Source organism: Dendrobates tinctorius, unplaced genomic scaffold (genome assembly GCF_039654945.1).
Source record: "Dendrobates tinctorius isolate UK_male_01 unplaced genomic scaffold, ASM3965494v1 ptg000019l, whole genome shotgun sequence".
Classification (NCBI taxonomy): domain Eukaryota; kingdom Metazoa; phylum Chordata; class Amphibia; order Anura; family Dendrobatidae; genus Dendrobates; species Dendrobates tinctorius.
The window spans coordinates 12240922-12313010 of NW_027361687.1; positions in this window are offsets into that span (position 1 = coordinate 12240922).

Here is a 72089-nt window from a genome sequence, read left to right on the forward strand (position 1 = left end):
TTGATGTCATAATCATTTTGTTGATGTCATAATGATTTGATGATGCCATAATCATTTTGTTGATGTCATAATCATTTTATGATGTCCTAATCATTTTGTTGATGTCATAATGATTTGATGATGTCATAATCATTGGATGATGTCATAATCATTGGATGATGTCATCATCATTTTGTTGATGTCATAATCATTTGATGATGTCATAATCATTTGTTGTCATAATCATTGGATGATGTCAAAATCATTTTGTTGATGTCATAATCATTTGATGATGTCATAATCATTAGATGATGTCATAATTATTTTGTTGATGTCATAATCATTTTGTTGATGTCATAATGATTTGATGATGTCATAATCATTTGATGTCATAATCATTGGATGATGTCATAATCATTTTGTTGATGTCATAATCATTTGATGATGTCATAATCATTTGATGTCATAATCATTGGATGATGCCATAATCATTTTGTTGATGTCATAATCATTTGATGTCATAATCATTAGATGATGTCATAATCATTTTGTTGATGTCATAATCATTAGATGATGTCATAATCATTTTGTTGATGTCATAATCATTGGATGATGTCATAATCATTTTGTTGATGTCATAATCATTTGATGATGTCATAATCATTAGATGATGTCATAATCATTTTGTTGATGTCATAATCATTTGATGATGTCATAATCATTAGATGATGTCATAATCATTTTGTTGATGTCATAATCATTTGATGATGTCATAATCATTTGATGTCATAATCATTGGATGATGTCATAAACATTTTGTTGATGTCATAATCATTTGATGATGTCATAATCATTTTGTTGATGTCATAATCATTTGATGATGTCATAATCATTAGATGATGTCATAATCATTTTGTTGATGTCATAATCATTTGATGATGTCATAATCATTTTGTTGATGTCATAATCATTTGATGATGTCATAATCATTTGATGTCATAATCATGGGATGATGTCATAATCATTTTGTTGATGTCATAATCATTTGATGATGTCATAATCATTAGATGATGTCATAATCATTTTGTTTATGTCATAATCATTTGATGATGTCATAATCATTAGATGATGTCATAATCATTTTGTTGATGTCATAATCATTTGATGATGTCATAATCATTAGATGATGTCATAATCATTTTGTTGATGTCATAATCATTTGATGATGTCATAATCATTAGATGATGTCATAATCATTTTGTTGATGTCATAATCATATGATGATGTCATAATCATTAGATGATGTCATAATCATTTTGTTTATGTCATAATCATTTGATGATGTCATAATCATTAGATGATGTCATAATCATTTTGTTGATGTCATAATCATTTGATGATGTCATAATCATTAGATGATGTCATAATCATTTTGTTGATGTCATAATCATTTGATGATGTCATAATCATTTGATGTCATAATCATTGGATGATGTCATAAACATTTTGTTGATGTCATAATCATTGGATGATGTCATAATCATTGGATGATGTCATAATCATTTTGTTGATGTCATAATCATTAGATGATGTCATAATCATTTTGTTGATGTCATAATCATTTTGTTGATGTCATAATCATTTGATGATGTCATAATCATTTTGTTGATGTCATAATCATTTGATTATGTCATAATCATTTGATGTCATAATCATTGGATGATGTCATAATCATTGGATGATGTCATAATCATTTTGTTGATGTCATAATCATTTGATGATGTCATAATCATTTTGTTGATGTCATAATCATTTGATTATGTCATAATCATTTGATGTCATAATCATTGGATGATGTCATAATCATTGGATGATGTCATAATCATTTTGTTGATGTCATAATGATTTGATGATGTCATAATCATTGGATGATGTCATAATCATTGGATGATGTCATCATCATTTTGTTGATGTCATAATCATTTGATGATGTCATAATCATTTGTTGTCATAATCATTGGATGATGTCAAAATCATTTTGTTGATGTCATAATGATTTGATGATGTCATAATCATTTGATGTCATAATCATTGGATGATGTCATAATCATTTTGTTGATGTCATAATCATTTGATGATGTCATAATCATTTGATGTCATAATCATTGGATGATGCCATAATCATTTTGCTGATGTCATAATCATTAGATGATGTCATAATCATTTTGTTGATGTCATAATCATTTGATGATGTCATAATCATTTGATGTCATAATCATTGGATGATGTCATAAACATTTTGTTGATGTCATAATCATTTGATGATGTCATAATCATTTTGTTGATGTCATAATCATTTGATGATGTCATAATCATTAGATGATGTCATAATCATTTTGTTGATGTCATAATCATTTGATGATGTCATAATCATTTTGTTGATGTCATAATCATTTGATGATGTCATAATCATTTGATGTCATAATCATGGGATGATGTCATAATCATTTTGTTGATGTCATAATCATTTGATGATGTCATAATCATTAGATGATGTCATAATCATTTTGTTGATGTCATAATCATTTGATGATGTCATAATCATTAGATGATGTCATAATCATTTTGTTGATGTCATAATCATATGATGATGTCATAATCATTAGATGATGTCATAATCATTTTGTTGATGTCATAATCATTTGATGATGTCATAATCATTAGATGATGTCATAATCATTTTGTTGATGTCATAATCATTTGATGATGTCATAATCATTTTGTTGATGTCATAATCATTTGATGATGTCATAATCATTTGATGTCATAATCATAGGATGATGTCATAAACATTTTGTTGATGTCATAATCATTGGATGATGTCATAATCATTGGATGATGTCATAATCATTTTGTTGATGTCATAATCATTAGATGATGTCATAATCAATTTGTTGATGTCATAATCATTTTGTTGATGTCATAATCATTTGATGATGTCATAATCATTTTGTTGATGTCATAATCATTTGATTATGTCATAATCATTTGATGTCATAATCATTGGATGATGTCATAATCATTGGATGATGTCATAATCATTTTGTTGATGTCATAATGATTTGTTGATGTCATAATCATTTTGTTGATGTCATAATCATTTTGTTGATGTCATAATCATTTGATGATGTCATAATCATTTTGTTGATGTCATAATCATTTTGTTGATGTCATAATGATTTGATGATGCCATAATCATTTTGTTGATGTCATAATCATTTTATGATGTCCTAATCATTTTGTTGATGTCATAATGATTTGATGATGTCATAATCATTGGATGATGTCATAATCATTGGATGATGTCATAATCATTTTGTTGATGTCATAATCATTTGATGATGTCATAATCATTTGTTGTCATAATCATTGGATGATGTCAAAATCATTTTGTTGATGTCATAATCATTTGATGATGTCATAATCATTAGATGATGTCATAATTATTTTGTTGATGTCATAATCATTTTGTTGATGTCATAATGATTTGATGATGTCATAATCATTTGATGTCATAATCATTGGATGATGTCATAATCATTTTGTTGATGTCATAATCATTTGATGATGTCATAATCATTTGATGTCATAATCATTGGATGATGCCATAATAATTTTGTTGATGTCATAATCATTTGATGTCATAATCATTAGATGATGTCATAATCATTTTGTTGATGTCATAATCATTAGATTATGTCATAATCATTTTGTTGATGTCATAATCATTGGATGATGTCATAATCATTTTGTTGATGTCATAATCATTTGATGATGTCATAATCATTAGATGATGTCATAATCATTTTGTTGATGTCATAATCATTTGATGATGTCATAATCATTAGATGATGTCATAATCATTTTGTTGATGTCATAATCATTTGATGATGTCATAATCATTAGATGATGTCATAATCATTTTGTTGATGTCATAATCATTTGATGATGTCATAATCATTTGATGTCATAATCATTGGATGATGTCATAAACATTTTGTTGATGTCATAATCATTTGATGATGTCATAATCATTTTGTTGATGTCATAATCATTTGATGATGTCATAATCATTAGATGATGTCATAATCATTTTGTTGATGTCATAATCATTTGATGATGTCATAATCATCTTGTTGATGTCATAATCATTTGATGATGTCATAATCATTTGATGTCATAATCATGGGATGATGTCATAATCATTTTGTTGATGTCATAATCATTTGATGATGTCATAATCATTAGATGATGTCATAATCATTTTGTTGATGTCATAATCAATTGATGATGTCATAATCATTAGATGATGTCATAATCATTTTGTTGATGTCATAATCATATGATGATGTCATAATCATTAGATGATGTCATAATCATTTTGTTTATGTCATAATCATTTGATGATGTCATAATCATTAGATGATGTCATAATCATTTTGTTGATGTCATAATCATTTGATGATGTCATAATCATTAGATGATGTCATAATCATTTTTTTGATGTCATAATCATTTGATGATGTCATAATCATTTGATGTCATAATCATTGGATGATGTCATAAACATTTTGTTGATGTCATAATCATTGGATGATGTCATAATCATTGGATGATGTCATAATCATTTTGTTGATGTCATAATCATTAGATGATGTCATAATCATTTTGTTGATGTCATAATCATTTTGTTGATGTCATAATCATTTGATGATGTCATAATCATTTTGTTGATGTCATAATCATTTGATTATGTCATAATCATTTGATGTCATAATCATTGGATGATGTCATAATCATTGGATGATGTCATAATCATTTTGTTGATGTCATAATCATTAGATGATGTCATAATCATTTTGTTGATGTCATAATCATTTTGTTGATGTCATAATCATTTGATGATGCTATAATCATTTTGTTGATGTCATAATCATTTTATGATGTCATAATCATTTTGTTGATGTCATAATCATTTTGTTGATGTCATAATGATTTGATGATGTTATAATCATTTGATGTCATAATCATTGGATGATGTCATAATCATTTTGTTGATGTCATAATCATTTGATGATGTCATAATGATTTTGTTGATGTCATAATCATTTTGTTGATGTCATAATCATTTTGTTGATGTCATATTGATTTGATTATGTCATAATCATTTGATGTCATAATTATTGGATGATGTCATAATCATTTTGTTGATGTCATAATCATTTGATGATGTCAATCATTTTGTTGATGTCATAATCATTTTGTTGATGTCATAATGATTTGATAATGTCATAATCATTGGATGATGTCATAATCATTGGATGATGTCATAATATTTTTGTTGATGTCATAATCATTTGATGTGATAATCATTGGATGATGTCATAATCATTTGATGATGTCATAATCATTTTGTTGATGTCATAATCATTTGATGATGCCATAATCATTTTGTTGATGTCATAATCATTTGATGATGCCATAATCATTTTGTTGATGTCATAATCATTGGATGATGTCATAATCATTTTGTTGATGTCATAATCATTTGATGATGTCATAATCATTGGATGATGTCATATTCATTTTGTTGATGTCATAATCATTTGATGATGTCATAATCATTAGATGATGTCATAATCATTTGATGTCATAATCATTTTGTTGATGTCATAATCATTTGATGATGTCATAATCATTAGATGATGTCATAATCATTTGATGTTATAATCATTGGATGATGTCATAACCATTTTGTTGATGTCATAAACATTTGATGATGTCATAATCATTGGATGATGTCATAATCATTTTGTTGATGTCATAATCATTTGATGATGTCATAAACATTTGATGATGTCATAATCATTGGATGATGTCATAATCATTTTGTTGATGTCATAATCATTTGATGATGTCATAATCATTTGATGTCATAATCATTGGATGATGTCATAATCATTTTGTTGATGTCATAATCATTTGATGATGTCATAATCATTTTGTTGATGTCATAATCATTTGATGATGTCATAATCATTTTGTTGATGTCATAATCATTTTGTTGATGTCATAATGATTTGATGATGTCATAATCATTGGATGATGTCATAATCATTGGATGATGTCATAATCATTTTGTTGATGTCATAATCATTTGATGATGTCATAATCATTTGATGTCATAATCATTGGATGATGTCATAATCATTTTGTTGATGTCATAATCATTTGATGATGTCATAATCATTTGATGTCATAATCATTGGATGATGTCATAATCATTTTGTTGATGTCATAATCATTTGATGATGTCATAATCATTAGATGATGTCATAATCATTTGATGTCATAATCATTGGATGATGTCATAATCATCTTGTTGATGTCATAATCATTTGATGATGTCATAATCATTTGATGTCATAATCATGGGATGATGTCATAATCATTTTGTTGATGTCATAATCATTTGATGATGTCATAATCATTAGATGATGTCATAATCATTTTGTTGATGTCATAATCAATTGATGATGTCATAATCATTAGATGATGTCATAATCATTTTGTTGATGTCATAATCATATGATGATGTCATAATCATTAGATGATGTCATAATCATTTTGTTTATGTCATAATCATTTGATGATGTCATAATCATTGGATGATGTCATAATCATTTTGTTGATGTCATAATCATTAATCATTTTGATGATGTCATAATCATTTTGTTGATGTCATAATCATTTGATGATGTCATAATCATTTTGTTGATGTCATAATCATTTGATTATGTCATAATCATTTGATGTCATAATCATTGGATGATGTCATAATCATTGGATGATGTCATAATCATTTTGTTGATGTCATAATCATTAGATGATGTCATAATCATTTTGTTGATGTCATAATCATTTTGTTGATGTCATAATCATTTGATGATGTCATAATCATTTTGTTGATGTCATAATCATTTGATTATGTCATAATCATTTGATGTCATAATCATTGGATGATGTCATAATCATTGGATGATGTCATAATCATTTTGTTGATGTCATAATCATTAGATGATGTCATAATCATTTTGTTGATGTCATAATCATTTTGTTGATGTCATAATCATTTGATGATGCTATAATCATTTTGTTGATGTCATAATCATTTTATGATGTCATAATCATTTTGTTGATGTCATAATCATTTTGTTGATGTCATAATGATTTGATGATGTTATAATCATTTGATGTCATAATCATTGGATGATGTCATAATCATTTTGTTGATGTCATAATCATTTGATGATGTCATAATGATTTTGTTGATGTCATAATCATTTTGTTGATGTCATAATCATTTTGTTGATGTCATATTGATTTGATTATGTCATAATCATTTGATGTCATAATTATTGGATGATGTCATAATCATTTTGTTGATGTCATAATCATTTGATGATGTCAATCATTTTGTTGATGTCATAATCATTTTGTTGATGTCATAATGATTTGATAATGTCATAATCATTGGATGATGTCATAATCATTGGATGATGTCATAATATTTTTGTTGATGTCATAATCATTTGATGTGATAATCATTGGATGATGTCATAATCATTTGATGATGTCATAATCATTTTGTTGATGTCATAATCATTTGATGATGCCATAATCATTTTGTTGATGTCATAATCATTTGATGATGCCATAATCATTTTGTTGATGTCATAATCATTGGATGATGTCATAATCATTTTGTTGATGTCATAATCATTTGATGATGTCATAATCATTGGATGATGTCATATTCATTTTGTTGATGTCATAATCATTTGATGATGTCATAATCATTAGATGATGTCATAATCATTTGATGTCATAATCATTTTGTTGATGTCATAATCATTTGATGATGTCATAATCATTAGATGATGTCATAATCATTTGATGTTATAATCATTGGATGATGTCATAACCATTTTGTTGATGTCATAAACATTTGATGATGTCATAATCATTGGATGATGTCATAATCATTTTGTTGATGTCATAATCATTTGATGATGTCATAAACATTTGATGATGTCATAATCATTGGATGATGTCATAATCATTTTGTTGATGTCATAATCATTTGATGATGTCATAATCATTTGATGTCATAATCATTGGATGATGTCATAATCATTTTGTTGATGTCATAATCATTTGATGATGTCATAATCATTTTGTTGATGTCATAATCATTTGATGATGTCATAATCATTTTGTTGATGTCATAATCATTTGATGATGTCATAATCATTTTGTTGATGTCATAATCATTTTGTTGATGTCATAATGATTTGATGATGTCATAATCATTGGATGATGTCATAATCATTGGATGATGTCATAATCATTTTGTTGATGTCATAATCATTTGATGATGTCATAATCATTTGATGTCATAATCATTGGATGATGTCATAATCATTTTGTTGATGTCATAATCATTTGATGATGTCATAATCATTAGATGATGTCATAATCATTTTGTTGATGTCATAATCATTTGATGATGTCATAATCATTTGATGTCATAATCATTGGATGATGTCATAATCATTTTGTTGATGTCATAATCATTTGATGATGTCATAATCATTAGATGATGTCATAATCATTTGATGTCATAATCATTGGATGATGTCATAATCATCTTGTTGATGTCATAATCATTTGATGATGTCATAATCATTTGATGTCATAATCATGGGATGATGTCATAATCATTTTGTTGATGTCATAATCATTTGATGATGTCATAATCATTAGATGATGTCATAATCATTTTGTTGATGTCATAATCAATTGATGATGTCATAATCATTAGATGATGTCATAATCATTTTGTTGATGTCATAATCATATGATGATGTCATAATCATTAGATGATGTCATAATCATTTTGTTTATGTCATAATCATTTGATGATGTCATAATCATTAGATGATGTCATAATCATTTTGTTGATGTCATAATCATTTGATGATGTCATAATCATTAGATGATGTCATAATCATTTTTTTGATGTCATAATCATTTGATGATGTCATAATCATTTGATGTCATAATCATTGGATGATGTCATAAACATTTTGTTGATGTCATAATCATTGGATGATGTCATAATCATTGGATGATGTCATAATCATTTTGTTGATGTCATAATCATTAGATGATGTCATAATCATTTTGTTGATGTCATAATCATTTTGTTGATGTCATAATCATTTGATGATGTCATAATCATTTTGTTGATGTCATAATCATTTGATTATGTCATAATCATTTGATGTCATAATCATTGGATGATGTCATAATCATTGGATGATGTCATAATCATTTTGTTGATGTCATAATCATTAGATGATGTCATAATCATTTTGTTGATGTCATAATCATTTTGTTGATGTCATAATCATTTGATGATGCTATAATCATTTTGTTGATGTCATAATCATTTTATGATGTCATAATCATTTTGTTGATGTCATAATCATTTTGTTGATGTCATAATGATTTGATGATGTTATAATCATTTGATGTCATAATCATTGGATGATGTCATAATCATTTTGTTGATGTCATAATCATTTGATGATGTCATAATGATTTTGTTGATGTCATAATCATTTGATGATGAAATAATCATTTTGTTGATGTCATAATCATTTTATGATGTCATAATCATTTTGTTGATGTCATAATCATTTTGTTGATGTCATAATGATTTGATGATATCATAATCATTTGATGTCATAATCATTGGAAAATGTCATAATCATTGGATGATGTCATAATCATTTTGTTGATGTCATAATGATTTGATGATGTCATAATCATTAGATGATGTCATAATCATTTTGTTGATGTCATAATCATTTGATGATATCATAATCATTTGATGTCATAATCATTGGAAAATGTCATAATCATTGGATGATGTCATAATCATTTTGTTGATGTCATAATGATTTGATGATGTCATAATCATTAGATGATGTCATAATCATTTTGTTGATGTCATAATCATTTGATGATGTCATAATCATTTGATGTCATAATTATTGGATGATGTCATAATCATTTTGTTGATGTCATAATCATTTGATGATGTCAATCATTTTGTTGATGTCATAATCATTTTGTTGATGTCATAATGATTTGATAATGTCATAATCATTGGATGATGTCATAATCATTGGTTGATGTCATAATATTTTTGTTGATGTCATAATCATTTGATGTGATAATCATTGGATGATGTCATAATCATTTGATGATGTCATAATCATTTTGTTGATGTCATAATCATTTGATGATGCCATAATCATTTTGTTGATGTCATAATCATTTGATGATGCCATAATCATTTTGTTGATGTCATAATCATTGGATGATGTCATAATCATTTTGTTGATGTCATAATCATTTGATGATGTCATAATCATTGGATGATGTCATATTAATTTTGTTGATGTCATAATCATTTGATGATGTCATAATCATTAGATGATGTCATAATCATTTGATGTCATAATCATTTTGTTGATGTCATAATCATTTGATGATGTCATAATCATTAGATGATGTCATAATCATTTGATGTTATAATCATTGGATGATGTCATAACCATTTTGTTGATGTCATAAACAATTGATGATGTCATAATCATTGGATGATGTCATAATCATTTTGTTGATGTCATAATCATTTGATGATGTCATAAACATTTGATGATGTCATAATCATTGGATGATGTCATAATCATTTTGATGATGTCATAATCATTTGATGATGTCATAATCATTTGATGTTATAATCATTGGATGATGTCATAATCATTTTGTTGATGTCATAATCATTTGATGATGTCATAATCATTTGATGTCATAATCTTTGGATGATGTCATAATCATTTGATGATGTCATAATCATTTTGTTGATGTCATAATCATTTGATGATGTCATAATCATTTTGTTGATGTCATAATCATTTGATGATGTCATAATCATTTTGTTGATGTCATAATCATTTTGTTGATGTCATAATGATTTGATGATGTCATAATCATTGGATGATGTCATAATCATTGGATGATGTCATAATCATTTTGTTGATGTCATAATCATTTGATGATGTCATAATCATTTGATGTCATAATCATTGGATGATGTCATAATCATTTTGTTGATGTCATAATCATTTGATGATGTCATAATCATTAGATGATGTCATAATCATTTTGTTGATGTCATAATCATTTGATGATGTCATAATCATTTGATGTCATAATCATTGGATGATGTCATAATCATTTTGTTGATGTCATAATCATTTGATGATGTCATAATCATTAGATGATGTCATAATCATTTGATGTCATAATCATTGGATGATGTCATAACCATTTTGTTGATGTCATAAACATTTGATGATGTCATAATCATTGGATGATGTCATAATCATTTTGTTGATGTCATAATCATTTGATGATGTCATAAACATTTGATGATGTCATAATCATTGGATGATGTCATAATCATTTTGTTGATGTCATAATCATTTGATGATGTCATAATCATTTGATGTCATAATCATTGGATGATGTCATAATCATTTTGTTGATGTTATAATCATTTGATGATGTCATAATCATTTGATGTCATAATCTTTGGATGATGTCATAATCATTTGATGATGTCATAATCATTTTGTTGATGTCATAATCATTTGATGATGTCATAATCATTTTGTTGATGTCATAATCATTTGATGATGTCATAATCATTTTGTTGATGTCATAATCATTTTGTTGATGTCATAATGATTTGATGATGTCATAATCATTGGATGATGTCATAATCATTGGATGATGTCATAATCATTTTGTTGATGTCATAATCATTTGATGATGTCATAATCATTTGATGTCATAATCATTGGATGATGTCATAATCATTTTGTTGATGTCATAATCATTTGATGATGTCATAATCATTAGATGATGTCATAATCATTTTGTTGATGTCATAATCATTTGAAGATGTCATAATCATTTGATGTCATAATCATTGGATGATGTCATAATCATTTTGTTGATGTCATAATCATTTGATGATGTCATAATCATTAGATGATGTCATAATCATTTTGCTGATGTCATAATCATTTTGTTGATGTCATATTGATTTGATGATGTCATAATCATTTGATGTCATAATTATTGGATGATGTCATAATCATTTTGTTGATGTCATAATCATTTGATGATGTCAATCATTTTGTTGATGTCATAATCATTTTGTTGATGTCATAATGATTTGATGATGTCATAATCATTGGATGATGTCATAATAATTTTGTTGATGTCATAATCATTTGATGTGATAATCATTGGATGATGTCATAATCATTTGATGATGTCATAATCATTTTGTTGATGTCATAATCATTTGATGATGCCATAATCATTTTGTTGATGTCATAATCATTTGATGATGCCATAATCATTTTGTTGATGTCATAATCATTGGATGATGTCATAATCATTTTGTTGATGTCATAATCATTTGATGATGTCATAATCATTGGATGATGTCATATTCATTTTGTTGATTTCATAATCATTTGATGATGTCATAATCATTAGATGATGTCATAATCATTTGATGTCATAATCATTTTGTTGATGTCATAATCATTTGATGATGTCATAATCATTAGATGATGTCATAATCATTTGATGTCATAATCATTGGATGATGTCATAACCATTTTGTTGATGTCATAAACATTTGATGATGTCATAATCATTGGATGATGTCATAATCATTTTGTTGATGTCATAATCATTTGATGATGTCATAAACATTTGATGATGTCATAATCATTTTGTTGATGTCATAATCATTTGATGATGTCATAATCATTTTGTTGATGTCATAATCATTTGATGATGTCATAATCATTTGATGTCATAATCATGGGATGATGTCATAATCATTTTGTTGATGTCATAATCATTTGATGATGTCATAATAATTAGATGATGTCATAATCATTTTGTTGATGTCATAATCATTTGATGATGTCATAATCATTTGATGTCATAATCATCGGATGATGTCATAATCATTTTGTTGATGTCATAATCATTTGATAATGTCATAATCATTTGATGATGCCATAATCATTTTGTTGATGGCATAATCATTTGATGATGTCATAATCATTTGATGTCATAATCATTGGATGATGTCATAAACATTTTGTTGATGTCATAATCATTTGATGATGTCATAATCATTTGATGTCATAATCATTTGATGATGTCACAATCATTTTGTTGATGTAATAATCATTTTGTTGATGTCATAATGATTTGATGATGTCATAATCATTGGATGATGTCATAATCATTTTGTTGATGTCATAATCATTTGATGATGTCATAATCATTTTGTTGATGTCATAATCATTTTGTTGATGTCATAATGATTTGATGATGTCATAATCATTGGATGATGTCATAATCATTGGATGATGTCATAATCAATTTGTTGATGTCATAATCATTTGATGATGCCATAATCATTTTGTTGATGTCATAATCATTTTATGATGTCCTAATAATTTTGTTGATGTCATAATGATTTGATGATGTCATAATCATTGGATGATGTCATAATCATTGGATGATGTCATCATCATTTTGTTGATGTCATAATCATTTGATGATGTCATAATCATTTGTTGTCATAATCATTGGATGATGTCAAAATCATTTTGTTGATGTCATAATCATTTGATGATGTCATAATCATTAGATGATGTCATAATTATTTTGTTGATGTCATAATCATTTTGTTGATGTCATAATGATTTGATGATGTCATAATCATTTGATGTCATAATCATTGGATGATGTCATAATCATTTTGTTGATGTCATAATCATTTGATCATGTCATAATCATTTGATGTCATAATCATTGGATGATGCCATAATCATTTTGTTGATGTCATAATCATTTGATGTCATAATCATTAGATGATGTCATAATCATTTTGTTGATGTCATAATCATTAGATGATGTCATAATCATTTTGTTGATGTCATAATCATTTGATGATGTCATAATCATTAGATGATGTCATAATCATTTTGTTGATGTCATAATCATTTGATGATGTCATAATCATTAGATGATGTCATAATCATTTTTTTGATGTCATAATCATTTGATGATGTCATAATCATTAGATGATGTCATAATCATTTTTTTGATGTCATAATCATTTGATGATGTCATAATCATTAGATGATGTCATAATCATTTTGTTGATGTCATAATCATTTGATGATGTCATAATCATTTGATGTCATAATCATTGGATGATGTCATAAACATTTTGTTGATGTCATAATCATTTGATGATGTCATAATCATTTTGTTGATGTCATAATCATTTGATGATGTCATAATCATTAGATGATGTCATAATCATTTTGTTGATGTCATAATCATTTGATGATGTCATAATCATTTTGTTGATGTCATAATCATTTGATGATGTCATAATCATTTGATGTCATAATCATTGGATGATGTCATAATCATTGGATGATGTCATAATCATTTTGTTGATGTCATAATCATTAGATGATGTCATAATCATTTTGTTGATGTCATAATCATTTTGTTGATGTCATAATCATTTGATGATGTCATAATCATTTTGTTGATGTCATAATCATTTCATTATGTCATAATCATTTGATGTCATAATCATTGGATGATGTCATAATCATTGGATGATGTCATAATCATTTTGTTGATGTCATAATCATTTGATGATGTCATAATCATTAGATGATGTCATAATCATTTTGTTGATGTCATAATCATTTTGTTGATGTCATAATCATTTGATGATGCTATAATCATTTTGTTGATGTCATAATCATTTTATGATGTCATAATCATTTTGTTGATGTCATAATCATTTTGTTGATGTCATAATGATTTGATGATGTTATAATCATTTGATGTCATAATCATTGGATGATGTCATAATCATTTTGTTGATGTCATAATCATTTGATGATGTCATAATGATTTTGTTGATGTCATAATCATTTGATGATGAAATAATCATTTTGTTGATGTCATAATCATTTTATGATGTCATAATCATTTTGTTGATGTCATAATCATTTTGTTGATGTCATAATGATTTGATGATATCATAATCATTTGATGTCATAATCATTGGAAAATGTCATAATCATTGGATGATGTCATAATAATTTTGTTGATGTCATAATGATTTGATGATGTCATAATCATTAGATGATGTCATAATCATTTTGTTGATGTCATAATCATTTGATGATGTCATAATCATTTGATGTCATAATCATTGGATGATGTCATAATCATTTTGTTGATGTCATAATCATTTGATGATGTCATAATCATTAGATGATGTCATAATCATTTTGTTGATGTCATAATCATTTTGTTGATGTCATATTGATTTGATTATGTCATAATCATTTGATGTCATAATTATTGGATGATGTCATAATCATTTTGTTGATGTCATAATCATTTGATGATGTCAATCATTTTGTTGATGTCATAATTATTTTGTTGATGTCATAATCATTTTGTTGATGTCATAATGATTTGATGATGTCATAATCATTTGATGTCATAATCATTGGATGATGTCATAATCATTTTGTTGATGTCATAATCATTTGATGATGTCATAATCATTTGATGTCATAATCATTGGATGATGCCATAATCATTTTGTTGATGTCATAATCATTTGATGTCATAATCATTAGATGATGTCATAATCATTTTGTTGATGTCATAATCATTTGATGATGTCATTATCATTTGATGTCATAATCATTGGATGATGTCATAATCATTTTGTTGATGTCATAATCATTAGATGATGTCATAATCATTTTGTTGATGTCATAATCATTTGATGATGTCATAATCATTAGATGATGTCATAATCATTTTGTTGATGTCATAATCATTTGATGATGTCATAATCATTAGATGATGTCATAATCATTTTGTTGATGTCATAATCATTTGATGATGTCATAATCATTTGATGTCATAATCATTGGATGATGTCATAAACATTTTGTTGATGTCATAATCATTTGATGATGTCATAATCATTTTGTTGATGTCATAATCATTTGATGATGTCATAATCATTAGATGATGTCATAATCATTTTGTTGATGTCATAATCATTTGATGATGTCATAATTATTTTGTTGATGTCATAATCATTTTATGATGTCATAATCATTAGATGATGTCATAATCATTTTGTTGATGTCATAGTCATTTGATGATGTCATAATCATTAGATGATGTCATAATCATTTTGTTGATGTCATAATCATATGATGATGTCATAATCATTAGATGATGTCATAATCATTTTGTTTATGTCATAATCATTTGATGATGGCATAATCATTAGATGATGTCATAATCATTTTGTTGATGTCATAATCATTTGATGATGTCATAATCATTAGATGATGTCATAATCATTTTGTTGATGTCATAATCATTTGATGATGTCATAATCATTTGATGTCATAATCATTGGATGATGTCATAAACATTTTGTTGATGTCATAATCATTTGATTATGTCATAATCATTTTGTTGATGTCATAATCATTTGATGATGTCATAATCATTAGATGATGTCATAATCATTTTGTTGATGTCATAATCATTTGATGATGTCATAATCATTTTGTTGATGTCATAATCATTTGATGATGTCATAATCATTTGATGTCATAATCATTGGATGATGTCATAATCATTGGATGATGTCATAATCATTTTGTTGATGTCATAATCATTAGATGATGTCATAATCATTTTGTTGATGTCATAATCATTTTGTTGATGTCATAATCATTTGATGATGTCATAATCATTTTGTTGATGTCATAATCATTTGATTATGTCATAATCATTTGATGTCATAATCATTGGATGATGTCATAATCATTGGATGATGTCATAATCATTGGATGATGTCATAATCATTTGATGATGTCATAATCATTAGATGATGTCATAATCATTTTGTTAATGTCATAATCATTTTGTTGATGTCATAATCATTTGATGATGCTATAATCATTTTGTTGATGTCATAATCATTTTATGATGTCATAATCATTTTGTTGATGTCATAATCATTTTGTTGATGTCATAATGATTTGATGATGTTATAATCATTTGATGTCATAATCATTGGATGATGTCATAATCATTTTGTTGATGTCATAATCATTTGATGATGTCATAATGATTTTGTTGATGTCATAATCATTTGATGATGCCATAATCATTTTGTTGATGTCATAATCATTTTATGATGTCATAATCATTTAGTTGATGTCATAATCATTTTGTTGATGTCATAATGATTTGATGATGTCATAATCATTTGATGTCAAAATCATTGGAAAATGTCATAATCATTGGATGATGTCATAATCATTTTGTTGATGTCATAATCATTTGATGATGTCATAATCATTAGATGATGTCATAATCATTTGAAGATGTCATAATCATTTGATGTCATAATCATTGGATGATGTCATAATCATTTTGTTGATGTCATAATAATTTGATGATGTCATAATCATTAGATGATGTCATAATCATTTTGTTGATGTCATAATCATTTTGTTGATGTCATATTGATTTGATGATGTCATAATCATTTGATGTCATAATTATTGGATGATGTCATAATCATTTTGTTGATGTCATAATCATTTGATGATGTCAATCATTTTGTTGATGTCATAATCATTTTGTTGATGTCATAATGATTTGATGATGTCATAATCATTGGATGATGTCATAATTATTGGATGATGTCATAATAATTTTGTTGATGTCATAATCATTTGATGTGATAATCATTGGATGATGTCATAATCATTGGATGATGTCATAATCATTTTGTTGATGTCATAATCATTTGATGATGCCATAATCATTTTGTTGATGTCATAATCATTTGATGATGCCATAATCATTTTGTTGATGTCATAATCATTGGATGATGTCATAACCATTTTGTTGATGTCATAAACATTTGATGATGTCATAATCATTGGATGATGTCATAATCATTTTGTTGATGTCATAATCATTTGATGATGTCATAATCATTTGATGTCATAATCATTGGTTGATGTCATAATCATTTTGTTGATGTCATAATCATTTGATGTGATAATCATTGGATGATGTCATAATCATTTTGTTGATGTCATAATCATTTGATGATGTCATAATCATTTGATGTCATAATCATTGGTTGATGTCATAATCATTTTGTTGATGTCATAATCATTTGATGATGCCATAATCATTTTGTTGATGTCATAATCATTTGATGATGCCATAATCATTTTGTTGATGTCATAATCATTGGATGATGTCATAACCATTTTGTTGATGTCATAAACATTTGATGATGTCATAATCATTGGATGATGTCATAATCATTTTGTTGATGTCATAATCATTTGATGATGTCATAATCATTTGATGTCATAATCATTGGATGATGTCATAATCATTTTGTTGATGTCATAATCATTAGATGATGTCATAATCATTAGATGATGTCATAATCATTTTGTTGATGTCATAATCGTTTGATGATGTCATAATCATTTTGTTGATGTCATAATCATTGGATGATGTCATAATCATTTTGTTGATGTCATAATCATTTGATGATGCCATAATCATTTTGTTGATGGCATAATCATTTGATGATGTCATAATCATTTGATGTCATAATCATTGGATGATGTCATAATCATATTGTTGATGTCATAATCATTTGATGATGTCATAATCATTTGATGTCATAGTCTTTGTATGATGTCATAATCATTTGATGATGTCATAATCATTTTGTTGATGTCATAATCATTTGATGATGTCATAATCATTTTGTTGATGTCGTAATCATTTGATGATGTCATAATCATTTTGTTGATGTCATAATCATTTTGTTGATGTCATAATGATTTGATGATGTCATAATCATTGGATGATGTCATAATCATTGGATGATGTCATAATCATTTTGTTGATGTCATAATCATTTGATGATGTCATAATCATTTGATGTCATAATCATTGGATGATGTCATAATCATTTTGTTGATGTCATAATCATTTGATGATGTCATAATCATTTGATGATGTCATAATCATTTGATGATGTCATAATCATTTTGTTGATGTCATAATCATTTGATGATGTCATAATCATTTTGTTGATGTCATAATCATTTGATGATGTCATAATCATTTTGTTGATGTCATAATTATTTGATGATGTCATAATCATTTGATGTCATAATCATTGGATGATGTCATAATCATTTTGTTGATGTCATAATCATTTGATGATGTCATAATCATTTGATGATGTCATAATCATTTTGTTGATGTCATAATCATTTGATGATGTCATAATCATTAGATGATGTCATAATCATTTTGTTGATGTCATAATCATTTGATGATGTGATAATCATTAGATGATGTCAGAATCATTTTGTTGATGTCATAATCATTTGATGATGTCATAATCATTTTGTTGATGTCATAATCATTTGATGATGTCATAATCATTTGATGTCATAATCATTGGATGATGTCATAAACATTTTGTTGATGTCATAATCATTTGATGATGCCATAATCATTTTGTTGATGTCATAATCATTTGATGATGTCATAATCATTAGATGATGTCATAATCATTTTGTTGATGTCATAATCATTTGATGATGTCATAATCATTTTGTTGATGTCATAATCGTTTGATGATGTCATAATCATTTGATGTCATAATCATGGGATGATGTCATAATCATTTTGTTGATGTCATAATCATTTGATGATGTCATAATAATTAGATGATGTCATAATCATTTTGTTGATGTCATAATGATTTGATGATGTCATAATCATTGGATGATGTCATAATCATTTTGTTGATGTCATAATCATTTGAGGATGTCATAATCATTTGATGTCATAATCATTGGTTGATGTCATAATCATTTTGTTGATGTCATAATCATTTGATGATGTCATAATCATTTGATGTCATAATCATTGGATGATGTCATAATCATTTTGTTGATGTCATAATCATTAGATGATGTCATAATCATTAGATGATGTCATAATCATTTTGTTGATGTCATAATCATTTGATGATGTCATAATCATTTTGTTGATGTCATAATCATTGGATGATGTCATAATCATTTTGTTGATGTCATAATCATTTGATGATGCCATAATCATTTTGTTGATGGCATAATCATTTGATGATGTCATAATCATTTGATGTCATAATCATTGGATGATGTCATAATCATTTTGTTGATGTCATAATCATTTGATGATGTCATAATCATTTGATGTCAGAATCTTTGGATGATGTCATAATCATTTGATGATGTCATAATCATTTTGTTGATGTCATAATCATTTGATGATGTCATAATCATTTTGTTGATGTCATAATCATTTGATGATGTCATAATCATTTTGTTGATGTCATAATCATTTTGTTGATGTCATAATGATTTGATGATGTCATAATCATTGGATGATGTCATAATCATTGGATGATGTCATAATCATTTTGTTGATGTCATAATCATTTGATGATGTCATAATCATTTGATGTCATAATCATTGGATGATGTCATAATCATTTTGTTGATGTCATAATCATTTGATGATGTCATAATCATTTGATGATGTCATAATCATTTTGTTGATGTCATAATCATTTGATGATGTCATAATCATTTGATGATGTCATAATCATTTTGTTGATGTCATAATCATTGGATGATGTCATAATCATTTGATGTCATAATCATTGGATGATGTCATAATCATTTTGTTGATGTCATAATCATTTGATGATGTCATAATCATTTGATGATGTCATAATCATTTTGTTGATGTCATAATCATTTGATGATGTCATAATCATTAGATGATGTCATAATCATTGTGTTGATGTCATAATCATTTGATGATGTGATAATCATTAGATGATGTCAGAATCATTTTGTTGATGTCATAATCATTTGATGATGTCATAATCATTTTGTTGATGTCATAATCATTTGATGATGTCATAATCATTTGATGTCATAATCATTGGATGATGTCATAAACATTTTGTTGATGTCATAATCATTTGATGATGTCATAATCATTTTGTTGATGTCATAATCATTTGATGATGTCATAATCATTAGATGATGTCATAATCATTTTGTTGATGTCATAATCATTTGATGATGTCATAATCATTTTGTTGATGTCATAATCGTTTGATGATGTCATAATCATTTGATGTCATAATCATGGGATGATGTCATAATCATTTTGTTGATGTCATAATCATTTGATGATGTCATAATAATTAGATGATGTCATAATCATTTTGTTGATGTCATAATGATTTGATGATGTCATAATCATTTGATGTCATAATCATCGGATGATGTCATAATCATTTTGTTGATGTCATAATCATTTGATAATGTCATAATCATTTGATGATGCCATAATCATTTTGTTGATGGCATAATCATTTGATGATGTCATAATCATTTGATGTCATAATCACTGGATGATGTCATAAACATTTTGTTGATGTCATAATCATTTGATGATGTCATAATCATTTGATGTCATAATCATTTGATGATGTCTTAATCATTTTGTTGATGTAATAATCATTTTGTTGATGTCATAATGATTTGATGATGTCATAATCATTGGATGATGTCATAATCATTTTGTTGATGTCATAATCATTTGATGATGTCAAAATCATTTTGTTGATGTCATAATGATTTGATGATGCCATAATCATTTTGTTGATGTCATAATCATTTTATGATGTCCTAATCATTTTGTTGATGTCATAATGATTTGATGATGTCATAATCATTGGATGATGTCATAATCATTGGATGATGTCATCATCATTTTGTTGATGTCATAATCATTTGATGATGTCATAATCATTTGTTGTCATAATCATTGGATGATGTCAAAATCATTTTGTTGATGTCATAATCATTTGATGATGTCATAATCATTAGATGATGTCATAATTATTTTGTTGATGTCATAATCATTTTGTTGATGTCATAATGATTTGATGATGTCATAATCATTTGATGACATAATCATTGGATGATGTCATAATCATTTTGTTGATGTCATAATCATTTGATGATGTCATAATCATTTGATGTCATAATCATTGGATGATGCCATAATCATTTTGTTGATGTCATAATCATTTGATGTCATAATCATTTTGTTGATGTCATAATCATTAGATGATGTCATAATCATTTTGTTGATGTCATAATCATTGGATGATGTCATAATCATTTTGTTGATGTCATAATCATTTGATGATGTCATAATCATTAGATGATGTCATAATCATATTGTTGATGTCATAATCATTTGATGATGTCATAATCATTAGATGATGTTATAATCATTTTGTTGATGTTATAATCATTTGATGATGTCATAATCATTTGATGTCATAATCATTGGATGATGTCATAAACATTTTGTTGATGTCATAATCATTTGATGATGTCATAATCATTTTGTTGATGTCATAATCATTTGATGATGTCATAATCATTAGATGATGTCATAATCATTTTGTTGATGTCATAATCATTTGATGATGTCATAATCATTTTGTTGATGTCATAATCATTTGATGATGTCATAATCATTTGATGTCATAATCATGGGATGATGTCATAATCATTTTGTTGATGTCATAATCATTTGATGATGTCATAATCATTAGATGATGTCATAATCATTTTGTTGATGTCATAATCATTTGATGATGTCATAATCATTAGATGATGTCATAATCATTTTGTTGATGTCATAATCATATGATGATGTCATAATCATTAGATGATGTCATAATCATTTGATGTCACAATCATTTTGTTGATGTCATAATCATTTGATGATGTCATAATCATTAGATGATGTCATAATCATTGGATGATGTCATAACCATTTTGTTGATGTCATAAACATTTGATGATGTCATAATCATTGGATGATGTCATAATCATTTTGTTGATGTCATAATCATTTGATGATGTCATAATCATTTGATGATGTCATAATGATTTTGTTGATGTCATAATCATTTGATGATGTCATAATCATTTGATGTCATAATCATTAGATGATGTCATAATCATTTTGTTGATGTCATAATCATATGATGATGTCATAATCATTAGATGATGTCATAATCATTTTGTTTATGTCATAATCATTTGATGATGTCATAATCATTAGATGATGTCATAATCATTTTGTTGATGTCATAATCATTTGATGATGTCATAATCATTAGATGATGTCATAATCATTTTTTTGATGTCATAATCATTTGATGATGTCATAATCATTTGATGTCATAATCATTGGATGATGTCATAAACATTTGGTTGATGTCATAATCATTGGATGATGTCATAATCATTGGATGATGTCATAATCATTTTGTTGATGTCATAATCATTAGATGATGTCATAATCATTTTGTTGATGTCATAATCATTTTGTTGATGTCATAATCATTTGATGATGTCATAATCATTTTGTTGATGTCATAATCATTTGATTATGTCATAATCATTTGATGTCATAATCATTGGATGATGTCATAATCATTGGATGATGTCATAATCATTTTGTTGATGTCATAATCATTTTGTTGATGTCATAATCATTTGAGGATGCTATAATCATTTTGTTGATGTCATAATCATTTTATGATGTCATAATCATTTTGTTGATGTCATAATCATTTTGTTGATGTCATAATGATTTGATGATGTTATAATCATTTGATGTCATAATCATTGGATGATGTCATAATCATTTTGTTGATGTCATAATCATTTGATGATGTCATAATGATTTTGTTGATGTCATAATCATTTTGTTGATGTCATAATCATTTTGTTGATGTCATATTGATTTGATTATGTCATAATCATTTGATGTCATAATTATTGGATGATGTCATAATCATTTTGTTGATGTCATAATCATTTGATGATGTCAATCATTTTGTTGATGTCATAATCATTTTGTTGATGTCATAATGATTTGATAATGTCATAATCATTGGATGATGTCATAATCATTGGATGATGTCATAATATTTTTGTTGATGTCATAATCATTTGATGTGATAATCATTGGATGATGTCATAATCATTTGATGATGTCATAATCATTTTGTTGATGTCATAATCATTTGATGATGCCATAATCATTTTGTTGATGTCATAATCATTTGATGATGCCATAATCATTTTGTTGATGTCATAATCATTGGATGATGTCATAATCATTTTGTTGATGTCATAATCATTTGATTATGTCATAATCATTGGATGATGTCATATTCATTTTGTTGATGTCATAATCATTTGATGATGTCATAATCATTAGATGATGTCATAATCATTTGATGTCATAATCATTTTGTTGATGTCATAATCATTTGATGATGTCATAATCATTAGATGATGTCATAATCATTTGATGTTATAATCATTGGATGATGTCATAACCATTTTGTTGATGTCATAAACATTTGATGATGTCATAATCATTGGATGATGTCATAATCATTTTGTTGATGTCATAATCATTTGATGATGTCATAAACATTTGATGATGTCATAATCATTGGATGATGTCATAATCATTTTGTTGATGTCATAATCATTTGATGATGTCATAATCATTTGATGTCATAATCATTGGATGATGTCATAATCATTTTGTTGATGTCATAATCATTTGATGATGTCATAATCATTTTGTTGATGTCATAATCATTTGATGATGTCATAATCATTTTGTTGATGTCATAATCATTTGATGATGTCATAATCATTTTGTTGATGTCATAATCATTTTGTTGATGTCATAATCATTTGATGATGTCATAATCATTGGATGATGTCATAATCATTGGATGATGTCATAATCATTTTGTTGATGTCATAATCATTTGATGATGTCATAATCATTTGATGTCATAATCATTGGATGATGTCATAATCATTTTGTTGATGTCATAATCATTTGATGATGTCATAATCATTAGATGATGTCATAATCATTTTGTTGATGTCATAATCATTTGATGATGTCATAATCATTTGATGTCATAATCATTGGATGATGTCATAATCATTTTGTTGATGTCATAATCATTTGATTATGTCATAATCATTAGATGATGTCATAATCATTTGATGTCATAATCATTGGATGATGTCATAATCATCTTGTTGATGTCATAATCATTTGATGATGTCATAATCATTTGATGTCATAATCATGGGATGATGTCATAATCATTTTGTTGATGTCATAATCATTTGATGATGTCATAATCATTAGATGATGTCATAATCATTTTGTTGATGTCATAATCAATTGATGATGTCATAATCATTAGATGATGTCATAATCATTTTGTTGATGTCATAATCATATGATGATGTCATAATCATTAGATGATGTCATAATCATTTTGTTTATGTCATAATCATTTGATGATGTCATAATCATTAGATGATGTCATAATCATTTTGTTGATGTCATAATCATTTGATGATGTCATAATCATTAGATGATGTCATAATCATTTTTTTGATGTCATAATCATTTGATGATGTCATAATCATTTGATGTCATAATCATTGGATGATGTCATAAACATTTTGTTGATGTCATAATCATTGGATGATGTCATAATCATTGGATGATGTCATAATCATTTTGTTGATGTCATAATCATTAGATGATGTCATAATCATTTTGTTGATGTCATAATCATTTTGTTGATGTCATAATCATTTGATGATGTCATAATCATTTTGTTGATGTCATAATCATTTGATTATGTCATAATCATTTGATGTCATAATCATTGGATGATGTCATAATCATTGGATGATGTCATAATCATTTTGTTGATGTCATAATCATTAGATGATGTCATAATCATTTTGTTGATGTCATAATCATTTTGTTGATGTCATAATCATTTGATGATGCTATAATCATTTTGTTGATGTCATAATCATTTTATGATGTCATAATCATTTTGTTGATGTCATAATCATTTTGTTGATGTCATAATGATTTGATGATGTTATAATCATTTGATGTCATAATCATTGGATGATGTCATAATCATTTTGTTGATGTCATAATCATTTGATGATGTCATAATGATTTTGTTGATGTCATAATCATTTGATGATGAAATAATCATTTTGTTGATGTCATAATCATTTTATGATGTCATAATCATTTTGTTGATGTCATAATCATTTTGTTGATGTCATAATGATTTGATGATATCATAATCATTTGATGTCATAATCATTGGAAAATGTCATAATCATTGGATGATGTCATAATCATTTTGTTGATGTCATAATGATTTGATGATGTCATAATCATTAGATGATGTCATAATCATTTTGTTGATGTCATAATCATTTGATGATGTCATAATCATTTGATGTCATAATCATTGGCTGATGTCATAATCATTTTGTTGATGTCATAATCATTTGATGATGTCATAATCATTAGATGATGTCATAATCATTTTGTTGATGTCATAATCATTTTGTTGATGTCATATTGATTTGATTATGTCATAATCATTTGATGTCATAATTATTGGATGATGTCATAATCATTTTGTTGATGTCATAATCATTTGATGATGTCAATCATTTTGTTGATGTCATAATCATTTTGTTGATGTCATAATGATTTGATAATGTCATAATCATTGGATGATGTCATAATCATTGGATGATGTCATAATATTTTTGTTGATGTCATAATCATTTGATGTGATAATCATTGGATGATGTCATAATCATTTGATGATGTCATAATCATTTTGTTGATGTCATAATCATTTGATGATGCCATAATCATTTTGTTGATGTCATAATCATTTGATGATGCCATAATCATTTTGTTGATGTTATAATCATTGGATGATGTCATAATCATTTTATTGATGTCATAATCATTTGATGATGTCATAATCATTGCATGATGTCATATTCATTTTGTTGATGTCATAATCATTTGATGATGTCATAATCATTAGATGATGTCATAATCATTTGATGTCATAATCATTTTGTTGATGTCATAATCATTTGATGATGTCATAATCATTAGATGATGTCATAATCATTTGATGTTATAATCATTGGATGATGTCATAACCATTTTGTTGATGTCATAAACATTTGATGATGTCATAATCATTGGATGATGTCATAATCATTTTGTTGATGTCATAATCATTTGATGATGTCATAAACATTTGATGATGTCATAATCATTGGATGATGTCATAATCATTTTGTTGATGTCATAATCATTTGATGATGTCATAATCATTTGATGTTATAATCATTGGATGATGTCATAATCATTTTGTTGATGTCATAATCATTTGATGATGTCATAATCATTTGATGTCATAATCTTTGGATGATGTCATAATCATTTGATGATGTCATAATCATTTTGTTGATGTCATAATCATTTGATGATGTCATAATCATTTTGTTGATGTCATAATCATTTGATGATGTCATAATCATTTTGTTGATGTCATAATCATTTTGTTGATGTCATAATGATTTGATGATGTCATAATCATTGGATGATGTCATAATCATTGGATGATGTCATAATCATTTTGTTGATGTCATAATCATTTGATGATGTCATAATCATTTGATGTCATAATCATTGGATGATGTCATAATCATTTTGTTGATGTCATAATCATTTGATGATGTCATAATCATTAGATGATGTCATAATCATTTTGTTGATGTCATAATCATTTGATGATGTCATAATCATTTGATGTCATAATCATTGGATGATGTCATAATCATTTTGTTGATGTCATAATCATTTGATGATGTCATAATCATTAGATGATGTCATAATCATTTGATGTCATAATCATTGGATGATGTCATAACCATTTTGTTGATGTCATAAACATTTGATGATGTCATAATCATTGGATGATGTCATAATCATTTTGTTGATGTCATAATCATTTGATGATGTCATAAACATTTGATGATGTCATAATCATTGGATGATGTCATAATCATTTTGTTGATGTCATAATCATTTGATGATGTCATAATCATTTGATGTCATAATCATTGGATGATGTCATAATCATTTTGTTGATGTTATAATCATTTGATGATGTCATAATCATTTGATGTCATAATCTTTGGATGATGTCATAATCATTTGATGATGTCATAATCATTTTGTTGATGTCATAATCATTTGATGATGTCATAATCATTTTGTTGATGTCATAATCATTTGATGATGTCATAATCATTTTGTTGATGTCATAATCATTTTGTTGATGTCATAATGATTTGATGATGTCATAATCATTGGATGATGTCATAATCATTGGATGATGTCATAATCATTTTGTTGATGTCATAATCATTTGATGATGTCATAATCATTTGATGTCATAATAATTGGATGATGTCATAATCATTTTGTTGATGTCATAATCATTTGATGATGTCATAATCATTAGATGATGTCATAATCATTTTGTTGATGTCATAATCATTTGAAGATGTCATAATCATTTGATGTCATAATCATTGGATGATGTCATAATCATTTTGTTGATGTCATAATCATTTGATGATGTCATAATCATTAGATGATGTCATAATCATTTTGTTGATGTCATAATCATTTTGTTGATGTCATATTGATTTGATGATGTCATAATCATTTGATGTCATAATTATTGGATGATGTCATAATCATTTTGTTGATGTCATAATCATTTGATGATGTCAATCATTTTGTTGATGTCATAATCATTTTGTTGATGTCATAATGATTTGATGATGTCATAATAATTGGATGATGTCATAATCATTGGATGATGTCATAATAATTTTGTTGATGTCATAATCATTTGATGTGATAATCATTGGATGATGTCATAATCATTTGATGATGTCATAATCATTTTGTTGATGTCATAATCATTTGATGATGCCATAATCATTTTGTTGATGTCATAATCATTTGATGATGCCATAATCATTTTGTTGATGTCATAATCATTGGATGATGTCATAATCATTTTGTTGATGTCATAATCATTTGATGATGTCATAATCATTGGATGATGTCATATTCATTTTGTTGATTTCATAATCATTTGATGATGTCATAATCATTAGATGATGTCATAATCATTTGATGTCATAATCATTTTGTTGATGTCATAATCATTTGATGATGTCATAATCATTAGATGATGTCATAATCATTTGATGTCATAATCATTGGATGATGTCATAACCATTTTGTTGATGTCATAAACATTTGATGATGTCATAATCATTGGATGATGTCATAATCATTTTGTTGATGTCATAATCATTTGATGATGTCATAAACATTTGATGATGTCATAATCATTGGATGATGTCATAATCATTTTGTTGATGTCATAATCATTTGATGATGTCATAATCATTTGATGTCATAATCATTGGATGATGTCATAATCATTTTGTTGATGTCATAATCATTTGATGATGTCATAATCATTTGATGTCATAATCTTTGGATGATGTCATAATCATTTGATGATGTCATAATCATTTTGTTGATGTCATAATCATTTGATGATGTCATAATCATTTTGTTGATGTCATAATCATTTGATGATGTCATAATCATTTTGTTGATGTCATAATCATTTTGTTGATGTCATAATGATTTGATGATGTCATAATCATTGGATGATGTCATAATCATTGGATGATGTCATAATCATTTTGTTGATGTCATAATCATTTGATGATGTCATAATCATTTGATGTCATAATCATTGGATGATGTCATAATCATTTTGTTGATGTCATAATCATTTGATGATGTCATAATCATTTTGTTGATGTCATAATCATTTTGTTGATGTCATAATGATTTGATGATGTCATAATCATTGGATGATGTCATAATCATTGGATGATGTCATAATCATTTTGTTGATGTCATAATCATTTGATGATGCCATAATCATTTTGTTGATGTCATAATCATTTTGTTGATGTCATAATGATTTGATGATGTTATAATCATTGGATGATGTCATAATCATTGGATGATGTCATAATCATTTTGTTGATGTCATAATCATTTGATGATGTCATAATCATTAGATGATGTCGTAATCATTTTGTTGATGTCATAATCATTTGATGATGTCATAATCATTTGATGTCATAATCATTGGATGATGTCATAATCATTTTGTTGATGTCATAATCATTTTGTTGATGTCATAATCATTAGATGATGTCATAATCATTTTGTTGATGTCATAATCATTTGATGATGTCATAATCATTTGATGTCATAATCATCGGATGATGTCATAATCATTTTGTTGATGTCATAATCATTTGATAATGTCATAATCATTTGATGATGCCATAATCATTTTGTTGATGGCATAATCATTTGATGATGTCATAATCATTTGATGTCATAATCATTGGATGATGTCATAAACATTTTGTTGATGTCATAATCATTTGATGATGTCATAATCATTTGATGTCATAATCATTGGATGATGTCATAATCATTTTGTTGATGTCATAATCATTTGATGATGTCATAATCATTTGATGATGTCATAATCATTTTGTTGATGTCATAATCATTTGATGATGTCATAATCATTAAATGATGTCATAATCATTTTGTTGATGTCATAATCATTTGATGATGTGATAATCATTAGATGATGTCAGAATCATTTTGTTGATGTCATAATCATTTGATGATGTCATAATCATTTTGTTGATGTCATAATCATTTGATGATGTCATAATCATTTGATGTCATAATCATTGGATGATGTCATAAACATTTTGTTGGTGTCATAATCATTTGATGATGTCATAATCGTTTTGTTGATGTCATAATCATTTGATGATGTCATAATCATTAGATGATGTCATAATCATTTTGTTGATGTCATAATCATTTGATGATGTCATAATCATTTTGTTGATGTCATAATCATTTGATGATGTCATAATCATTTGATGTCATAATCATGGGATGATGTCATAATCATTTTGTTGATGTCATAATCATTTGATGATGTCATAATCATTTTGTTGATGTCATAATCATTTGATGATGTCATAATCATTTGATGTCATAATCATTGGATGATGTCATAAACATTTTGTTGATGCCATAATCATTTGATGATGTCATAATCATTTGATGTCATAATCATTTGATGATGTCATAATCATTTTGTTGATGTAATAATCATTTTGTTGATGTCATAATGATTTGATGATGTCATAATCATTGGATGATGTCATAATCACTGGATGATGTCATAATCATTTTGTTGATGTCATAATCATTTGATGATGCCATAATCATTTTGTTGATGTCATAATCATTTTATGATGTCCTAATAATTTTGTTGATGTCATAATGATTTGATGATGTCATAATAATTGGATGATGTCATAATCATTTGATGATGTCATAATCATTTGATGTCATAATCATTTGATGATGTCATAATCATTTTGTTGATGTAATAATCATTTTGTTGATGTCATAATGATTTGATGATGTCATAATCATTGGATGATGTCATAATCATTGGATGATGTCATAATCATTTTGTTGATGTCATAATCATTTGATGATGCCATAATCATTTTGTTGATGTCATAATCATTTTATGATGTCCTAATAATTTTGTTGATGTCATAATGATTTGATGATGTCATAATCATTGGATGATGTCATAATCATTGGATGATGTCATCATCATTTTGTTGATGTCATAATCATTTGATGATGTCATAATCATTTGTTGTCATAATCATTGGATGATGTCAAAATCATTTTGTTGATGTCATAATCATTTGATGATGTCATAATCATTAGATGATGTCATAATTATTTTGTTGATGTCATAATCATTTTGTTGATGTCATAATGATTTGATGATGTCATAATCATTTGATGTCATAATCATTGGATGATGTCATAATCATTTTGTTGATGTCAAAATCATTTGATGATGTCATAATCATTTGATGTCATAATCATTGGATGATGCCATAATCATTTTGTTGATGTCATAATCATTTGATGTCATAATCATTAGATGATGTCATAATCATTTTGTTGATGTCATAATCATTAGATGATGTCATAATCATTTTGTTGATGTCATAATCATTGGATGATGTCATAATCATTTTGTTGATGTCATAATCATTTGATGATGTCATAATCATTAGATGATGTCATAATCATTTTGTTGATGTCATAATCATTTGATGATGTCATAATCATTAGATGATGTCATAATCATTTTGTTGATGTCATAATCATTTGATGATGTCATAATCATTAGATGATGTCATAATCATTTTGTTGATGTCATAATCATTTGATGATGTCATAATCATTTGATGTCATAATCATTGGATGATGTCATAAACATTTTGTTGATGTCATAATCATTTGATGATGTCATAATCATTTTGTTGATGTCATAATCATTTGATGATGTCATAATCATTAGATGATGTCATAATCATTTTGTTGATGTCATAATCATTTGATGATGTCATAATCATTTTGTTGATGTCATAATCATTTGATGATGTCATAATCATTTGATGTCATAATCATTGGATGATGTCATAATCATTGGATGATGTCATAATCATTTTGTTGATGTCATAATCATTAGATGATGTCATAATCATTTTGTTGATGTCATAATCATTTTGTTGATGTCATAATCATTTGATGATGTCATAATCATTTTGTTGATGTCATAATCATTTCATTATGTCATAATCATTTGATGTCATAATCATTGGATGATGTCATAATCATTGGATGATGTCATAATCATTTTGTTGATGTCATAATCATTTGATGATGTCATAATCATTAGATGATGTCATAATCATTTTGTTGATGTCATAATCATTTTGTTGATGTCATAATCATTTGATGATGCTATAATCATTTTGTTGATGTCATAATCATTTTATGATGTCATAATCATTTTGTTGATGTCATAATGATTTTGTTGATGTCATAATCATTTGATGATGAAATAATCATTTTGTTGATGTCATAATCATTGGATGATGTCATAATCATTTTGTTGATGTCATAATCATTTGATGATGTCATAATGATTTTGTTGATGTCATAATCATTTGATGATGAAATAATCATTTTGTTGATGTCATAATCATTTTATGATGTCATAATCATTTTGTTGATGTCATAATCATTTTGTTGATGTCATAATGATTTGATGATATCATAATCATTTGATGTCATAATCATTGGAAAATGTCATAATCATTGGATGATGTCATAATAATTTTGTTGATGTCATAATGATTTGATGATGTCATAATCATTAGATGATGTCATAATCATTTTGATGATGTCATAATCATTTGATGATGTCATAATCATTTGATGTCATAATCATTGGATGATGTCATAATCATTTTGTTGATGTCATAATCATTTGATGATGTCATAATCATTAGATGATGTCATAATCATTTTGTTGATGTCATAATCATTTTGTTGATGTCATATTGATTTGATTATGTCATAATCATTTGATGTCATAATTATTGGATGATGTCATAATCATTTTGTTGATGTCATAATCATTTGATGATGTCAATCATTTTGTTGATGTCATAATTATTTTGTTGATGTCATAATCATTTTGTTGATGTCATAATGATTTGATGATGTCATAATCATTTGATGTCATAATCATTGGATGATGTCATAATCATTTTGTTGATGTCATAATCATTTGATGATGTCATAATCATTTGATGTCATAATCATTGGATGATGCCATAATCATTTTGTTGATGTCATAATCATTTGATGTCATAATCATTAGATGATGTCATAATCATTTTGTTGATGTCATAATCATTTGATGATGTCATTATCATTTGATGTCATAATCATTGGATGATGTCATAATCATTTTGTTGATGTCATAATCATTAGATGATGTCATAATCATTTTGTTGATGTCATAATCATTTGATGATGTCATAATCATTAGATGATGTCATAATCATTTTGTTGATGTCATAATCATTTGATGATGTCATAATCATTAGATGATGTCATAATCATTTTGTTGATGTCATAATCATTTGATGATGTCATAATCATTTGATGTCATAATCATTGGATGATGTCATAAACATTTTGTTGATGTCATAATCATTTGATGATGTCATAATCATTTTGTTGATGTCATAATCATTTGATGATGTCATAATCATTAGATGATGTCATAATCATTTTGTTGATGTCATAATCATTTGATGATGTCATAATCATTTTGTTGATGTCATAATCATTTGATGATGTCATAATCATTAGATGACGTCATAATCATTTTGTTGATGTCATAATCATTTGATGATGTCGTAATCATTTGATGATGTCATAATCATTTGATGTCATAATCATGGGATGATGTCATAATCATTTTGTTGATGTCGTAATCATTTGATGATGTCATAATCATTAGATGATGTCATAATCATTTTGTTGATGTCATAGTCATTTGATGATGTCATAATCATTAGATGATGTCATAATCATTTTGTTGATGTCATAATCATATGATGATGTCATAATCATTAGATGATGTCATAATCATTTTGTTTATGTCATAATCATTTGATGATGGCATAATCATTAGATGATGTCATAATCATTTTGTTGATGTCATAATCATTTGATGATGTCATAATCATTAGATGATGTCATAATCATTTTGTTGATGTCATAATCATTTGATGATGTCATAATCATTTGATTATGTCATAATCATTGGATGATGTCATAAACATTTTGTTGATGTCATAATCATTTGATTATGTCATAATCATTTTGTTGATGTCATAATCATTTGATGATGTCATAATCATTAGATGATGTCATAATCATTTTGTTGATGTCATAATCATTTGATGATGTCATAATCATTTTGTTGATGTCATAATCATTTGATGATGTCATAATCATTTGATGTCATAATCATTGGATGATGTCATAATCATTGGATGATGTCATAATCATTTTGTTGATGTCATAATCATTAGATGATGTCATAATCATTTTGTTGATGTCATAATCATTTTGTTGATGTCATAATCATTTGATGATGTCATAATCAATTTGTTGATGTCATAATCATTTGATTATGTCATAATCATTTGATGTCATAATCATTGGATGATGTCATAATCATTGGATGATGTCATAATCATTGGATGATGTCATAATCATTAGATGATGTCATAATCATTTTGTTGATGTCATAATCATTTTGTTGATGTCATAATCATTTGATGATGCTATAATCATTTTGTTGATGTCATAATCATTTTATGATGTCATAATCATTTTGTTGATGTCATAATCATTTTGTTGATGTCATAATGATTTGATGATGTTATAATCATTTGATGTCATAATCATTGGATGATGTCATAATCATTTTGTTGATGTCATAATCATTTGATGATGTCATAATGATTTTGTTGATGTCATAATCATTTGATGATGCCATAATCATTTTGTTGATGTCATAATCATTTTATGATGTCATAATCATTTTGTTGATGTCATAATCATTTTGTTGATGTCATAATGATTTGATGATGTCATAATCATTTGATGTCAAAATCATTGGAAAATGTCATAATCAATGGATGATGTCATAATCATTTTGTTGATGTCATAATCATTTGATGATGTCATAATCATTAGATGATGTCATAATCATTTTGTTGATGTCATAATCATTTGATGATGTCATAATCATTTGAAGATGTCATAATCATTTGATGTCATAATCATTGGATGATGTCATAATCATTTTGTTGATGTCATAATAATTTGATGATGTCATAATCATTAGATGATGTCATAATCATTTTGTTGATGTCATAATCATTTTGTTGATGTCATATTGATTTGATGATGTCATAATCATTTGATGTCATTATTATTGGATGATGTCATAATCATTTTGTTGATGTCATAATCATTTGATGATGTCAATCATTTTGTTGATGTCATAATCATTTTGTTGATGTCATAATGATTTGATGATGTCATAATCATTGGATGATGTCATAATTATTGGATGATGTCATAATAATTTTGTTGATGTCATAATCATTTGATGTGATAATCATTGGATGATGTCATAATCATTGGATGATGTCATAATCATTTTGTTGATGTCATAATCATTTGATGATGCCATAATCATTTTGTTGATGTCATAATCATTTGATGATGCCATAATCATTTTGTTGATGTCATAATCATTGGATGATGTCATAACCATTTTGTTGATGTCATAAACATTTGATGATGTCATAATCATTGGATGATGTCATAATCATTTTGTTGATGTCATAATCATTTGATGATGTCATAATCATTTGATGTCATAATCATTGGTTGATGTCATAATCATTTTGTTGATGTCATAATCATTTGATGTGATAATCATTAGATGATGTCATAATCATTAGATGATGTCATAATCATTTTGTTGATGTCATAATCATTTGATGATGTCATAATCATTTTGTTGATGTCATAATCATTGGATGATGTCATAATCATTTTGTTGATGTCATAATCATTGGATGATGTCATAATCATTTTGTTGATGTCATAATCATTTGATGATGTCATAATCATTTGATGTCATAATCTTTGGATGATGTCATAATCATTTGATGATGTCATAATCATTTTGTTGATGTCATAATCATTTGATGATGTCATAATCATTTTGTTGATGTCATAATCATTTGATGATGTCATAATCATTTTGTTGATGTCATAATCATTTTGTTGATGTCATAATGATTTGATGATGTCATAATCATTGGATGATGTCATAATCATTGGATGATGTCATAATCATTTTGTTGATGTCATAATCATTTGATGATGTCATAATCATTTGATGTCATAATCATTGGATGATGTCATAATCATTTTGTTGATGTCATAATCATTTGATGATGTCATAATCATTTGATGATGTCATAATCATTTTGTTGATGTCATAATCATTTGATGATGTCATAATCATTTTGTTGATGTCATAATCATTTGATGATGTCATAATCATTTTGTTGATGTCATAATTATTTGATGATGTCATAATCATTTGATGTCATAATCATTGGATGATGTCATAATCATTTTGTTGATGTCATAATCATTTGATGATGTCATAATCATTTGATGATGTCATAATCATTTTGTTGATGTCATAATCATTTGATGATGTCATAATCATTAGATGATGTCATAATCATTTTGTTGATGTCATAATCATTTGATGGTGTGATAATCATTAGATGATGTCAGAATCATTTTGTTGATGTCATAATCATTTGATGATGTCATAATCATTTTGTTGATGTCATAATCATTTGATGATGTCATAATCATTTGATGTCATAATCATTGGATGATGTCATAAACATTTTGTTGATGTCATAATCATTTGATGATGCCATAATCATTTTGTTGATGTCACAATCATTTGATGATGTCATAATCATTAGATGATGTCATAATCATTTTGTTGATGTCATAATCATGGGATGATGTCATAATCATTTTGTTGATGTCATAATCATTTGATGATGTCATAATAATTAGATGATGTCATAATCATTTTGTTGATGTCATAATGATTTGATGATGTCATAATCATTGGATGATGTCATAATCATTTTGTTGATGTCATAATCATTTGAGGATGTCATAATCATTTGATGTCATAATCATTGGTTGATGTCATAATCATTTTGTTGATGTCATAATCATTTGATGATGTCATAATCATTTGATGTCATAATCATTGGATGATGTCATAATCATTTTGTTGATGTCATAATCATTAGATGATGTCATAATCATTAGATGATGTCATAATCATTTTGTTGATGTCATAATCATTTGATGATGTCATAATCATTTTGTTGATGTCATAATCATTTGATGATGTCATAATCATTTTGTTGATGTCATAATCATTTTGTTGATGTCATAATGATTTGATGATGTCATAATCATTGGATGATGTCATAATCATTGGATGATGTCATAATCATTTTGTTGATGTCATAATCATTTGATGATGTCATAATCATTTGATGTCATAATCATTGGATGATGTCATAATCATTTTGTTGATGTCATAATCATTTGATGATGTCATAATCATTTGATGATGTCATAATCATTTTGTTGATGTCATAATCATTTGATGATGTCATAATCATTTTGTTGATGTCATAATCATTTGATGATGTCATAATCATTTTGTTGATGTCATAATCATTGGATGATGTCATAATCATTTGATGTCATAATCATTGGATGATGTCATAATCATTTTGTTGATGTCATAATCATTTGATGATGTCATAATCATTTGATGATGTCATAATCATTTTGTTGATGTCATAATCATTTGATGATGTCATAATCATTAGATGATGTCATAATCATTGTGTTGATGTCATAATCATTTGATGATGTGATAATCATTAGATGATGTCAGAATCATTTTGTTGATGTCATAATCATTTGATGATGTCATAATCATTTTGTTGATGTCATAATCATTTGATGATGTCATAATCATTTGATGTCATAATCATTGGATGATGTCATAAACATTTTGTTGATGTCATAATCATTTGATGATGTCATAATCATTTTGTTGATGTCATAATCACTTGATGATGTCATAATCATTAGATGATGTCATAATCATTTTGTTGATGTCATAATCATTTGATGATGTCATAATCATTTTGTTGATGTCATAATCGTTTGATGATGTCATAATCATTTGATGTCATAATCATGGGATGATGTCATAATCATTTTGTTGATGTCATAATCATTTGATGATGTCATAATAATTAGATGATGTCATAATCATTTTGTTGATGTCATAATGATTTGATGATGTCATAATCATTTGATGTCATAATCATCGGATGATGTCATAATCATTTTGTTGATGTCATAATCATTTGATAATGTCATAATCATTTGATGATGCCATAATCATTTTGTTGATGGCATAATCATTTGATGATGTCATAATCATTTGATGTCATAATCATTGGATGATGTCATAAACATTTTGTTGATGTCATAATCATTTGATGATGTCATAATCATTTGATGTCATAATCATTTGATGATGTCTTAATCATTTTGTTGATGTAATAATCATTTTGTTGATGTCATAATGATTTGATGATGTCATAATCATTTTGTTGATGTCATAATCATTTTATGATGTCATAATCATTTGATGTCATAATCATTTGATGATGTCATAATCATTGGATGATGTCATAATCATTTTGTTGATGTCATAATCATTTGATGATGTCATAATCATTTTGTTGATGTCATAATCATTTTGGTGATGTCATAATGATTTGATGATGCCATAATCATTTTGTTGATGTCATAATCATTTTATGATGTCCTAATCATTTTGTTGATGTCATAATGATTTGATGATGTCATAATCATTGGATGATGTCATAATCATTGGATGATGTCATCATCATTTTGTTGATGTCATAATCATTTGATGATGTCATAATCATTTGTTGTCATAATCATTGGATGATGTCAAAATCATTTTGTTGATGTCATAATCATTTGATGATGTCATAATCATTAGATGATGTCATAATTATTTTGTTGATGTCATAATCATTTTGTTGATGTCATAATGATTTGATGATGTCATAATCATTTGATGTCATAATCATTGGATGATGTCATAATCATTTTGTTGATGTCATAATCATTTGATGATGTCATAATCATTTGATGTCATAATCATTGGATGATGCCATAATCATTTTGTTGATGTCATAATCATTTGATGTCATAATCATTAGATGATGTCAGAATCATTTTGTTGATGTCATAATCATTAGATGATGTCATAATCATTTTGTTGATGTCATAATCATTGGATGATGTCATAATCATTTTGTTGATGTCATAATCATTTGATGATGTCATAATCATTAGATGATGTCATAATCATTTTGTTGATGTCATAATCATTTGATGATGTCATAATCATTAGATGATGTCATAATCATTTTGTTGATGTCATAATCATTTGATGATGTCATAATCATTTGATGTCATAATCATTGGATGATGTCATAAACATTTTGTTGATGTCATAATCATTTGATGATGTCATAATCATTTTGTTGATGTCATAATCATTTGATGATGTCATAATCATTAGATGATGTCATAATCATTTTGTTGATGTCATAATCATTTGATGATGTCATAATCATTTTGTTGATGTCATAATCATTTGATGATGTCATAATCATTTGATGTCATAATCATGGGATGATGTCATAATCATTTTGTTGATGTCATAATCATTTGATGATGTCAAAATCATTAGATGATGTCATAATCATTTTGTTGATGTCATAATCATATGATGATGTCATAATCATTAGATGATGTCATAATCATTTGATGTCATAATCATTTTGTTGATGTCATAATCATTTGATGATGTCATAATCATTAGATGATGTCATAATCATTGGATGATGTCATAACCATTTTGTTGATGTCATAAACATTTGATGATGTCATAATCATTGGATGATGCCATAATCATTTTGTTGATGTCATAATCATTTGATGATGTCATAATCATTTGATGTCATAATCATTGGTTGATGTCATAATCATTTTGTTGATGTCATAATCATTTGATGATGTCATAATCATTTGATGTCATAATCATTGGATGATGTCATAATCATTTTGTTGATGTCATAATCATTAGATGATGTCATAATCATTAGATGATGTCATAATCATTTTGTTGATGTCATAATCATTTGATGATGTCATAATCATTTTGTTGATGTCATAATCATTGGATGATGTCATAATCATTTTGTTGATGTCATAATCATTTGATGATGCCATAATCATTTTGTTGATGGCATAATCATTTGATGATGTCATAATCATTTGATGTCATAATCATTGGATGATGTCATAATCATTTTGTTGATGTCATAATCATTTGATGATGTCATAATCATTTGATGTCATAATCTTTGGATGATGTCATAATCATTTGATGATGTCATAATCATTTTGTTGATGTCATAATCATTTGATGATGTCATAATCATTTTGTTGATGTCATAATCATTTGATGATGTCATAATCATTTTGTTGATGTCATAATCATTTTGTTGATGTCATAATGATTTGATGATGTCATAATCATTGGATGATGTCATAATCATTGGATGATGTCATAATCATTTTGTTGATGTCATAATCATTTGATGATGTCATAATCATTTGATGTCATAATCATTGGATGATGTCATAATCATTTTGTTGATGTCATAATCATTTGATGATGTCATAATCATTTTGTTGATGTCATAATCATTTGATGATGTCATAATCATTTTGTTGATGTCATAATCATTTGATGATGTCATAATCATTTTGTTGATGTCATAATCATTTGATGATGTCATAATCATTTGATGTCATAATCATTGGATGATGTCATAATCATTTTGTTGATGTCATAATCATTTGATGATGTCATAATCATTTGATGATGTCATAATCATTTTGTTGATGTCATAATCATTTGATGATGTCATAATCATTAGATGATGTGATAATCATTAGATGATGTCAGAATCATTTTCTTGATGTCATAATCATTTGATGATGTCATAATCATTTGATGATGTCATAATCATTTGATGTCATAATCATTGGATGATGTCATAATCATTTTGTTGATGTCATAATCATTTGATGATGTCATAATCATTTGATGTCATAATCTTTGGATGATGTCATAATCATTTGATGATGTCATAATCATTTTGTTGATGTCATAATCATTTGATGATGTCATAATCATTTTGTTGATGTCATAATCATTTGATGATGTCATAATCATTTTGTTGATGTCATAATCATTTTGTTGATGTCATAATGATTTGATGATGTCATAATCATTGGATGATGTCATAATCATTGGATGATGTCATAATCATTTTGTTGATGTCATAATCATTTGATGATGTCATAATCATTTGATGTCATAATCATTGGATGATGTCATAATCATTTTGTTGATGTCATAATCATTTGATGATGTCATAATCATTTTGTTGATGTCATAATCATTTGATGATGTCATAATCATTTTGTTGATGTCATAATCATTTGATGATGTCATAATCATTTTGTTGATGTCATAATCATTTGATGATGTCATAATCATTTGATGTCATAATCATTGGATGATGTCATAATCATTTTGTTGATGTCATAATCATTTGATGATGTCATAATCATTTGATGATGTCATAATCATTTTGTTGATGTCATAATCATTTGATGATGTCATAATCATTAGATGATGTGATAATCATTAGATGATGTCAGAATCATTTTCTTGATGTCATAATCATTTGATGATGTCATAATCATTTTGTTGATGTCATAATCATTTGATGATGTCATAATCATTTGATGTCATAATCATTGGATGATGTCATAAACATTTTGTTGATGTCATAATCATTTGATGATGTGATAATCATTAGATGATGTCAGAATCATTTTCTTGATGTCATAATCATTTGATGATGTCATAATCATTTTGTTGATGTCATAATCATTTGATGATGTCATAATCATTTGATGTCATAATCATTGGATGATGTCATAAACATTTTGTTGATGTCATAATCATTTGATGATGCCATAATCATTTTGTTGATGTCATAATCATTTGATGATGTCATAATCATTAGATGATGTCATAATCATTTTGTTGATGTCATAATCATTTGATGATGTCATAATCATTTTGTTGATGTCATAATCGTTTGATGATGTCATAATCATTTGATGTCATAATCATGGGATGATGTCATAATCATTTTGTTGATGTCATAATCATTTGATGATGTCATAATAATTAGATGATGTCATAATCATTTTGTTGATGTCATAATGATTTGATGATGTCATAATCATTGGATGATGTCATAATCATTTTGTTGATGTCATAATCATTTGAGGATGTCATAATCATTTGATGTCATAATCATTGGTTGATGTCATAATCATTTTGTTGATGTCATAATCATTTGATGATGTCATAATCATTTGATGTCATAATCATTGGATGATGTCATAATCATTTTGTTGATGTCATAATCATTTGATGATGCCATAATCATTTTGTTGATGGCATAATCATTTGATGATGTCATAATCATTTGATGTCATAATCATTGGATGATGTCATAATCATTTTGTTGATGTCATAATCATTTGATGATGCCATAATCATTTTGTTGATGTCATAATCATTTGATGATGTTATAATCATTAGATGATGTCATAATCATTTTGTTGATGTCTTAATCATTAGATGATGTCATAATCATTAGATGATGTCATAATCATTTTGTTGATGTCATAATCATTTGATGATGTCATAATCATTTTGTTGATGTCATAATCATTGGATGATGTCATAATCATTTTGTTGATGTCATAATCATTTGATGATGCCATAATCATTTTGTTGATGGCATAATCATTTGATGATGTCATAATCATTTGATGTCATAATCATTGGATGATGTCATAATCATTTTGTTGATGTCATAATCATTTGATGATGTCATAATCATTTGATGTCATAATCTTTGGATGATGTCATAATCATTTGATGATGTCATAATCATTTTGTTGATGTCATAATCATTTGATGATGTCATAATCATTTTGTTGATGTCATAATCATTTGATGATGTCATAATCATTTTGTTGATGTCATAATCATTTTGTTGATGTCATAATGATTTGATGATGTCATAATCATTGGATGATGTCATAATCATTGGATGATGTCATAATCATTTTGTTGATGTCATAATCATTTGATGATGTCATAATCATTTGATGTCATAATCATTGGATGATGTCATAATCATTTTGTTGATGTCATAATCATTTGATGATGTCATAATCATTTGATGATGTCATAATCATTTGATGATGTCATAATCATTAGATGATGTCATAATCATTTTGTTGATGTCATAATCATTTGATGATGTCATAATCATTTTGTTGATGTCATAATCGTTTGATGATGTCATAATCATTTGATGTCATAATCATGGGATGATGTCATAATCATTTTGTTGATGTCATAATCATTTGATGATGTCATAATAATTAGATGATGTCATAATCATTTTGTTGATGTCATAATGATTTGATGATGTCATAATCATTTGATGTCATAATCATCGGATGATGTCATAATCATTTTGTTGATGTCATAATCATTTGATAATGTCATAATCATTTGATGATGCCATAATCATTTTGTTGATGGCATAATCATTTGATGATGTCATAATCATTTGATGTCATAATCATTGGATGATGTCATAAACATTTTGTTGATGTCATAATCATTTGATGATGTCATAATCATTTGATGTCATAATCATTTGATGATGTCTTAATCATTTTGTTGATGTAATAATCATTTTGTTGATGTCATAATGATTTGATGATGTCATAATCATTGGATGATGTCATAATCATTTTGTTGATGTCATAATCATTTGATGATGTCATAATCATTTTGTTGATGTCATAATCATTTTGTTGATGTCATAATGATTTGATGATGTCATAATGATTTTGTTGATGTCATAATCATTTGATGATGCCATAATCATTTTGTTGATGTCATAATCATTTTATGATGTCATAATCATTTTGTTGATGTCATAATCATTTTGTTGATGTCATAATGATTTGATGATGTCATAATCATTTGATGTCATAATCATTGGAAAATGTCATATTCATTGGATGATGTCATAATCATTTTGTTGATGTCATAATCATTTGATGATGTCATAATCATTAGATGATGTCATAATCATTTTGTTGATGTCATAATCATTTGATGATGTCATAATCATTTTGTTGATGTCATAATCATTTGATGATGTCATAATCATTTGATGTCATAATCATTGGATGATGTCATAATCATTTTGTTGATGTCATAATCATTTGATGATGTCATAATCATTAGATGATGTCATAATCATTTTGTTGATGTCATAATCATTTGATGATGTCATAATCATTTGATGTCATAATCATTGGATGATGTCATAAACATTTTGTTGATGTCATAATCATTTGATTATGTCATAATCATTTTGTTGATGTCATAATCATTTGATGATGTCATAATCATTAGATGATGTCATAATCATTTTGTTGATGTCATAATCATTTGATGATGTCATAATCATTTTGTTGATGTCATAATCATTTGATGATGTCATAATCATTTGATGTCATAATCATTGGATGATGTCATAATCATTGGATGATGTCATAATCATTTTGTTGAAGTCATAATCATTAGATGATGTCATAATCATTTTGTTGATGTCATAATCATTTTGTTGATGTCATAATCATTTGATGATGTCATAATCATTTTGTTGATGTCATAATCATTTGATTATGTCATAATCATTTGATGTCATAATCATTGGATGATGTCATAATCATTGGATGATGTCATAATCATTTTGTTGATGTCATAATCATTTGATGATGTCATAATCATTAGATGATGTCATAATCATTTTGTTGATGTCATAATCATTTTGTTGATGTCATAATCATTTGATGATGTCATAATCATTTGATGTCATAATCATTGGATGATGTCATAATCATTTTGTTGATGTCATAATCATTTGATGATGTAATAATCATTTGATGATGTCATAATCATTTTGTTGATGTCATAATCATTTGATGATGTCATAATCATTAGATGATGTCGTAATCATTTTGTTGATGTCATAATCATTTGATGGTGTCATAATCATTTGATGTCATAATCATCGGATGATGTCATAATCATTTTGTTGATGTCATAATCATTTGATGATGTCATAATCATTAGATGATGTCATAATCATTTTGTTGATGTCATAATCATTTGATGATGTCATAATCATTAGATGATGTCATAATCATTTTGTTGATGTCATAATCATTTGATGATGTCATAATCATTTGATGTCATAATCATCGGATGATGTCATAATCATTTTGTTGATGTCATAATCATTTGATAATGTCATAATCATTTGATGATGCCATAATCATTTTGTTGATGGCATAATCATTTGATGATGTCATAATCATTTGATGTCATAATCATTGGATGATGTCATAAACATTTTGTTGATGTCATAATCATTTGATGATGTCATAATCATTTGATGTCATAATCATTTGATGATGTCATAATCATTTTGTTGATGTCATAATGATTTGATGATGTCATAATCATTGGATGATGTCATAATCATTTTGTTGATGTCATAATCATTTGATGATGTCATAATCATTTTGTTGATGTCATAATGATTTGATGATGTCATAATCATTGGATGATGTCATAATCATTGGATGATGTCATAATCATTTTGTTGATGTCATAATCATTTGATGATGCCATAATCATTTTGTTGATGTCATAATCATTTTATGATGTCATAATCATTTTGTTGATGTCATAATGATTTGATGATGTCATTATCATTGGATGATGTCATAATCATTGGATGATGTCATCATCATTTTGTTGATGTCATAATCATTTGATGATGTCATAATCATTTGTTGTCATAATCATTGGATGATGTCAAAATCATTTTGTTGATATCATAATCATTTGATGATGTCATAATCATTAGATGATGTCATAATTATTTTGTTGATGTCATAATCATTTTGTTGATGTCATAATGATTTGATGATGTCATAATCATTTGATGTCATAATCATTGGGTGATGTCATAATCATTTTGTTGATGTCATAATCATTTGATGATGTCATAATCATTTGATGTCATAATTATTGGATGATGTCATAATCATTTTGTTGATGTCATAATCATTTGATGTCATAATCATTAGATGACGTCATAATCATTGGATGATGTCATAATCATTTTGTTGATATCATAATCATTTGATGATGTCATAATCATTAGATGATGTCATAATCATTTTGTTGATGTCATAATCATTTGATGATGTCATAATCATTAGATGATGTCATAATCATTTTGTTGATGTCATAATCATTTGATGATGTCATAATCATTAGATGATGTCATAATCATTTTGTTGATGTCATAATCATTTGATGATGTCATAATCATTTGATGTCATAATCATTGGATGATGTCATAAACATTTTGTTGATGTCATAATCATTTGATGATGTCATAATCATTTTGTTGATGTCATAATCATTTGATGATGTCATAATCATTAGATGATGTCATAATCATTTTGTTGATGTCATAATCATTTGATGATGTCATAATCATTTTGTTGATGTCATAATCATTTGATGATGTCATAATCATTTGATGTCATAATCATGGGATGATGTCATAATCATTTTGTTGATGTCATAATCATTTGATGATGTCAAAATCATTAGATGATGTCATAATCATTTTGTTGATGTCATAATCATATGATGATGTCATAATCATTAGATGATGTCATAATCATTTGATGTCATAATCATTTTGTTGATGTCATAATCATTTGATGATGTCATAATCATTAGATGATGTCATAATCATTGGATGATGTCATAACCATTTTGTTGATGTCATAAACATTTGATGATGTCATAATCATTGGATGATGCCATAATCATTTTGTTGATGTCATAATCATTTGATGATGTCATAATCATTTGATGTCATAATCATTGGTTGATGTCATAATCATTTTGTTGATGTCATAATCATTTGATGATGTCATAATCATTTGATGTCATAATCATTGGATGATGTCATAATCATTTTGTTGATGTCATAATCATTAGATGATGTCATAATCATTAGATGATGTCATAATCATTTTGTTGATGTCATAATCATTTGATGATGTCATAATCATTTTGTTGATGTCATAATCATTGGATGATGTCATAATCATTTTGTTGATGTCATAATCATTTGATGATGCCATAATCATTTTGTTGATGGCATAATCATTTGATGATGTCATAATCATTTGATGTCATAATCATTGGATGATGTCATAATCATTTTGTTGATGTCATAATCATTTGATGATGTCATAATCATTTGATGTCATAATCTTTGGATGATGTCATAATCATTTGATGATGTCATAATCATTTTGTTGATGTCATAATCATTTGATGATGTCATAATCATTTTGTTGATGTCATAATCATTTGATGATGTCATAATCATTTTGTTGATGTCATAATCATTTTGTTGATGTCATAATGATTTGATGATGTCATAATCATTGGATGATGTCATAATCATTGGATGATGTCATAATCATTTTGTTGATGTCATAATCATTTGATGATGTCATAATCATTTGATGTCATAATCATTGGATGATGTCATAATCATTTTGTTGATGTCATAATCATTTGATGATGTCATAATCATTTTGTTGATGTCATAATCATTTGATGATGTCATAATCATTTTGTTGATGTCATAATCATTTGATGATGTCATAATCATTTTGTTGATGTCATAATCATTTGATGATGTCATAATCATTTGATGTCATAATCATTGGATGATGTCATAATCATTTTGTTGATGTCATAATCATTTGATGATGTCATAATCATTTGATGATGTCATAATCATTTTGTTGATGTCATAATCATTTGATGATGTCATAATCATTAGATGATGTGATAATCATTAGATGATGTCAGAATCATTTTCTTGATGTCATAATCATTTGATGATGTCATAATCATTTGATGATGTCATAATCATTTGATGTCATAATCATTGGATGATGTCATAATCATTTTGTTGATGTCATAATCATTTGATGATGTCATAATCATTTGATGTCATAATCTTTGGATGATGTCATAATCATTTGATGATGTCATAATCATTTTGTTGATGTCATAATCATTTGATGATGTCATAATCATTTTGTTGATGTCATAATCATTTGATGATGTCATAATCATTTTGTTGATGTCATAATCATTTTGTTGATGTCATAATGATTTGATGATGTCATAATCATTGGATGATGTCATAATCATTGGATGATGTCATAATCATTTTGTTGATGTCATAATCATTTGATGATGTCATAATCATTTGATGTCATAATCATTGGATGATGTCATAATCATTTTGTTGATGTCATAATCATTTGATGATGTCATAATCATTTTGTTGATGTCATAATCATTTGATGATGTCATAATCATTTTGTTGATGTCATAATCATTTGATGATGTCATAATCATTTTGTTGATGTCATAATCATTTGATGATGTCATAATCATTTGATGTCATAATCATTGGATGATGTCATAATCATTTTGTTGATGTCATAATCATTTGATGATGTCATAATCATTTGATGATGTCATAATCATTTTGTTGATGTCATAATCATTTGATGATGTCATAATCATTAGATGATGTGATAATCATTAGATGATGTCAGAATCATTTTCTTGATGTCATAATCATTTGATGATGTCATAATCATTTTGTTGATGTCATAATCATTTGATGATGTCATAATCATTTTGTTGATGTCATAATCATTTGATGATGTCATAATCATTTTGTTGATGTCATAATCATTTGATGATGTCATAATCATTTTGTTGATGTCATAATCATTTGATGATGTCATAATCAATTTGTTGATGTCATAATCATTTGATGATGTCATAATCATTTGATGTCATAATCATTGGATGATGTCATAATCATTTTGTTGATGTCATAATCATTTGATGATGTCATAATCATTTGATGATGTCATAATCATTTTGTTGATGTCATAATCATTTGATGATGTCATAATCATTAGATGATGTGATAATCATTAGATGATGTCAGAATCATTTTCTTGATGTCATAATCATTTGATGATGTCATAATCATTTGATGATGTCATAATCATTTGATGTCATAATCATTGGATGATGTCATAATCATTTTGTTGATGTCATAATCATTTGATGATGTCATAATCATTTGATGTCATAATCTTTGGATGATGTCATAATCATTTGATGATGTCATAATCATTTTGTTGATGTCATAATCATTTGATGATGTCATAATCATTTTGTTGATGTCATAATCATTTGATGATGTCATAATCATTTTGTTGATGTCATAATCATTTTGTTGATGTCATAATGATTTGATGATGTCATAATCATTGGATGATGTCATAATCATTGGATGATGTCATAATCATTTTGTTGATGTCATAATCATTTGATGATGTCATAATCATTTGATGTCATAATCATTGGATGATGTCATAATCATTTTGTTGATGTCATAATCATTTGATGATGTCATAATCATTTTGTTGATGTCATAATCATTTGATGATGTCATAATCATTTTGTTGATGTCATAATCATTTGATGATGTCATAATCATTTTGTTGATGTCATAATCATTTGATGATGTCATAATCATTTGATGTCATAATCATTGGATGATGTCATAATCATTTTGTTGATGTCATAATCATTTGATGATGTCATAATCATTTGATGATGTCATAATCATTTTGTTGATGTCATAATCATTTGATGATGTCATAATCATTAGATGATGTGATAATCATTAGATGATGTCAGAATCATTTTCTTGATGTCATAATCATTTGATGATGTCATAATCATTTTGTTGATGTCATAATCATTTGATGATGTCATAATCATTTGATGTCATAATCATTGGATGATGTCATAAACATTTTGTTGATGTCATAATCATTTGATGATGTGATAATCATTAGATGATGTCAGAATCATTTTCTTGATGTCATAATCATTTGATGATGTCATAATCATTTTGTTGATGTCATAATCATTTGATGATGTCATAATCATTTGATGTCATAATCATTGGATGATGTCATAAACATTTTGTTGATGTCATAATCATTTGATGATGCCATAATCATTTTGTTGATGTCATAATCATTTGATGATGTCATAATCATTAGATGATGTCATAATCATTTTGTTGATGTCATAATCATTTGATGATGTCATAATCATTTTGTTGATGTCATAATCGTTTGATGATGTCATAATCATTTGATGTCATAATCATGGGATGATGTCATAATCATTTTGTTGATGTCATAATCATTTGATGATGTCATAATAATTAGATGATGTCATAATCATTTTGTTGATGTCATAATGATTTGATGATGTCATAATCATTGGATGATGTCATAATCATTTTGTTGATGTCATAATCATTTGAGGATGTCATAATCATTTGATGTCATAATCATTGGTTGATGTCATAATCATTTTGTTGATGTCATAATCATTTGATGATGTCATAATCATTTGATGTCATAATCATTGGATGATGTCATAATCATTTTGTTGATGTCATAATCATTTGATGATGCCATAATCATTTTGTTGATGGCATAATCATTTGATGATGTCATAATCATTTGATGTCATAATCATTGGATGATGTCATAATCATTTTGTTGATGTCATAATCATTTGATGATGCCATAATCATTTTGTTGATGTCATAATCATTTGATGATGTTATAATCATTAGATGATGTCATAATCATTTTGTTGATGTCTTAATCATTAGATGATGTCATAATCATTAGATGATGTCATAATCATTTTGTTGATGTCATAATCATTTGATGATGTCATAATCATTTTGTTGATGTCATAATCATTGGATGATGTCATAATCATTTTGTTGATGTCATAATCATTTGATGATGCCATAATCATTTTGTTGATGGCATAATCATTTGATGATGTCATAATCATTTGATGTCATAATCATTGGATGATGTCATAATCAGTTTGTTGATGTCATAATCATTTGATGATGTCATAATCATTTGATGTCATAATCTTTGGATGATGTCATAATCATTTGATGATGTCATAATCATTTTGTTGATGTCATAATCATTTGATGATGTCATAATCATTTTGTTGATGTCATAATCATTTGATGATGTCATAATCATTTTGTTGATGTCATAATCATTTTGTTGATGTCATAATGATTTGATGATGTCATAATCATTGGATGATGTCATAATCATTGGATGATGTCATAATCATTTTGTTGATGTCTTAATCATTTGATGATGTCATAATCATTTGATGTCATAATCATTGGATGATGTCATAATCATTTTGTTGATGTCATAATCATTTGATGATGTCATAATCATTTGATGATGTCATAATCATTTGATGATGTCATAATCATTAGATGATGTCATAATCATTTTGTTGATGTCATAATCATTTGATGATGTCATAATCATTTTGTTGATGTCATAATCGTTTGATGATGTCATAATCATTTGATGTCATAATCATGGGATGATGTCATAATCATTTTGTTGATGTCATAATCATTTGATGATGTCATAATAATTAGATGATGTCATAATCATTTTGTTGATGTCATAATGATTTGATGATGTCATAATCATTTGATGTCATAATCATCGGATGATGTCATAATCATTTTGTTGATGTCATAATCATTTGATAATGTCATAATCATTTGATGATGCCATAATCATTTTGTTGATGGCATAATCATTTGATGATGTCATAATCATTTGATGTCATAATCATTGGATGATGTCATAAACATTTTGTTGATGTCATAATCATTTGATGATGTCATAATCATTTGATGTCATAATCATTTGATGATGTCTTAATCATTTTGTTGATGTAATAATCATTTTGTTGATGTCATAATGATTTGATGATGTCATAATCATTGGATGATGTCATAATCATTTTGTTGATGTCATAATCATTTGATGATGTCATAATCATTTTGTTGATGTCATAATCATTTTGTTGATGTCATAATGATTTGATGATGCCATAATCATTTTGTTGATGTCATAATCATTTTATGATGTCCTAATCATTTTGTTGATGTCATAATGATTTGATGATGTCATAATCATTGGATGATGTCATAATCATTGGATGATGTCATAATCATTTTGTTGATGTCATAATGATTTGATGATGTTATAATCATTTGATATCATAATCATTGGATGATGTCATAATCATTTTGTTGATGTCATAATCATTTGATGATGTCATAATGATTTTGTTGATGTCATAATCATTTGATGATGCCATAATCATTTTGTTGATGTCATAATCATTTTATGATGTCATAATCATTTTGTTGATGTCATAATCATTTTGTTGATGTCATAATGATTTGATGATGTCATAATCATTTGATGTCATAATCATTGGAAAATGTCATATTCATTGGATGATGTCATAATCATTTTGTTGATGTCATAATCATTTGATGATGTCATAATCATTAGATGATGTCATAATCATTTTGTTGATGTCATAATCATTTGATGATGTCATAATCATTTTGTTGATGTCATAATCATTTGATGATGTCATAATCATTTGATGTCATAATCATTGGATGATGTCATAATCATTTTGTTGATGTCATAATCATTTGATGATGTCATAATCATTAGATGATGTCATAATCATTTTGTTGATGTCATAATCATTTGATGATGTCATAATCATTTGATGTCATAATCATTGGATGATGTCATAAACATTTTGTTGATGTCATAATCATTTGATTATGTCATAATCATTTTGTTGATGTCATAATCATTTGATGATGTCATAATCATTAGATGATGTCATAATCATTTTGTTGATGTCATAATCATTTGATGATGTCATAATCATTTTGTTGATGTCATAATCATTTGATGATGTCATAATCATTTGATGTCATAATCATTGGATGATGTCATAATCATTGGATGATGTCATAATCATTTTGTTGAAGTCATAATCATTAGATGATGTCATAATCATTTTGTTGATGTCATAATCATTTTGTTGATGTCATAATCATTTGATGATGTCATAATCATTTTGTTGATGTCATAATCATTTGATTATGTCATAATCATTTGATGTCATAATCATTGGATGATGTCATAATCATTGGATGATGTCATAATCATTTTGTTGATGTCATAATCATTTGATGATGTCATAATCATTAGATGATGTCATAATCATTTTGTTGATGTCATAATCATTTTGTTGATGTCATAATCATTTGATGATGTCATAATCATTTGATGTCATAATCATTGGATGATGTCATAATCATTTTGTTGATGTCATAATCATTTGATGATGTAATAATCATTTGATGATGTCATAATCATTTTGTTGATGTCATAATCATTTGATGATGTCATAATCATTAGATGATGTCGTAATCATTTTGTTGATGTCATAATCATTTGATGGTGTCATAATCATTTGATGTCATAATCATCGGATGATGTCATAATCATTTTGTTGATGTCATAATCATTTGATGATGTCATAATCATTAGATGATGTCATAATCATTTTGTTGATGTCATAATCATTTGATGATGTCATAATCATTAGATGATGTCATAATCATTTTGTTGATGTCATAATCATTTGATGATGTCATAATCATTTGATGTCATAATCATCGGATGATGTCATAATCATTTTGTTGATGTCATAATCATTTGATAATGTCATAATCATTTGATGATGCCATAATCATTTTGTTGATGGCATAATCATTTGATGATGTCATAATCATTTGATGTCATAATCATTGGATGATGTCATAAACATTTTGTTGATGTCATAATCATTTGATGATGTCATAATCATTTGATGTCATAATCATTTGATGATGTCATAATCATTTTGTTGATGTCATAATGATTTGATGATGTCATAATCATTGGATGATGTCATAATCATTTTGTTGATGTCATAATCATTTGATGATGTCATAATCATTTTGTTGATGTCATAATGATTTGATGATGTCATAATCATTGGATGATGTCATAATCATTGGATGATGTCATAATCATTTTGTTGATGTCATAATCATTTGATGATGCCATAATCATTTTGTTGATGTCATAATCATTTTATGATGTCATAATCATTTTGTTGATGTCATAATGATTTGATGATGTCATTATCATTGGATGATGTCATAATCATTGGATGATGTCATCATCATTTTGTTGATGTCATAATCATTTGATGATGTCATAATCATTTGTTGTCATAATCATTGGATGATGTCAAAATCATTTTGTTGATATCATAATCATTTGATGATGTCATAATCATTAGATGATGTCATAATTATTTTGTTGATGTCATAATCATTTTGTTGATGTCATAATGATTTGATGATGTCATAATCATTTGATGTCATAATCATTGGGTGATGTCATAATCATTTTGTTGATGTCATAATCATTTGATGATGTCATAATCATTTGATGTCATAATTATTGGATGATGTCATAATCATTTTGTTGATGTCATAATCATTTGATGTCATAATCATTAGATGACGTCATAATCATTGGATGATGTCATAATCATTTTGTTGATATCATAATCATTTGATGATGTCATAATCATTAGATGATGTCATAATTATTTTGTTGATGTCATAATCATTTTGTTGATGTCATAATGATTTGATGATGTCATAATCATTTGATGTCATAATCATTGGGTGATGTCATAATCATTTTGTTGATGTCATAATCATTTGATGATGTCATAATCATTTGATGTCATAATCATAGGATGATGTCATAATCATTTTGTTGATGTCATAATCATTTGATGTCATAATCATTAGATGATGTCATAATCATTTTGTTGATGTCATAATCATTAGATGATGTCATAATCATTTTGTTGATGTCATAATCATTTGATGATGTCATAATCATTTGATGTCATAATCATTGGATGATGTCATAATCATTTTGTTGATGTCATAATCATTTGATGATGTCATAATCATTAGATGATGTCATAATCATTTTGTAGATGTCATAATCATTTGATGATGTCATAATCATTAGATGATGTCATAATCATTTTGTTGATGTCATAATCATTTGATGATGTCATAATCATTAGATGATGTCATAATCATTTGATGTCATAATCATTGGATGATGTCATAAACATTTTGTTGATGTCATAATCATTTGATGATGCCATAATCATTTTGTTGATGTCATAATCATTTGATGATGTCATAATCATTAGATGATGTCATAATCATTTTGTTGATGTCATAATCATTTGATGATGTCATAATCATTTTGTTGATGTCATAATCATTTGATGATGTCATAATCATTTGATGTCATAATCATGGGATGATGTCATAATCATTTTGTTGATGTCATAATCATTTGATGATGTCATAATCATTAGATGATGTCATAATCATTTTGTTGATGTCATAATCATTTGATGATGTCATAATCATTAGATGATGTCATAATCATTTTGTTGATGTCATAATCATTTGATGATGTCATAATCATTTGATGATGTCATAATCATTTTGTTAATGTCATAATCATTTGATGATGTCATAAGCATTAGATGATGTCATAATCATTTTGTTGATGTCATAATCATTTGATGATGTCATAATCATTAGATGATGTCATAATCATTTTGTTGATGTCATAATCATTTGATGATGTCATAATCATTTGATGTCATAATCATTGGATGATGTCACAAACATTTTGTTGATGTCATAATCATTTGATTATGTCATAATCATTTTGTTGATGTCATAATCATTTTGTTGATGTCATAATCATTTGATGATGTCATAATCATTTTGTTGATGTCATAATCATTTGATGATGTCATAATCATTTGATGTCATAATCATTTTGTTGATGTCATAATCATTTGATGATGTCATAATCATTTGATGTCATAATCATTGGATGATGTAATAATCATTGGATGAAGTCATAATCATTTTGTTGATGTCATAATCATTAGATGATGTCATAATCATTTTGTTGATGTCATAATCATTTTGTTGATGTCATAATCATTTGATGATGTCATAATCATTTTGTTGATGTCATAATCATTTGATGATGTCATAATCATTTGATGTCATAATCATTGGATGATGTCATAATCATTGGATGATGTCATAATCATTATGTTGATGTCAAAATCATTTGATGATGTCATAATCATTAGATGATGTCATAATCATTTTGTTGATGTCATAATCATTTTGTTGATGTCATAATCATTTGATGATGCTATAATCATTTTGTTGATGTCATAATCATTTTATGATGTCATAATCATTTTGTTGATGTCATAATCATTTTGTTGATGTCATAATGATTTGATGATGTTATAATCATTTGATGTCATAATCATTGGAAAATGTCATAATCATTGGATGATGTCATAATCATTTTGTTGATGTCATAATCATTTGATGATGTCATAATCATTAGATGATGTCATAATCATTTTGTTGATGTCATAATCATTTGATGATGTCATAATCATTTTGTTGATGTCATAATCATTTGATGATGTCATAATCATTTGATGTCATAATCATTGGATGATGTCATAATCATTTTGTTGATGTCATAATCATTTGATGATGTCATAATCATTAGATGAAGTCATAATCATTTTGTTGATGTCATAATCATTTTGTTGATGTCATATTGATTTGATGATGTCATAATCATTTGATGTCATAATCATTGGATGATGTCATAATCATTTTGTTGATGTCATAATCATTTGATGATGTCAATCATTTTGTTGATGTCATAATCATTTTGTTGATGTCATAATGATTTGATGATGTAATAATCATTGGATGATGTCATAATCATTGGATGATGTCATAATAATTTTGTTGATGTCATAATCATTTGATGTGATAATCATTGGATGATGTCATAATCATTTGATGATGTCATAATCATTTTGTTGATGTCATAATCATTTGATGATGCCATAATCATTTTGTTGATGTCATAATCATTTGATGATGCCATAATCATTTTGTTGATGTCATAATCATTGGATGATGTCATAATCATTTTGTAGATGTCATAATCATTTGATGATGTCATAATCATTAGATGATGTCATAATCATTTTGTTGATGTCATAATCATTTGATGATGTCATAATCATTAGATGATGTCATAATCATTTGATGTCATAATCATTGGATGATGTCATAAACATTTTGTTGATGTCATAATCATTTGATGATGCCATAATCATTTTGTTGATGTCATAATCATTTGATGATGTCATAATCATTAGATGATGTCATAATCATTTTGTTGATGTCATAATCATTTGATGATGTCATAATCATTTTGTTGATGTCATAATCATTTGATGATGTCATAATCATTTGATGTCATAATCATGGGATGATGTCATAATCATTTTGTTGATGTCATAATCATTTGATGATGTCATAATCATTAGATGATGTCATAATCATTTTGTTGATGTCATAATCATTTGATGATGTCATAATCATTAGATGATGTCATAATCATTTTGTTGATGTCATAATCATTTGATGATGTCATAATCATTTGATGATGTCATAATCATTTTGTTAATGTCATAATCATTTGATGATGTCATAAGCATTAGATGATGTCATAATCATTTTGTTGATGTCATAATCATTTGATGATGTCATAATCATTAGATGATGTCATAATCATTTTGTTGATGTCATAATCATTTGATGATGTCATAATCATTTGATGTCATAATCATTGGATGATGTCACAAACATTTTGTTGATGTCATAATCATTTGATTATGTCATAATCATTTTGTTGATGTCATAATCATTTTGTTGATGTCATAATCATTTGATGATGTCATAATCATTTTGTTGATGTCATAATCATTTGATGATGTCATAATCATTTGATGTCATAATCATTTTGTTGATGTCATAATCATTTGATGATGTCATAATCATTTGATGTCATAATCATTGGATGATGTAATAATCATTGGATGATGTCATAATCATTTTGTTGATGTCATAATCATTAGATGATGTCATAATCATTTTGTTGATGTCATAATCATTTTGTTGATGTCATAATCATTTGATGATGTCATAATCATTTTGTTGATGTCATAATCATTTGATGATGTCATAATCATTTGATGTCATAATCATTGGATGATGTCATAATCATTGGATGATGTCATAATCATTATGTTGATGTCAAAATCATTTGATGATGTCATAATCATTAGATGATGTCATAATCATTTTGTTGATGTCATAATCATTTTGTTGATGTCATAATCATTTGATGATGCTATAATCATTTTGTTGATGTAATAATCATTTTATGATGTCATAATCATTTTGTTGATGTCATAATCATTTTGTTGATGTCATAATGATTTGATGATGTTATAATCATTTGATGTCATAATCATTGGAAAATGTCATAATCATTGGATGATGTCATAATCATTTTGTTGATGTCATAATCATTTGATGATGTCATAATCATTAGATGATGTCATAATCATTTTGTTGATGTCATAATCATTTGATGATGTCATAATCATTTTGTTGATGTCATAATCATTTGATGATGTCATAATCATTTGATGTCATAATCATTGGATGATGTCATAATCATTTTGTTGATGTCATAATCATTTGATGATGTCATAATCATTAGATGAAGTCATAATCATTTTGTTGATGTCATAATCATTTTGTTGATGTCATATTGATTTGATGATGTCATAATCATTTGATGTCATAATCATTGGATGATGTCATAATCATTTTGTTGATGTCATAATCATTTGATGATGTCAATCATTTTGTTGATGTCATAATCATTTTGTTGATGTCATAATGATTTGATGATGTAATAATCATTGGATGATGTCATAATCATTGGATGATGTCATAATAATTTTGTTGATGTCATAATCATTTGATGTGATAATCATTGGATGATGTCATAATCATTTGATGATGTCATAATCATTTTGTTGATGTCATAATCATTTGATGATGCCATAATCATTTTGTTGATGTCATAATCATTTGATGATGCCATAATCATTTTGTTGATGTCATAATCATTGGATGATGTCATAATCATTTTGTTGATGTCATAATCATTTGATGATGTCATAATCATTGGATGATGTCATATTCATTTTGTTGATGTCATAATTATTTGATGATGTCATAATCATTAGATGATGTCATAATCATTTGATGTCATAATCATTTTGTTGATGTCATAATCATTTCATGATGTCATAATTAGAGTTGAGCGATACCAGCCGATACTTGAAAATATCGGATCGGAATGGATCGGCCGATCTTAAAAAAAAGTATCGGTATCGCCGATTCCGATACCGGGAACCAATGCAAGTCAATGGGGCCAAAATATCGGAATTAAAAAAAACCCTTTCTTTCCTTGTAGGTTAATTCTACATGAAGAAAAACAACTAAGAATAATGTAGAATGTATTGTGGGAGGTGGAGGAGACATTAAAGCCATAGAGGTTTAGCCCAATCAAATGGAATAGCAGGAATTAAACTTTTTTTTTTAAAGATGTTAGGAGTTACAAAGATATTGACTATGTTAGCCTCATTTATATTTTGCCAGACATGTATGTCTTCTTCTTCTACTTCCTTTTTTTACATTCTTCTTCTTCTTCTTCTACTTCCTTTTTTTACATTCTTCTTCTTCTTCTTCTACTTCCTTTTTTTACATTCTTCTTCTTATTCCTTTTTTTACATTCTTCTTCTTCTTCTTCTACTTCCTTTTTTTACATTCTTCTTCTTCTTCTTCTTCTTCTTCTTCTTCTTCTTCTTCTTCTTCTTCTTCCTTTTCTTACATTCTTCATATTCTTCTTATTCAACAATTATTATTCTACATATTCAGCTTCTTCATCTTCTTCCTATTCTTCTTCATCATATTCTTGTTTGTGTCAGGCATTCCTGTAGTTGTTATCTAGAAAAGTTAGAAGTTTACACCTTCCGTTCTGCCTGTCACAAAAGATTTACAACAGGATTTGTCCGCGTTCAGTTTGGCCTGCAGAAGCAGGCCTTTTCCAGGGGCACCACGAGGAGGAACGGACTCACCCCCATACACTGCTTAGTCTTCTTCTGCTTATAAATAAGATAATATCATTTGCTCAGAGTATTAGTCTTATGCTTAATGTTCTTCTGCTTTGTTTTTTTTATGCTTCTTTGTCTTCTCTCTCTTGTTGTTCTGCATCTTGGTGGTTGTCTTCCTGTTCTTTGTCCTCTTGAACCAGCTGACGGTACTGGCACCCGGAGGGGCAGCAGAAGGAACAAGAGCCAATGGCACTACCGAGGACCAGCTGACGGTGCTGGAACCCGGTTACTAAGCAGGAGGTACCTGTGCTACAAAGCACTACCAAGGACCAGCAGACGTTGCCGGAACTCGGATACCGAGATGGAGGCACCTAGGCCAAACGCTCTGACGAGAACCAGCTGACGGTGCTGGAACCCGGAGGGGTAGCATAAGCTGCAAGAGCAAATGGAAATAGCGAGGACCAGCTGACAGTGCTGGCACCCGGAGGGGCAGCAGAAGGAATAAGAGCCAATGGCACAACCGAGGACCAGCTGACGGTGCTGGAACCCGGTTACTAAGCAGGAGGTACCTGTGCTACAAAGCACTACCAAGGACCAGCAGACGTTGCCGGAACTCGGATACCGAGATGGAGGCACCTAGGCCAAAGGCTCTGACGAGAACCAGCTGACGGTGCTGGAACCCGGAGGGGTAGCATAAGCTGCAAGAGCAAATGGAAATAGCGAGGACCAGCTGACAGTGCTGGCACCCGGAGGGGCAGCAGAAGGAATAAGAGCCAATGGCACAACCGAGGACCAGCTGACGGTGCTGGAACCCGGTTACTAAGCAGGAGGTACCTGTGCTACAAAGCACTACCAAGGACCAGCAGACGTTGCTGGAACTCGGATACCGAGATGGAGGCACCTAGGCCAAAGGCTCTGATGAGAACCAGCTGACGGTGCTGGAACCCGGAGGGGTATCAGAAGTTACCCCTGAAAAGCAAAGTTGGCATGCCGCAAGCTGGCCGCAGTTACCGAATCACACAGTCCTACAGGGGGTGCTTGTCCTACTGGCACTATGGAACAAACCTTTCTTACCAGAACCCGCAGTCCACATAGGAAGCACCTAAACTGCTGGCACCCTAGCCTCGGCTAACCCAACCGCAACACGACATGGCAACTTGGGGTGGCAAACTGACATTGACACTTCCCGGAAACAGCAGGCAGGGCTGGAACCAAGCTGGGCAGGAGGGAGTAGCCGTGCCAAAGTCAGTTATGAGCAGCAACTGGCGATGTTGGAGCCCAGGACAAGCACTTAGCAGGCTGAGGCCTGATGTGCTGTCAATTGGGAGGCAGCAGGACAGATTGCCATCAAAACAGCAGGGGAACAGCTGACGTTACTGAACCCCACAAACACAGGAGCTAGTGTTTTACTCTGTGAAGACGGCACTTCCGAGCAACAACTGGCTGTGTTGAAGCCCAGGGACAAGCACGGAGCAGGCTTAGGCTGCATTGAAGAAATTTTAAGATCGGTTGTAGACTACTAATTTGAACCAAGCTCCACTTAGGCCTGTGGATTCACTGATTTTCGTATTTCCCCTGTCCTCCAACCCCGCCAGTTACAGCTCCGAAGTGGCGTCTGCACAATCCACACTTGTTCCTGTGTTACAGGTGTTCAGTCCGGTCAGTTAATCCCCTGATGTGTGTCCGGCAATGTCGCCTGCTCTGTCCACATTCCGATAATGGGAATGTGGACAGAGCAGGCGACATTGCCGGACACACATCAGGGGATTAACTGATCGGACTGAACACCTGTAACACAGGAACAAGTGTGGATTGTGCAGACGCCACTTCGGAGCTGTAACTGGCAGGGTTGGAGGACAGGGGAAATACGAGAGACAGTGGAGCCACAGGCCTAATTGGAGCACGGTTAAAAATCAGTAGTGGTACGACTGTGTAGGCAGCAGGAGACTTTGCCATCCACACAGCAGGGGATCAGCTGACATTACTGAACCCCACTGAAACACGGGTGCAAGTATCTCTTTCCGTGTGGACGGCACTTCCGAACTACAACTGGCTGTGTTGAAGCCCAGGAAATAGGAGGGTGTAGGCAGAGGCCTACTGTATTTTGAATGAGTTTACAGCAGGAGAGACTGCCATCCACACAGCAGGGGATCAGCTGACGTTACTGAACCCCACTGAGACACGGGAGCAAGTATCTCTTTCCGTGTGGACGGCACTTCCGAACTACAACTGGCTGTGTTGAAGCCCAGGAAATAGGAGGGTGTAGGCAGAGGCCTACTGAATTTTGAATGAGGTGACAGCAGGAGAGACTGCCATCCACACAGCAGGGGATCAGCTGACGTTACTGAACCCCACTGAGACACGGGAGCAAGTGTCTCTTTCCGTGTGGACGGCACTTCCGAACTACAACTGGCTGTGTTGAAGCCCAGGAAATAGGAGGGTGTAGGCAGAGGCCTACTGTATTTTGAATGAGTTTACAGCAGGAGAGACTGCCATCCACACAGCAGGGGATCAGCTGACGTTACTGAACCCCACTGAGACACGGGAGCAAGTATCTCTTTCCGTGTGGACGGCACTTCCGAACTACAACTGGCTGTGTTGAAGCCCAGGAAATAGGAGGGTGTAGGCAGAGGCCTACTGTATTTTGAATGAGTTTACAGCAGGAGAGACTGCCATCCACACAGCAGGGGATCAGCTGACGTTACTGAACCCCACTGAGACACGGGAGCAAGTATCTCTTTCCGTGTGGACGGCACTTCCGAACTACAACTGGCTGTGTTGAAGCCCAGGAAATAGGAGGGTGTAGGCAGAGGCCTACTGAATTTTGAATGAGGTGACAGCAGGAGAGACTGCCATCCACACAGCAGGGGATCAGCTGACGTTACTGAACCCCACTGAGACACGGGAGCAAGTATCTCTTTCCGTGTGGACGGCACTTCCGAACTACAACTGGCTGTGTTGAAGCCCAGGAAATAGGAGGGTGTAGGCAGAGGCCTACTGTATTTTGAATGAGTTTACAGCAGGAGAGACTGCCATCCACACAGCAGGGGATCAGCTGACGTTACTGAACCCCACTGAGACACGGGAGCAAGTATCTCTTTCCGTGTGGACGGCACTTCCGAACTACAACTGGCTGTGTTGAAGCCCAGGAAATAGGAGGGTGTAGGCAGAGGCCTACTGAATTTTGAATGAGGTGACAGCAGGAGAGACTGCCATCCACACAGCAGGGGATCAGCTGACGTTACTGAACCCCACTGAGACACGGGAGCAAGTATCTCTTTCCGTGTGGACGGCACTTCCGAACTACAACTGGCTGTGTTGAAGCCCAGGAAATAGGAGGGTGTAGGCAGAGGCCTACTGAATTTTGAATGAGGTGACAGCAGGAGAGACTGCCATCCACACAGCAGGGGATCAGCTGACGTTACTGAACCCCACTGAGACACGGGAGCAAGTGTCTCTTTCCGTGTGGACGGCACTTCCGAACTACAACTGGCTGTGTTGAAGCCCAGGAAATAGGAGGGTGTAGGCAGAGGCCTACTGTATTTTGAATGAGTTTACAGCAGGAGAGACTGCCATCCACACAGCAGGGGATCAGCTGACGTTACTGAACCCCACTGAGACACGGGAGCAAGTATCTCTTTCCGTGTGGACGGCACTTCCGAACTACAACTGGCTGTGTTGAAGCCCAGGAAATAGGAGGGTGTAGGCAGAGGCCTACTGAATTTTGAATGAGGTGACAGCAGGAGAGACTGCCATCCACACAGCAGGGGATCAGCTGACGTTACTGAACCCCACTGAGACACGGGAGCAAGTATCTCTTTCCGTGTGGACGGCACTTCCGAACTACAACTGGCTGTGTTGAAGCCCAGGAAATAGGAGGGTGTAGGCAGAGGCCTACTGTATTTTGAATGAGTTTACAGCAGGAGAGACTGCCATCCACACAGCAGGGGATCAGCTGACGTTACTGAACCCCACTGAGACACGGGAGCAAGTATCTCTTTCCGTGTGGACGGCACTTCCGAACTACAACTGGCTGTGTTGAAGCCCAGGAAATAGGAGGGTGTAGGCAGAGGCCTACTGAATTTTGAATGAGGTGACAGCAGGAGAGACTGCCATCCACACAGCAGGGGATCAGCTGACGTTACTGAACCCCACTGAGACACGGGAGCAAGTATCTCTTTCCGTGTGGACGGCACTTCCGAACTACAACTGGCTGTGTTGAAGCCCAGGAAATAGGAGGGTGTAGGCAGAGGCCTACTGAATTTTGAATGAGGTGACAGCAGGAGAGACTGCCATCCACACAGCAGGGGATCAGCTGACGTTACTGAACCCCACTGAGACACGGGAGCAAGTGTCTCTTTCCGTGTGGACGGCACTTCCGAACTACAACTGGCTGTGTTGAAGCCCAGGAAATAGGAGGGTGTAGGCAGAGGCCTACTGTATTTTGAATGAGTTTACAGCAGGAGAGACTGCCATCCACACAGCAGGGGATCAGCTGACGTTACTGAACCCCACTGAGACACGGGAGCAAGTATCTCTTTCCGTGTGGACGGCACTTCCGAACTACAACTGGCTGTGTTGAAGCCCAGGAAATAGGAGGGTGTAGGCAGAGGCCTACTGTATTTTGAATGAGGTGACAGCAGGAGAGACTGCCATCCACACAGCAGGGGATCAGCTGACGTTACTGAACCCCACTGAGACACGGGAGCAAGTGTCTCTTTCCGTGTGGACGGCACTTCCGAACTACAACTGGCTGTGTTGAAGCCCAGGAAATAGGAGGGTGTAGGCAGAGGCCTACTGTATTTTGAATGAGTTTACAGCAGGAGAGACTGCCATCCACACAGCAGGGGATCAGCTGACGTTACTGAACCCCACTGAGACACGGGAGCAAGTATCTCTTTCCGTGTGGACGGCACTTCCGAACTACAACTGGCTGTGTTGAAGCCCAGGAAATAGGAGGGTGTAGGCAGAGGCCTACTGTATTTTGAATGAGTTTACAGCAGGAGAGACTGCCATCCACACAGCAGGGGATCAGCTGACGTTACTGAACCCCACTGAGACACGGGAGCAAGTATCTCTTTCCGTGTGGACGGCACTTCCGAACTACAACTGGCTGTGTTGAAGCCCAGGAAATAGGAGGGTGTAGGCAGAGGCCTACTGAATTTTGAATGAGGTGACAGCAGGAGAGACTGCCATCCACACAGCAGGGGATCAGCTGACGTTACTGAACCCCACTGAGACACGGGAGCAAGTATCTCTTTCCGTGTGGACGGCACTTCCGAACTACAACTGGCTGTGTTGAAGCCCAGGAAATAGGAGGGTGTAGGCAGAGGCCTACTGAATTTTGAATGAGGTGACAGCAGGAGAGACTGCCATCCACACAGCAGGGGATCAGCTGACGTTACTGAACCCCACTGAGACACGGGAGCAAGTGTCTCCTTCCGTGTGGACGGCACTTCCGAACTACAACTGGCTGTGTTGAAGCCCAGGAAATAGGAGGGTGTAGGCAGAGGCCTACTGTATTTTGAATGAGTTTACAGCAGGAGAGACTGCCATCCACACAGCAGGGGATCAGCTGACGTTACTGAACCCCACTGAGACACGGGAGCAAGTATCTCTTTCCGTGTGGACGGCACTTCCGAACTACAACTGGCTGTGTTGAAGCCCAGGAAATAGGAGGGTGTAGGCAGAGGCCTACTGTATTTTGAATGAGTTTACAGCAGGAGAGACTGCCATCCACACAGCAGGGGATCAGCTGACGTTACTGAACCCCACTGAGACACGGGAGCAAGTGTCTCTTTCCGTGTGGACGGCACTTCCGAACTACAACTGGCTGTGTTGAAGCCCAGGAAATAGGAGGGTGTAGGCAGAGGCCTACTGTCTTTGTAATGCGGAGACAGCAGGAGAGACTGCCATCTCCACAGCAGGGGAACAGCTGGCAGTGCTGAACCCCACTAACACTTGAACGAACGTGTTTGGTTCTGTGGAGACGACACTTCTGAACACCAACTGACGCTGTTGGAGCCCAGGATTAGGCGAGGAGCAGGCTGGGGCCTACTGGATTTTGGCAGGTGAATGCAGCAGGAGACTTGCCATCTCCACAGCAGGGGAACAGCTGGCAGTGCTGAACCCCACTAACACTTGAACGAACGTGTTTGGCTCTGTGGAGACGACACTTCTGAACACCAACTGACGCTGTTGGAGCCCAGGATTAGGCGAGGAGCAGGCTGGGGCCTACTGGATTTTGGCAGGTGAAGGCAGCAGGAGACTTGCCATCTCCACAGCAGGGGAACAGCTGGCAGTGCTGAACCCCACTAACACTTGAACGAATGTGTTTGGTTCTGTGGAGACGACACTTCTGAACACCAACTGACGCTGTTGGAGCCCAGGATTAGGCGAGGAGCAGGCTGGGGCCTACTGGATTTTGGCAGGTGAAGGCAGCAGGAGACTTGCCATCTCCACAGCAGGGGAACAGCTGGCAGTGCTGAACCCCACTAACACTTGAACGAACGTGTTTGGCTCTGTGGAGACGACACTTCTGAACACCAACTGACGCTGTTGGAGCCCAGGATTAGGCGAGGAGCAGGCTGGGGCCTACTGGATTTTGGCAGGTGAAGGCAGCAGGAGACTTGCCATCTCCACAGCAGGGGAACAGCTGGCAGTGCTGAACCCCACTAACACTTTAACGAATGTGTTTGGTTCTGTGGAGACGACACTTCTGAACACCAACTGACGCTGTTGGAGCCCAGGATTAGGCGAGGAGCAGGCTGGGGCCTACTGGATTTTGGCAGGTGAAGGCAGCAGGAGACTTGCCATCTCCACAGCAGGGGAACAGCTGGCAGTGCTGAACCCCACTAACACTTGAACGAATGTGTTTGTTTCTGTGGAGACGACACTTCTGAACACCAACTGACGCTGTTGGAGCCCAGGATTAGGCGAGGAGCAGGCTGGGGCCTACTGGATTTTGGCAGGTGAATGCAGCAGGAGACTTGCCATCTCCACAGCAGGGGAACAGCTGGCAGTGCTGAACCCCACTAACACTTGAACGAATGTGTTTGGCTCTGTGGAGACGACACTTCTGAACACCAACTGACGCTGTTGGTGCCCAGGATTACGCATGCCGCATGCAGAGGCCAATGGGCAGCGGTTTTTATGGAGGTTGTGGACTACTACTGATTCTAACCATGCTCCACTTAGGCCTCTGGCTCCACTGTCTCTACTATTTACCCTGGCCTCCAACCCCGCCAGCTACATCTCTGAAGTGGCGTCAGCACAATCTACACTTGTTCCTGTGTTACTGGTGCTCAGTCCCATCAGTTGATCCCCTGATGTTTGTCCGGCAAGTTCGCCAGCTCTGTCCTCATTCCCACTACTGGTTATGGGAATGTGGACAGAGCAGGAGACCTTGCCGGACACACATCAGGGGATAAACTGATGGGACTGAGCCACAGGAACACAGGAACAAGTGTAGATTGTGCTGACGCCACTTCAGAGATGTAGATGGCGGGGTTGGAGGTCAGGGGAAATAGTAGAGACAGTGGAGCCAGAGACCTAAGTTGGGCACGGTTAAAAATCAGTAGTGGTTTGAATGTTGATGGAGCTGGTGACTCTGCCGTCCACACAGCAGGGGATCAGCTGGCATTACTGAACCCCAGTAACACAGGAGCTAGTGTGTTTCTCTGTGCAGACGACACATCTGAGCGACAACTGGCTGTGTTGAAGCACAGGGATTATAGTTCAGGTGGTAGAAAAATGAACACACCAGCAGACCTGGATACAGTTGCCAACCACTAATTTAGTCTGTAAGAGGAATGGCAAAGTCTTTGGAGATCCAGGCCTTGTTCATTTTCAGAAAAGTCAGCCGGTCAACATTATCGGAAGATAGTCGCGTGCGACGGTCTGTTAGTACACCACCTGCGGCACTAAAGACACGTTCCGATAATACACTGGCAGCAGGGCAAGCCAGCACCTCCAATGCATACTGGCTAAGCTCTGGCCATGTATCCAGCTTAGAGACCCAAAACTTGAAGGGGGAAGAGCCATCTGGGAGTACAGCGACAGGGCAAGACATGTAGTCTGACACCATCTGACGGAAGCGTTGCCTCCTGCTGACTCGAGGCGTCGCTGATGGTGTAGACAATTGTGGTGGACACACAAAACTTTGCCACATTTGGGCCATAGTGGTCTTGCCTTGTGCTGCGGCACTGCCTCTGCTCCCTCTTTGTGCAGAGTTTCCTCCACTGCCTCGACGCACAGAGCTGCTTTGTAAAGCACTTGCAACAATGCTGTCGGGTGGAATGGAAAACATTATGGACTGCACCAGTGACTCTTCGTACTCCCGCATTTTACGCTCCCGGTTCAACGTTGGTATGAGCCTTTGTACGCTGTCCCGGTAGCGAGGATCTAGGAGGGTGTACACCCAATAATCAGCCGAGACGAGAATGTGGGCGATGCGGCGGTCGTTTCTCAGGCACTGCAGCATGAAATCAACCATGTGCTGCAGACTCCCAACTGCCAAAGAACCGCTGTCCCCTGTTTGAGGCGTGACCTCGACCTGCTCTGCATCACCCCACCCTCGCTGTACATACTGAGTAGAGGTTTGTGTACCTCCCTCCTCTGGAGAGATGTCTTCCTCCTCCATCGACTCCTCCTCATCCTCCTCACAAAGTGTCCCCTGCCTAGGCCTTTGTGAGGAAACACGTAGCGCAGACTGTCCAGAAGCAGATGGCATTTGGGACTCCTCATCCTCCACCTCTTCTGAAACCTCATCCCTTAGTGCTTGCAGTGTTTGTTGAAGCAGGCAGATAAGGGGGACAGTCATGCTGACTAGTGCATCATCTGCACTCGCCATCCGCGTGGATTCATCGAAGGCACGCAAAACGAGGCAGATGTCCTTCATAGAGGCCCACTCAATGGTGCTGAAGTGTGAACGGCGCACAGTGCGACTTGTTTGCGCCTGATGCAGCTGGTACTCCATGACTGCTGCCTGCTGCTCACACAACCGCTCCAACATATGTAACGTTGAATTCCACCGGGTGGGTAGGTCACATATGATGCGATGTTCTGGAAGGCCAAATCGTCGCTGCAGAGCAGCGAGGCGCGATCTTGCCGTGCTGGAACGTCGCAAGTGAGCGCACTCTATGCGGACCTTGTGCAACAGTGCATCAAGATCCGGATAGTCCCTCAGAAAGCTCTGCACGACCAAGTTAAGAACATGTGCCAGACATGGGATGTGTGTGAGGTTGCCTAGGCCAAGAGCTGCCACCAGATTTCGGCCATTGTCACACACTACCAAGCCCGGCTGGAGATTCGCTGGCCCAAACCACACATCGCTCTCCAGCTTGATAGCATTCCAGAGCTCCTGCGCTGTGTGGCTTCGATTCCCCAAAGAAATTAATTTGAGTACAGCCTGTTGACGTTTGGCCACGGCTGTGCTCATATCGGTCGTAACAGGCTCCTGCTCTGCTGTTTCTGAGGAACTTGAGTAGGAGGAGGAGTCTATGTGTACAGACTGGAGTCCTGCAATCCGTGGCGTTGGAAGAACACGTACAGCGCCACTCTCCAGATCCGTACCCGGCTCCACAACATTGACCCAGTGGGCAGTGAGGGAAAGGTATCGTCCCTGTCCATGGTTACTGGTCCACGCATCGGTGGTCAGGTGGACCTTGCTACTAACGGCGTTTAGTAGCGCATGTTTTATTTTGCCCTCAACATGTTTCTGCAGGGCAGGGACGGCTCGCCTGCTGAAATAAAAGCGGCTGGGCACGTTGTATTGGGGGACTGCCAATGCCATTAAGTCCCGGAAGGTGTCAGTGTCCACCAGCCTGAATGACAGCATTTCAACTGCCAGAAGTTTGGCAATGCCAGCATTCAGAGACTGTGCTCGGGGATGGTTTGCCGAGTAAGGGCGCCTTTTATCCCATGCCTGTGCTACCGATGGCTGTGATGGATGGGAACGTGCTGTTATGGGTGGAATCTGACAGGGTCTCCGGACAACAGTGGCAGAGGTTCTTCCTTGGCGATCCTGTGAGGAAGCCGAACCAGCAGTGTGTGAGCTTGAGGAAGAGGGCCCAACACGAACTGAAGAGGTGGTAGGTGGTGCTGTACGTTGGCCTACGTCTTGAGGGTGTCTATGCAACTCCAACTCGTGCTTGGTGCGCACATGTTTCCACATATTTGTGGT